The sequence below is a fragment of the Scophthalmus maximus genome, chromosome 2, assembly GCF_022379125.1.
Source record: "Scophthalmus maximus strain ysfricsl-2021 chromosome 2, ASM2237912v1, whole genome shotgun sequence".
Classification (NCBI taxonomy): domain Eukaryota; kingdom Metazoa; phylum Chordata; class Actinopteri; order Pleuronectiformes; family Scophthalmidae; genus Scophthalmus; species Scophthalmus maximus.
The window spans coordinates 8,900,904-8,962,157 of NC_061516.1; the positions used below are offsets into that span (position 1 = coordinate 8,900,904).

General features: G+C 44.5%; 1 protein-coding gene across 3 annotated transcripts; it reads right to left on the bottom strand.

The window, feature by feature from the left end:
• Positions 1 to 1,558: 1,558 nt before the first annotated feature.
• Positions 1,559 to 36,512, bottom strand: nrip1b (nuclear receptor interacting protein 1b). 3 transcript variants are annotated; one of them, XM_035625235.2, is made up of 3 exons: positions 36,141 to 36,512; positions 21,804 to 21,977; positions 1,559 to 7,725 (listed from the first exon to the last, which is right to left on the bottom strand). In XM_035625235.2, exon 3 carries the CDS (start codon positions 7,298 to 7,300, stop codon positions 3,683 to 3,685), a length of 3,618 nt encoding a protein of 1,205 aa, XP_035481128.2. In that variant the 5' UTR covers positions 7,301 to 7,725; positions 21,804 to 21,977; positions 36,141 to 36,512; the 3' UTR covers positions 1,559 to 3,682. The 3 variants fall into 3 exon arrangements, with proteins under 3 accessions (XP_035481128.2, XP_035481129.2, XP_035481127.2); XM_035625236.2 differs by lacking the exon at positions 21,804 to 21,977 and adding an exon at positions 30,916 to 30,997; XM_035625234.2 differs by lacking the exon at positions 21,804 to 21,977.
• Between the last annotated feature and the right edge of the window lie 24,742 nt (positions 36,513 to 61,254).

The window sequence follows — 61,254 nt, forward strand, 5'->3', positions numbered from 1 at the left end:
CAATCTGATGTTTTAGCTTTTTATTCATATATTCTTTATTACAATCCAAATGGGGTCATGTGACCTATAAAAAAGGCTAATTACGCTGTATTTTGAGTGGGTGTGTTCAAACCAGGTGCTCGAGGTTCAACACTGTGAGGAGAGGGGGATCAAACATCTGTGAGCATATTTATCACACTAATTGCCATTACAACTACTGACAAGTGTTAGCTCGGTAGGGTCTCCATGTGAGTAAACAAAGCACCTTACAAGAAAGTAACTAAGCACAAGAGAAACAGGCCTTTTATACAGTTTATGCGTTCTCATGCAGATACACCCATAACCCAGCATGTTAACTGCCATCTTTAAGTTGTTTGTCAGAGAACAGGCATTTGTAACTCCAGGAAATAGTTTTTGGAGGCCTCATAACTATGAAATGTCTGTTGTGGGACTTCCAAGTCTTTGAGTCATTGGCGGCCTGGTGTGCAGTGCTCACATCCCTTTGGCCTAATGCTGAGGTTAGGAAATTAAAAAGAGAAGCCAAAGACAAACAGCCGATTGTCAAGTTCTACACCTTGACCTCAGCTTAAACTTGTAGATCCCTCCTTTATGTTTGCCGCCACTTCAGCAATCAGAAGGAAATCAAGAGGTTACTGGCAGTTCAGCCTTGATAAGAATCACGAAAATGGAGAAGTTCACAGAGGGGAAAGGTTACGCAGAGTTTAAAAAGAGTGCAGTCAGTCATGGGGAGGATTAAATAAAAAGGGAAGTCAAGGCTGAGGAACTGTGCCGCGATTTCAAAAGCGCACTGCAGACAAAAAGCTTTCTGTTCGCTCACTGGACTTCATATTCTAACCCAGTGCCAGGGAAGTTTAGCTTGAACTCATCTTCACCTTCAGGAAGTCTCACGCTACAGGCTGTATTTCTCAAGTTGAGAAAATTATCACAAAATGAACAGCTTTCTAGACTGAACACAAGAATTTGATTTGGTACTGACTGTACAATGACATCTATTTCTGGCTCTAAATAGAAGATATGTGTTCCATTTTCTGCGGCACATCCTTGGGCCTTCAGTGTACATCTGGTGACCTTTATGTGTCCTCCCTCCTTTCAGTGTCTTTCCTGCCATTGTTAAGACTCAGCAGTGTAGTGAACAGCAGCCAACTAAGAAGCAGAGGTTATGGGCCAAAGAGCCAAAGACAGGAAATCCTGTCACTCCAATGGACCAGTCTTTGATTACACAAATGTGAATTTGTCTTTGATGTTCTTTGTTAATAATACAATTCTTCTTGTGAGTCCCAAGTCTGAATATTGGGATGCGTGTGATGACTTCACTATTGGCTAACTTAGTTAATGTAAATATTTTCTGTAAATTTAACCACTCACATGAATTAAAACGAGTTGGCACATGACCCTTGGACACGAGTAAATATTTAAACTGCTTTTGTTTAAAATAATTTAGAGAAATTGTGTTTTATGGCTGTACCTTAAAGACTAGAATTTTCTCCAGATAATATCTTATGATAAAAAATAATCTGAATGGCAAACTAGAAAAGAGGAACACATTCATACTAGGTCATGCATTTTAGTACTTTATTTTTGAGATAACAGTGCAAATGAACACCAAAAATGAAAACATAAAAAATGAAATAATGTTTCAGGTCTTCACATGAAAAAATGAAACATCTTTTTTTTTTTAATATTTGCTGCTACAAATGTATTTCTTAGATGCACAATGCAGATCTATGATTGTACGTCAATCCCCCACTAAAGCCCTTTCACAGAGCTTTGTTAACCAGTAACAGAAAAGAAAAATCACAAAAATATTCAATGCACGTTTATTTTTCACACATTTTTATCAACTTGCTCAACAGCCTGTGGTTATTTAGAGACTGATCATATTCTAAACGAACCCCTCTCTGTGATAAAAAAAAGACCTATTTTAAGACTTGACATTTTCCCCCATCACCAGTAGGGATACACAGGTAAGTTCCCATGCGTCTGCATGCAACAGGCAGCAGTGAGGAGTCAGACATTATTACACAACACAGCGCAGGATAGATTATCATTTACCACATAGAGACACATGCAAAGAACAAACCAACCAAAAAAAGATGGGCATAGCATCCTCTGCCTTTGTATGTACACTTGTACGCATATAATTCATATTTACATGTCAGGGCATTAAAAACTAGGGTAATATCTTTTCTTAAACATTACAAAATAGTCATCTTTCATACTGAAAGTACTATTTACACAAATATATTTAACCGTTGTGAAAATGTATTAATAATTGAAGAGACATACTTCATAGGTATATGTATTTAAAAGATCACAAGACTTAATGGATAAAGCAGTGTGTGTAAGTAACTGAAAAGAATACAGTACAATCAAAGTAAGGAGCTAGATACCAGATATCCCTCAAGACACCAACATGTCTTGGTGATTTTTGGGGGGCAGGTACACATATCCAGCTGCCGTGAAAAAGAAAGATGTACCTGTGGTCTTCTCTTTATTATCATGCATTTCTTTTGACATTTTATGAGTTAAGAGAGAGGGAGCCACAAAAACAAAAGATGTCCAAAACCACAACAGTTAAGAAATTATGAAAAAAAAATTACAAACTGTCAAATTTCCAACAGATAACAACACTGACATTTTTTTTTAATTACATGCCATTAAATAATTCTGAAAAGGACACGGAGGACTCAGGTTCAATAGTGCAAACTCTTGGTGCTCCTTTACACAAACTGAAAAGAAAAGGCCATGTGCTTCAAGACTCAAAGTTTTTGAGCATGGAAAAAAAAACAGTGGTGTGGGTTTACCCAGGATCGTAAGATAAGTTTCTCAGACACTGCAACCTTTTAGCTGTTGCTCTAGAAACCTGTTTACACACAGTTGCTCAACTGTAAGCACCACACATGCTCTGTTGACCCATCTACTCAAAACTGCACAAACATCATTACCCTGAATTTGCACTGTCGAATATTGGCCTTAGAAGTTCAATTCAAATAAAGGCAAAATACAATGAGCTGTGACCATTTAAACCTCTGCTGATATTTCTCACTTCATTGGTAATTATACCACACCATGAATCTTAAGAAAATGCAAGACAAAGCATTTGTCACGGGAGGACCTTCACTGAATCTATTGCAGTTAGAAAGTTGTTTCCAGTGTCCTCCTTTGAATGAATGATGTCACGTACATTGTTGTAATAGACTGTTGTAACTGCTCTAGAATTACTTTATTTGGAATCTTATCTAAAATTAATGGGATTGAGAATGTTCTGATGGTGAAAATAAATAAATGTCCACTGAACTGAGCGCAAACTTTTTGGGAGTCATTAATAATAAATGTTGCTTGAAATGTTCTCTCTAAATGTTTTACGGTAGGCAACAAAGACATGGATTGTGATATGTGTGCAATTCAGTATAAAACAAGGCCAAATTGTAAAGGAGAACTTCATATCTGATCAAATTAGATGTGTAGAGCATGATAATCACTGATGGTAAAGGTTACATTTCAGAATGTTGTGTAGTTTTAGTTGTATTAATTAGACATTTTGCTATGACAGACCTGTTTTTAGTTTTGCATTCTTTGTTATTTGTCTCATCACACCAATTTGGCAAGTCATTAAAAAAAAGGAAAAAAACAGAGTCAATGAATTTGATTTCCGCTTGTTTTTCTGTAGTTGATACAACTTCTACTCAGATGATTGGCTCAGCCCTTGGCTCTCATGGCTGTGCTTGTCATTGTGGGTTGGTGATTGTGGTGTGGAGCTCAGACTGTGTTCATAGGCATGCATGTCACTGATAGGCTCTTCTTTAACTCTGACCATAGCCTGGGTCCCTTCTGTCTGATCCCTCACCTCTTTCCTCAGCTGAATACTGCCCTTCTGCAACATGTAATACAGGATGGGGTTGGAACGTGAGAGCCGTGGAGAGTCCAAGTTTGAGTCACAACCCTCCTCCTCTTCCTCATTCTCCTGACTACCCCATCGCACAGGGCTCTCAGGCTCCTGTTTGACTAGAGTAGGGGGGTCACGTTTTTGAGTAACATGCCATGGAGCTGAGTGGCAGCTCCAGGGGTTGCGGATAGGGCTGTCACCTGCAGGGGGGGTGGGCAGTGGTCTGAGATTACTCTGAAGCCCTGAGTTGAGTGACCCATGGGGATGCCAGCCGGGAAGATGGAGGAAACTGTGATTATGGGCAGGCTGACTTAGAATGCTGCCATTGGCCTTGCCATTGGCCTGTAGGACGGAAGGACTGGGTGCCCCCCGGGGCTGCTGGGTCAACTCCTTTAGGCAGTTGTCAGAGAGCAGTAGCTGTTTGAGCACATTGAAGCCCCGACTCTCACGGGCGAGGGATTCACTTGGTGGGCTTCCACTGGGTGGAGTCTCCTCTTCCTTTACACTTATCTGCTGGTCAGGCTCTTGCTGAACAGCAGAAGAGGCAAACATGTTTGTATCATCCCTGTCCACTGCTCTTGGACAGCTGCTATTATTCAAACTATCAGTCCGATCAGAGCAGAGGCGTCTCTTCTTAGGACTGGGGCTTGGATACTCCCTCTGCTCCTCTTTAACCTGTCTGGGCTGAGACTCAGTCTGCATAGCAGCACTGGTGTAGTAGGTAGCAGTCTGTTGTTTAAGCAGCTGGCTGAGGAGGCCATATTTTGCTATGACCTCTGTAGGCCGTGGTTCTGTTTTTAAGTCCTGCTGAGAACCTGAGTGAGGGTTATTCTTCTCATAACCACCAGGTCTCTTTCTGCCACTTAAGTCCTCTGACATGGCAGATGACAGTCCCATCCCCTCCATGATCTCCGTTTTGACCTTTATGTCCAACGGGGGCCCATTGGAGATGTCACAAATGATGGACGTACCAGGAGTCTTATCATAATACGCCCCTGCCACCTCCACACTCCTTCTCCCACTCGGCCTATCTTTGCGACTGACTGTGGCACTAGTTGAGCCTGTTCCTAGAAGGAGCTGCAGCACGGTGCGCCTCTCTAGAAGGTTCTCAATCTGAGACGAAGGAGGAGAAGCTTCCTTTCGACTGAAAGGAGTGCCACTGCCTGAGGGTCTGTCAGAGAGTGGAGTGGTGGTGGTCCTGTGGATTGGCGCATTGAGCCTTTCTAATAGGGCAAGGGGCCTGCTGGCATCAACCTCTTGGCCCAGTCCTTTGCTGGAGGAGATGGGTGGAGAAGAAGAAGCTGTACCACACTGAGCCAAATTCTGCAACAGTTTACTGGCACTGAAGGCAGGCTCAGAAGCCTTCTCAGCAGGAAAGGTTTTAGATTTACACAAGTCCAATGGGCTTGACTGGTCATGGGAAGAGGGGTAGGAGTACGGGGATAGTGCACCACTTGGGTCACAACTTAGTGAGTAGAGGGGCTGGGCTGGGGCTACAGGCCTATCTGTGGGGCTTTTTGACCTGGTCTCCTCCCAGGGCACCATTCCCTTTGGTTGGCTTCGAGACATAGTGGCCATAGTGATATCAAGTGGAGATTCCTGGTTACCTACGCCTTTATTAGCCATCTCATTATTTCTGCGCTCAAGAAGAAGCTGCATTAGTGTGACCTTAGGGTTGGATTTTAGATCTGGGCTCATTTCAGTCTCCTTGCACATGGACAACTTTGATCCTGATGGCTCTGGCTTCCATTTGTTTATTAAAGATTCTGTTAGTTTGTCCAGGGATGAGGTAGAGATAGAGGAGGCGTTAGAGACAGAGGAGACAGCGGTAGAGGATGCTGAAAAGGTTGAGGTGGAGGATTTAGCTAAAACTTGAGGAGAGAATGCAGCTGGGGTGGAGGAAAACACTGTGATAGAAGAAGAGAGGGTAGAGGAGGAGGAGGAGAAGGAGGAAGAGGGGGTGGTAGTTTTGGGCCCCTTGTCTTGTGTGTTTGCCCGGCTTCTCACGGAGAGGTCAATAGGAGAGCAACTCGAATAGGAACTCTCTGCATCACTGCTGTCCTTGGTCAGGCTCCTCTCCTGGGTGGAGCACTCGCTGTCCGATGTGACTGACGAGGAGCCACTTGGTGGCAGAATACCACAGCTGTCCTCTAGGTGCCCATTCTTTGTCAGTTGCTTCTGGTTATTGTGGTTGTTAAGTAGCAGGAGGAGCAAGCTGCTACATGTCTGGGGGGGACGAGTTGGACGTGAGTCAAAGCCTCGCTTCTCCTTAGGTGGTTGGCTGTGAGTGTGGCTTGCAGCATTTGGGAGAGTGGCTGGGGAGCTTTGGCTGTGGCCACGTAGCAAAGAGGGGCTCTGTGGACTTGACAGTGCTGTACGAGAGAGTGTTGTTGTTATTGTGTTTGTTGCTGTCATTCCATTTTGGGTTGTTAAAGAGCTTAGGGTGTCTGCAGCTCCAGGTAAAGTCCCTCCCGTACTAGGTGGTCTTTTGTCCTGGCCATGCTGCTGGTTTGCCATTGCAGCTAGTCTCTCGCTGGCAGATCTTCCTGAGAGCTGGGCTTTGAGTGCATGCTCTCTGGAGTACTGCTGAAGATGGGCTTCACTGGAAAGCAGCAGTGCCAGTTGACTGCAGGCTACACTAGGCTTAGGGGAAGGTGCTGGACTGGAACGGATTTTCACCATGTTGGCCACTGCCTTCAGACGCTCTGCACAGGATACAGATTCAGCAGATGTTGGCGCAGAGGGAGGCGTGGCACTATGCGCTGACCGAGGCGATTCTGGGGGTCTGTCCTGATTGTGTCCCCGTCGACTGTAAGGTGTGTTGCTGTGATTTTGAAGTTTGCTCTTCCTCATTAGGCCCTTTAAGCGGCTTGAAGCCGTCCCATACACAGGCAGTGGATCTTTGTCTGCAGGTGGTGCCTTGGATGGAGATGAACACTCACTGGGGGGCTTATTAGAGTGCTGAGACATTGCCACACTCTGAAGCCGTGAGCTGAATGACTGAAGCAGTGAAGCCAACAGGGTGCTCTCCCCTGCATGAGGGGATCCCTCTATTGCTCCATTTTGCAGGCCTCCCCCTTGGCCATTCAGTTCCATCGCAGGTGAACTCATCCGCTGGTTCCCTGGATCATTCCAGGCTCCAGAGCGCAGCAGGCGGGCCTTCTTCAGGTGCTGTGATGAACCTAGTGTGGGCCCATTGGTTCCAGTCTTGGGAGCTGTGGGGCCATGGTTGGGCAGTTGGTAGGGCCCTCCCACTTTGTCACCCTGCTCCTGATTGCTGTGGGCAGCCTCAGACCTCCCACTTGCCGTGGCCCCAGGCCCGGCCACCACTGGATGCATCAGTAAACCTTCCAGATAAGTTAGAACAGCTGAATCCTTGTGTGTCTCAGGGCCAGGCTCCTCCCCATGAGTCATGTTCAATACTAGGATCCTCTCGTATGGTTCAGCACGGCTACTGGGAAACTAATGTCCACTTGGTCATCTGGTAGACAGTGGCATGTACTGCCAAACTAACAAAAAGAGGGTAACTGCACAATGTATGCAGGAGGCTGAAAGACTCACTGGCTGGAAGGTGATCCCTCTATGTAACAGTTAGCCATATTTGGAGGCAATCTGGGGCAGGGGGGCCTCCCAGGCATTGTTGTATGCCTTTAAACAAAGATAGATCCCAGAAGGCCTAGCTCCAGGCTTATGTGAGTAGTAAGCAAGGAGTCAGCGGGATTTCACCACAAAGATGTTGACACATTCCGTGGCTGTGGATGTTTGGGATGTCTGTCCTAAGGCCTGGATGTGGTTCTGTCACTGGCGCCTTTCAGCTTTGCAGATCTCACATGGGGGACCTACAGGAGTGAGTGAGAGAAAACAGAAGGAAGGGAGGACAGAGAGATGGTTGGATAGCGAGAAAGAGGAGAAAAAAGATAAACTGTGTGAGAAGCAGGGATTTGCAAAGGACTATATCACATTCATTTCACCACCTTGTCTGCCATCTCTGTTACTTAGCAACATTTCAGATTGACTGCACACGGCTCCTTCTCTTCTCTGCACTCTCCCTTCACAGAGAGATACATGTAGATTAGGCCTGATTGGATCCAAATTGAAAATTCAAGACCACTACCTTGAAAACATTCAGGTCTTGAGCTGTAAGCCCCTCACAGCAACGTCTATCAAAAGTGAAGGGCCTTGTGAGAGCTGTGAATAATTTCTTATGCAGCTTGTCATTTCAGTGGATTATCCTCCCCACCACCTTCTGCTCCTTATGTACTTGAGCAGCATCTCACATCGAGCAAAACCTCAGTCTGCATAGAGCAGAAGCCACCTACCCACATGCACACAAAGAAGCATTCATACCTAGACACAAGCAGAAAGATGTACTGTACATGTACAATGCATACTCTCATACATACAGAGTAAGTGAATTATTGTAGCTGTGTCAGTGTTGCAACTGCATTATCTTTAGTAACACCTGGCCAGATGTGAATCCTTTACCAAGATTAGCTCTTTAGAGGCTGGATTGTTTTTAACCCAGTAGACAAGAGCAAAACACGAACTGATAGGGTGTGATGTGAGCTGTGTTTACAAGTATAGTACAAAGGCAGTGGAGAATAACAGCAAGGATGTAGCTAACAGAGGAGCTGTACATGACTGTCAAGTGTGTGTGTATATATTTTTTTGCACGTCTGGGTATTGAGGAGTAATGGTGGCTTCAGGATCAGGTGCACCTGTCACACCACACCACCACCACTGTCAGGAGGGCAGAGCCAGTGACACTAGGGTGAGCATTGTGCCAGTTGCCATGACAGTGTCTGCACTGCTGCCCTGGTAGACCTCTGCTCTGAACCCTGTCAGCGTGGTTTCCGTGGATACAGGACACCACCAACAGTCCTGGCCACATCCCATAAAGGTTAATTAATACAGAGTTTCTAACTCGCCTCAGCTGCTGTCCGTGTCCTTTCCCAATGTCGTCCTCACCTTTGGTGTCCGCTGAGTGGACCAACATAGCAGGTCACACAACAGGACAGCAGCCCTTGATTGTGACGAAAGGCCATGGCAACCCACGCAGCCACCAGACTAAATACCTCACAGAGAAAAGTACTAAGGGCCAAAAACAACAAGGCAGCAAGCTTCCAATCAGGCTAAAAGCCATCCCCATGGCCAAGATACACAGGTTGTCATGACAGAAAGGGCAACAAAGTGACACTTTTAATGCCACCTTGAAAATGAGCTGGGATTAGAAACTGGATTTAGGTTGATCAGTGTGTCTCATGTTAGCAATTAAAAGACCACTTCAAACCAAAGGTCCACAGTTTGATGACACATCTCAGACTATGCAGTGTTGTATAGAATAGGATAATTTAACTGAGACGGGCCCATCAGCGCCAATTACAGTTCAAGGCCATTTTTAAGCTGCTGACCTAAATCTGACAGCAACAAAAGCCAACCTGGTAACACTGGGCCATCTGACGTCTGCTGTCATGCTAATCTTAGATGCTCAGGATTAGGGCTATTTTCCCACCAGTGATCTTAACGCAATAATAACAGAATGCCCTGTTACCCTACGTTTGATCAGCATAGTAAAGGTGTTTACCCTCCACATATACTGGGAGAGTAATTTATATGCCGTAATACATTTAGTGAGAAAAAAAGCAAATGGAAAATAAACACTGAGACGGTTTAAACATGGGAAATTCTGTTAATCTCTATGCTGCTGGCAATACCATTTGGAATTACAATTGACCTTGTCTGCGATTTTGCCAAAAGAAACTTCAATACAGAGCAGACAAGGCAGCACCGGGCCACTATGACACTGCACTGTATTAGTTTATATACAACAGAGCTACTTCATTCACTATCTCACATAGAGTATGAACTACTATTTAAACAAAGTAGACGCCTTCAGGCTCTTGAGAGGTGTGTAATGACAGAGCAGGTGTCAAAAAGTCCTGCTATAGCAAGGGCAAGAAAAAATATGTTCTCAGTGACGGAGCTCTGTTCACAAATGAATGACCTTAATATAGGGGAAACTGTCCTCTACACTGAGCACCTAAAGGAAATAGCTCTCCTCCTTTCCCCTCACAGAGTGTGTGATGTGTGCATTACTATTACATTAGCTCCCCTTGAGTATACATTGAAAATAACCTAACACATCTGTTAACATGTCATCTCATTGGTGGTGGCACCCAAAAAGCCTGACCTCCAACCCCCTCCCCCACCGTAGGACACCACGGCACCAATGAGCTGCTCTACAGTTTCTGTGGTGATTATCCATTATCCTTGACAATGTCAGCCAATGACAGAACAGGCACCATTCTAAAGTGATTTTTACCCCTACAGTCAGCCATGTACATGCGAGAGGGGAGGGCAAGCGGTGGGGAGGGTGAAGGCTTCATCTTCCCCTGGCTGGTCGACTCTTCATCCATTTCACCCTTTCACTCTTTCGCTCCTCTTGTACTTCAAAGACACCAGGAACAGGTAAGGTCTGCAAATGAACAGGTAAGGTTCATCTGCACTGAATGTGTCAGTGCAGACGTTTGATTTTAAAACACAACCTTCATTTCCTCCACTGACCTCAAGATTACACCCCATCCGCCACCCAGTCATGAAAACACTTTTTTTTTAATCTTAAAAAAAAGTGTTCCCAAATGACCTTCATTGTCAGGAATGCTAATCCATTTAAGCCATTTAAAATGTATGAGACCAAACAAAAGAATTAAAAAGGGGAAGAGCCAAAGGAGCAGCAGTTAAAGTCAAGGTCATTCATACCGCTAAGGCTTTTCCACTTGATGCAACAGCTGGTGTCCATGCAAAGCTCTGGGCGTTAATAAAAAGTGACAATGCTGCCCGAGCGGTGTGTATTACTAATGTCTGACACCAGCCTGGCAGATGTGTTCTCCCTGCATTTAAGGGGAGTCAAGGTTAAAGGAATTTAAAAGGAGAGGCGATGCCTAAACACTATTATATCATGTAATCTGCAGCCCAGCCCTGCTACACATACTCAATGGGGTGGCTCACTTACACATGCGGTGTGACCGCTATTTGTAAATTCAATATGTTCTGACATGATTAAATAAGACAAAACATAAGCTACCTGACCAAATGCAGTTGTTCCAGGCTGTCCACAAGTGAACGCAGGAAAGTTGAATTAGAAGCTCTTGTTCACCTTGAGAGAGGTAAACAAGAGAATAACATGCCACTGAACAGCGGGATAGCTTGAACAAGAAAATGTTTTTGCGGATAAGTCAATCGGGACAAAATAACACTGAAATACAATACACAGACACATCCACGCACACACAATTAGAACTAGGGCACTCTAACCCACTTCTTAGAATGCACTGACCAAACAAGTCATGCAAAGCGCACACACCCCCATGTACGCTCAGAGTAAGCCATGGATGTACCCCATATAAAGGAAATGTGATACGTGAATGCTGAAAAGTCAAACCTCTTGTGTTAAGTAGCTAAGGTGATCCTTTGGGAAAAACACATCCTCCTCGGAGCGCTTGAATGCGAGGAGCAGTGTGTGATGACTGAATGCTAACATTTCAGACATGAGCAAAATGGGACCAGAGTGCTAAAGTTTCTGGCCTGCATCTGCCCTTGGATGAGGAGCATGGGGGCAGATTTTGACTTCATCAGTACCAAGAGTTCTCCCAGTTGAGGGAGAGCATAGAGGAATTCATGCATGCTGATGAGTCATCTTAGCGGTTCAGAGCCCAGCTGACTCTGGTGGAGGACCCAGCCAAACTAGCCAATGCGGGTGATGATATCACTGCACTGTATTGCAGACCCGGACAGTCTTTCCCCTCACCTCTCATGTCCAGGCTTGCATGGATGTGCTGACTAAAGTGTTTGCATCCATAGTAAATATTTGTGTCATTTGGAAGACCCGCCCAAGGGCCATTTCCTGAGTGGCTGAGAATTAGTGCATCTATTAAACACACACACACACACACACACACACACACACACACACACACACACACACACACACACACACACACACACACACACACACACACACACACACACACACACACACACACACACACACACACACACACACACACACACACACACACACACACATTCCTTCTAAATGAGCCTTGTCTGCCATCAATCTATACCTGATTCATTTCTATTGGGCTCCGAGGTAATCTTCTGCTCACATCGTCTGTCCAAAATGGTGCTCATTTCCCTCCCGAAACAACACATATTTTCCATTTAAAAGTAAACACTTGTGCTGGAACAGCTGATTGCCCCATGGCCGGCATGCCAATAGGCAGAGCTAGGCTCTTGAAACAGACTGCAGTGGTGATGTCTGAGGGAAATGGGCCACTTTGCAATTGAGATCAAATGTCCCACTGTCAGGCTGCCCTGAAAGCAGGATAAAACCAGCTAAAAAACCTTGGCCTTTAATGAATCATTCCCATAATATCCTTGGCATCAGCCTTGCGAAGGCTATTGCAGTGAGTCAGCAAGATGTCTTTATTGGGTTAAAAGAGTACCGTGTCTTTTTTTCTTTTTACTGTGAGTAATTTGGGATGGTTTGCTGTAATAAGGTGAGCAACAGAGATCTAAGTGACAGAAAGAGATATATAGAACATATTTCGGCTATCATTTTGCCTTTCATAATGCTACCCATGACCTACTTTCTAGTTTTTAAATCATTCTAATGCTTGTTCTGAATGAGGTTGGATAATGATGTCACAGGGTACAACGGGCATTCCATTAGAAGCATCAAAAACACCGTTTGGATTATTTCTTCTTCTTTTGCCCAAGTAAAAATACTGACTCATTCGGTTACACAATTAAAGGAATCTCTCAAATCAATTGGATACATTTAACCCAATGAAGTATAAAACAATTATGTGCAACCTTTTCTGACAAAATCTCTCAAACAGTACCAATCCAGTTAGCAGGTCAGAGCTGACTACATGCCAATGAACAGGAGACTTCAATAAGATTAGTCCTACACCTGGCCCTGGTGTGTAACCCAGTGCTCACTGAGCAAAAGCTGGTGCAACCGCCAACAGCTTCGCGCCAAACATTCCTGAAAGTCCCAGACTGTGCATTAGCCTCCACGTTAATGATCAAAACCACCTTTGAATCCAAGTTTGTGACTTGTCAACCTGGTGAGGGTGGTACAGACACGTCCGTAAAATGAGCCGATCATCTAGCTTATTATGAAACTAGGCTAAAATGTATTAGGGGACGGCACAAACAGCAAGACAGAGAGAGGTACACTGACAATTAATTGGTCTGTAACTTAGGGAGGATTAGGTACATACCTCATTAAATCAACACTGTACAATACTTTCACACAATGTAAAGTGTTAGAAAACACGGATGAAACAATTAACAATGCTTGCCGTTCCATCACCCTGGAGGACCTTGAATCACCTTACAGCCTGTTGTTACACAACCGGGAGAGGACCAAAGTGTAAGCTTAAGACAGGCAAAGCTATTAACGTTAATGTTACACACCTCTTAAGATTTGTTTTCAAGCAACACAGTGGACAAAACAAATTGTAACAATTTACTTATCTTGAATAACCTAAATCCATTACATTGGAGATTATAATGGAATAATCTGGGCAAAGGCAGTCGATTAAAATCAGCTGTCCCCAATAACCCTATTTTACATATTTGGTACACTGGGACGAAAAAAATGATTGTTTTTAGGTATATTTATAATGTTTTTGCTCATAAAATATGCTGATTTGGACATAGGGACAACATAATCCAGACCTTTATTTTCTAAAATATATATATATAATCTTATTTATATTTAGATGAGGAAACTATAAGCTGGGGCCTAAAAATATGTATTTGATATCTTTATTTAGTATGACCTTTATTAGTTTATACAGATGGAAAGGCATGTTACACTAAAGCTGAGACACAACTTTGGACTTTGGTTCAAAACATGAACCAACACTTATTTCACCAAAGGTGAGTAAAGCAGCGTGTGAACTCAGCTAAACCTCGCAGAGAGTTATCTGCGGAGGAAGAGGAAAGGAAAGAACCTATTGCATTGATTTCAAACAGACTCTAGAAACATGTGTTGTTGCTCTGATTTGTCAGGTATATAAAGCTAAACAAAACAACCATTTTAAGACACACTGCCTCTCCTTTCATCATCCATTGCCGATGGCGAAGAGTCATTGCGATGTTGTGCCCAGCATCGTGATCCCTGCAGGTAATTTGTCTGGAAATCAAACCATGTTGATTTCAATCACTTGTAGGGATCCCTACACCTCCTTGTAAAACAGGTGGATTAGATAAGACTGTGCTTAATCAACTTTCAATGGTCACATTCTGTCAATGAATGAAGGGTTCATGATTTGGGCCAAGCCAGTGACAAGCAGTGAATATAAAAAGGCCTGCAGTGGCCACTGACTATTGACAACACAGTGCACGTAACTGGCAAGCTGAACTGATCAGTGTAATTGGCTTTGAATTTAAATTTCACAGTGAAAGGATTGTTCTGGACTGAAACCAAAACTGCTTAAGGAGAATCAAAAGATGAACCTGTTTTTTTCTTTACATATTTGCTTCAATCACCAGTGACAAAAGCAGAGGGGCTGATGAACAGAAGTAAACTTAGTCACCGGGTTTCATTCTGGTAGACATTAGTGAAAATACTGCTAGTTTTTCTATCAAAGCAAAGGTTACTGCAATTCATTTCCCAAGGCGTAATAATGTCCACACCTGAGTAGCTAGAATAGCTAGAAAACCAGCAGGGATCTGAAACCTGAAGACTAGAGCTGCACCCACCAATGTAAATAGACTGATGACAAAGAACTACCTAAATTATTAAAATGAAATAAAAAATAATGACAGAATTTTACAGGAATTTGTTGCCTTGGAATTGATCAGGTTGCTTTTACTGTGATACCACTTTCACACCATAACTACCCCGTAGACCCAGGTTTTTAAATGCGAGTCGACCCGCATGGAAGCCAGTGAGCCGGTGGTCAACGTTACCTTATATCTTGTACCTTTGTCACTCTTTCAAAGTATACAAACTCAGCGCAGTGTTACGAGCCAAGCCTGGCCCTTTAAACAGGTGGCTTTATGGGTAATGAGGTGTGTGTGTGTATTACAGTAGAAGAAGGTTGGCGCTGCGCACGGTTGTTGTGTACGTCTGCAGCCACAGTGAGAATGGGCTCGGCACATCCATCCCCGTTACCGACAGTTTGTGGCCGCTGTGAGAAGTGAGGGACCGCCCGATGAGGCCGTGCGTGTCCGCCGAAGGGTCGAAATACAGTGCCCCGTTCTGTACCTCATCGATGATCTGGATTGTGTTAGTTGTTACCACCAGCGAGCCAAAGCTAGACTAAGCGAGCTAGCTACATGCGAGAGGTCTCTTTAATACAGTCGGGAGCCTGCGAGCTGGTGAGGTAACAGCGGTTGCCGACGGAGGAGACGAGCCTTCATCGCCTCCGTCATAGTCCTAGTCCTAGTTGCAGACAAGCAAAGGGCCAAGGTGTGCAGGAAATGAGTCTTCCCTCAGTCAGCCACTGACTATTAGATCGGACAGAGAGGGATAGACGAAGCCAGCACCCGACTGCAACTGGCCTGTTACTTCACTGGAATGAAGGCGACCAAGAGGACAGAGAAAAAATAGCCAGTGGTAGTTGTAATGGTAGTAAAAAGAGCTGAACACAGACACACACAAAAATTCACACTGAGCCAAATACTAACACGCCCATTCTGCTGTGGTGGGGAGGTGAACGCAGACACACATCGTGCTCCCATACCTTGTCATCCTTAGCCGTGGAGGCTGATACAGGTAAAGTGCAGTAATCAATTTGCTCTACTGACAGGAGAGCTCCTTTAGAATACTAATCAGGCTTCCGCCCCTCCCCTCTTCCGTCGTTCTCGCCATCTCTACTCTGCCCACCCCCTCTGCTTTTCTCCTACCTCGTTCACCTTTCTCATGACTTGACAACCCCCCCCCCCCCCAACCCCACCCCCCCAGTGCCCCAGACCTGACCAAATGCTCAAGGAGGGCGGCCTGTCTTCTGCACAGATAACTGCTGCCACTAATCAAGCCTACGTGCACCAGGGCGTGGGATTAAAAGAGCTTGCACAGCTTGACTCAGGCACTGAATGGTGTTAGCGCACACACACACACGCACAGGCAAACACACACGAGGTCAAAATAAAAACCTATAGGGGAGCCGGCAGCGCCTCGTCCCGGAAATTCACACATACACACAAGCCTCAGATGAGCAAACAACACAACAAGGTCAACTTAAAAGCTGATATGTTAGGTGAACATTCTCGGGCTATAAGAGAACACACACACACACACAAGAAGATTAGATCTAAATTTACTCCGCCAGTCAAATCGGGGCTCGGTGGTGAGCCACCCATCTCTATCTCTCAGAACACGTCACGCAGTGAACTGCAGTGTTATGTGCATCTAAAGCGAAAAAGAGGAACAAACTCAACTGTGAATTGACAGGCCTTAATTCCTGTTCGTTTTTCATATGGAGAGATGGCTTATGGGGGGGGGGGGGGGGGGGGGGGGGGGGGGGGTGGTCCTCTATGCTATATCAAACACATTCCGGAGTTGCCTGGAGGCTGTACCAAAGTGTCCTCAATGTAACACTGCATGCACACACACACACACACACACACACACACACACACACACAGACAGACAGTAGGAGAGTGTGTGTGTGTGTGTGTGTGTGTGTGTGTGAGACAGAGGGGGAGAGAGAGACAACGCCACCCTTTGCATCAGTAGGGATATTTCATTATGTACATAACGAGTGCCATTAATCGCTCTTAACAAGAGGACACAACCTCACCTTGGCTGTCTCACACGCACAGCAGGAAGGTGGGGGGGTTGGGGGCGGGGGCATGGACATATCTATAGTGCGCACAGAAATTAAAATTCAACACAGTCAGGGATCCACCGCCTCCGTTTGACCGACCACATTGTGGCCTGGGGGTGTGTGGAGGTAAGCCAGCAGTCATATAGAGGGTGCTCATCTGACAGACACATAAAAACACGTAAAGAGGTATAAAAAGAGAGCAGAAGAAGAGGAGGAGCAGGAAGAAGAAGGGGAAGCGAGGAAATAAATATATAAATACAAGTGGGGGAAAATGCCGCAGTGGCGGTTGCCAGCGGGGGCTCGTGCCCTTGACATACTGACACGGGTGGAGGAGGGAGGGGAGTACTGTCATGTGACACTCTTGTCATTTGCCTGATCACTCGCCTGTCCACCCGCCTGTCTGCCCAGCCACCTGGCAAACACCCTCTTCAGCCCCCCGCCCATTGCAATATCACGCCCACCTTCATACAACCTCATCCTCCGCTGACCCCCCCCGCCGCGCCCACCTATGCCCACCACTGCCTACACCCTTGCCAGCCCCCACACCCACCCCGCTCCGCCCCTTCTGCAGTCCTAGCACCCTGTCCGCCCCACCCCTAGCACTCTGTCTCCCCCCCCCCCCCCCCCCCCCCCCCCCCCCTCCCTCCCCCGCGGCTGTGCAGCAAGGTCAGGCGGGTCACCGTGTCCTCATCTGTAATCCGCTGCCATTCGTCAGCAGCCCCGGCCCAGGCTGGAGGAGAGAGAGGAGAGGCAGGCGCTCCGACGAGGGGAGAATGCCCAATTAGGCAGCTGTCTCACACACACACACACACACACACACACACACACACACACACACACACACACACACACACACACACACACACACACACACACACACACACACACACACACACACACACACACACACACACACACACACACACACACACACACACACACAGAGAGAGAGAGAGAGAGAGAGAGGGAGCTCGGCACAGCAGAGCAGGAGAGAGCAAGAGGGGAGGGGAGGGAGGCTGCAGAATCAGTCTACTGTCCACAGGCGGGGGCGAGGGTGGGGGGTTTGGGGGTGTACATGAATTCTTTCAGCTGTGAGTGTCTGTGCATTGTTTTGGTGTGTGTGTGTGTAGCAGTTTGGGGTCAACTACAGTTTAGACATGTATGACTACTATCTGAGGCATGTCAGCAGGAGGGGCAACAGGGTGTATAGACTTTTGAGGATACGGTAGTTAAATGAAATTTTATGACAGGACAACTATATTTATCTCACAATGAAAGAGTCCTGAGTATTCTGTTGACTACCTCTCTTATCTGTAACCACAAGATTGATGAGATGATCACTGAGAAATGGCTGTGTGCTACTGGGGACAGAAAAACTCCACAGGGTAAGCCTTGTCTAGTGGCCAGTTGGCTATCCAAACAAATGGCCGGGTCAAAATGTACCCAGCCAGATTGGACTGTGGACTGAAACTCTTTACTGTCCCAGACTAGCAGCAGATATCAAATAGGTGACAAATATCCCATAATTGGATCATTCATCACCAGCGAACACATCTGTTTTGAGTAATGGGAAAACTAATCAGCAAAAATGATACAGGGACGACTCCAGCCCGAGCACCCGGAAGATTTATGCTAGAGCAATCCACGACTCAAGCCTGTACCTATTGATTGTCTAGTCTGAATGCTTTTTTCGTTTAATCAAATGCAAGAGTCAAAATGGTACTACGCCAGCTGGGTGATGGAACAGGTGCGATGGAACATCCTGAAGGGGGGGGGGGCAGGCATGGTGGGGGTCTGGGACACGGTGTGTTTTTAGATGCTGGGAGGAGACTCTTTCTTCCTTGGTTCCACCTTAAATGTCAAAAGTTCATCAGGGTTCAATGGAGCTTCAAATTCAGCTTTGAGTGGTTAGTGTTCAAAAGGACTGCGTCCCAAGTGTGAGGGACACTCATCCGGTAAATCCTGTCTGAGTAGAAAGTACAGTTCACAGGGACTTAGGCTGTGTCACACCAGCTTTTCACTCGGCTACAGGTGTCTGAGGTAAACTCCACTTCGGTGTCCGATAGTGAGTTTGCGCACGTACACAATGGAAGTTTGGACCATGCAGGTAGACGGAAAATTTCCCAGTACATTCATATAGCTGGAGCATGCAAAGGGATGAACAGTGAAATCCCCTGAACAACACTCTACAGACATGTGTGCAATTCACATAACCTGAGTTATGAGTATTTTTCAGGAGCAAATAGCGTAAGGGATTCAAATTTGAAACTTAAAAATTACCTTACAGTTGCCAATCTAGGTAGCGCTCCTTCACTTTGGAATGTTAGTTTGCTTGGCATGTTTGCTACCTTACTAGGAGTTACAGTAGACAGGTGGTCGAAAACAAATTTCTCTCTGCAACCCATACCAATCTGTCTGAGGTGGGATGGTGGAGTTAACCTATCCCATAAGAGGAGAAATATGACTACAGGGAATTATCAAGTTGTTTTATATCACATGTTGTGTGTTCTAAGCTATAAATCCCTCAAGAAAAAGAATTTCAGCATCAACTGAATTTCCTGAAATGAATGTAAATCATGTGCAAATTAGTGTGACTTAGATTAAAAATAAATTCTACTGCAATCAATTCCTGATACTAAAACAATGTAAAAAGAAAAGGGATATTGCCATCCTATGTGAGACCAGTACAAAACTATAAAATAAAGTTCATTAAGGTCCCTATCAAGTCCCACAGACACATTACAAGTCCCCATGGGAATACTCCAGAAATATCTGTCGGGTTGTATCGCTGCACGACTCCGCCCGTCTGTGAGATTGTTATTATAATGACTCAGTGTTTTGTCATCCAGGTCTTGCTCCTTTCTTCCAGCAATGAAAGTACCTAAAGTCTTAAGATCGTAATCTGTGATGCCATATTGATGCATAGCCTGAAGCCGCTCCATTAGCAGCCTGGATGACGGACTCGCAACGTCCGTCTGTACTTTCACATCTTCACGGAAATTTAAATGATAGTTGGGCTCTTCGCTCTGTCCCAGAAAATGTTGCCTTATCTCTGTCCAGAACCATCCTCCTTTACAACCACCTTGCACTTCTTTTCCAATGCATTGTATTCTGATGCAAAATCATAGATGAGGAGGTAATTCTCAGTTCTGGCTATCAATGACAGAAACTGAACCAGTTCAGGGGAATAATAGTCTCTCTCTGGCTTAATTGACCTGTATACAAATATTTAATTCAATACTTTATTGTGAAAGAATCCTCTCCACGTTCACCTGTACAGTACAAAGTAGAGCCCCTGGACTGGACCTGGTATTGATCCAATTCAGTGTAGCACACAAACAAGGACTTCAGTCCAGGTCCTCAAGCTACAGGCTGGTCTCTCAACTCATTACACATCTCTGCTACCCTCAGTGCAACTCCGAAATGTACATCTGTGTGCTGGTGTAGGACAGGACACTATTCTCCAGGTGCAGCCACGGTGTAATGTGCACTGAAAGCAGATACCCAATTGACCAGTGAACACATGATGACAATGTAAACAAAAAGTGGACGAGCAGGTACTATCATCCATACTTTTTTGTATAGCTGGATGATACCCAGTGATGGGGTCAGATTTGGTATTGTGATGACAAAACATAGAAAATATCAAAACATAAATATTCAAACTGTTTCGTGACAATATTCTGTCCAGGTACTACAGAATTTTGTTAAATATTTTTGCTAACCTTGCCACATTAACAGCAATAGTTCTTAAAGTGCACTTTCCCAGATAATTAACCCAATGAATAGATGAATAAACAAAATACAGAGATTATAACAACTTATTCACCTTTTGGAAAATTAGATTAAAAATAGAAAAAAAAATGCTTATTCACCGTAGATATTTTTTCCATCATAAAAGTTGTTTTTATGAAGTTCAGGCCAAGAAAATGACACCATTAATGTATAATCATACACATATTACACAGATCTCAGGAACAGCGCAGATGGTGCTGATATCATTAATAACGGTTCTGTTCTATTCAAGTGTCCCAGTAAGCCATGACAGTGTGACCGTAATCTTCATTACGCCATGCCTGTGACAATGTGAACAGGAAGCAGATTGTCTACTATGTACTGTAGATGGTTGCTTCATAACAGAAAATACAAAAAAAAAGAAACAGCAATGGTGAAAAGTAAAATCAGGGTTTTCTTTGGACCGAGGACGAGGTGAAACTGTTACTGACTGTAACTGTTACAAATGCTTGTAAAGCCTTGCATGTTGCATTCACTGCTGGTGGTCGAATCATGACTAATAAGACCCAATCAAGAAGGGTACGTTGGCGTTTGCATTATTTTTTTGTTTTGAAACTCATTCTGGTTAAACTCATACTGAAACGGGGCCTGCAGCAGTTCCAAAGGTCTCTGTTTTTCAGGGTCCCTAAAACGCCTTTTAAAAACTAAAATGTATCAACCCTGCGTTTCTGACTCGTGAAAAAACACAAAATAAGCACTTCTGAAAAGAGTTGCAGTCTTGAAATTATTAAAATGCTGAGTATATGTGCTTATATTTGCATTGCAGTCATTTAGCTGCTGTAAGTGGTCAGTGCTGCCTACAATAAGTAACAACAGGTACAAACATTGCTGTGACCAAAGCCTCCACCTGCAGATAAGCTACACTTTTCGCCTGTACAGCAGTGTGTGCTCTTTGTGCACACGGCTGATTGGTCAAAAAACGGTGTTCAATCAATTTAAGCTTTAACTCACTTTAGCCCAAACTCTCAACTCAACACACACACACACACACACACACACACACACACACACACACACACACACACACACACACACACACACACACACACACACACACACACACACACACACACACACACACACACACACACACACACACACAATGTGTAGCTGGCAACTACAAAGCAGTTAGCCAACCATCCCTTGGCTCTGTGCAGAGAGAATAAGACACTCTCATTACTGCCCTTAAAAAGCTCTTGCCCTCACAAAATCCACTGTACAACCAGACAGCAGTGGAGAAAGTCGTTGAAAAGATTCCGGGAGTTGAAGGCTACCTTATTTTTAAAAACTCCATTCTGTGCATGTCTGTGGTTGATGCCCCCCCCCCCTGCAGTTCCCCTTTCCTGTTCCTCTTTAATGTCACAGGGCTGGCTCATATGACCTTGAGCAGCAGCGTTGGCACGGCAAGAGTGAGAGCTGCCTCGCCTGCAGGCGCCCTTGAACTGGATCTGCAAGACAAAAAAAAAGAAAACCCTTCACGCGGCCTGATAGACATCTCAGCCCCCGACCTCCCCCCCGCCCCACCTCCAACTATCCGCCCCCTTTCTCCTCAGCTCTTTTATTCAATCTACGCCACTCCTTATCTGTTCCCCCTGGTGGGAAGAGATTTATCAGGATGCTGTATCTTTAACCTCTCTATCAGACTGAGATAGAAACAGAATTTCAAAATGTCTGACCGGCCTGCGTGGATTTATTTTTACACTGCCACCACCTCCTCCTCCTCCTCCTTCATGCACAAGCCTTGTGCTATTTGAGGAGAAGAGAGGAGTAGGTTTGGGGATGGGGGTGGTGGGGGCAATTGCTTTTCTGGAATACACCTGTGTGATGAGACGCCATCCACCCGAGAGGTGTTGTTTACATGCAAGGAAATTCCAGACTGTTTTTCCTCCCTGCTCTGCTCTGAGCCATTGGCACACAGTGACCTGTAGCTTCAAAACAAATATCCCTGCCTCTGTTCAAAGGATGAGCATCAGCTTACCGACCAATCACGGTTCTTTGGCTTCTCAGAGCCAGTGTTTTGACAGATTGATGGTGACCTACTGGGTCCCAGTGAAGACCTCTTGATTTTTCAAAGTAAACACCATGGTCCACAGTCCAAAGTCTGGCTGTGCACTGTTAAACTGCTCCTGTATGAGGGCTGAGCATAGTCTAATGTAAAAGCACAAAGAACATTTTTGTCAGTAAATACTGTGGCAGCCTCCCAGCAAGTGCAGCTGTGGCCGCCAATGTTCAAGTATTAAACTATTTATATTGCCCCATTAGAAGCAAAGTGTTCAATACATGCAGTTTGAATATTCTAAATAGGCCTTCTCTTTCAAACATAACATGGCATAACAGTGTGTGTGTGTGCGCGTGTGTGTGTGTGTGTGTGTGTGTGTGTGTGTGTGTGTGTGTGTGTGTGCGTGTGTGTGCGTGCATGTGTGTGTGTGTGTGTGTGTGCGTGTGTGCGTGTGTGCGTGCATGTGTGTGTGTGTGTGTGTGTGTGTGCGCGCGTTCAGAGTGCTGTACTGGAGGTTGGGACACTCAGAGACTGGCCTAGCCCTCATACTGGTTCTCTTCATGCCTGACCTTTTCAAAACTGTAATGTTATCACGTGTCATACGCAGGCCTGCTGGAAACCATCTGCTAAAGGCGCTGTGGTGGCTCCCTCTCACAGAGAAAAATAAATAATAAAAATAAAACACTGGCTGGTGTGGCCGAGTACTGGTTCTGGCTGGTTCACCACTCAGCATGCTTCACCTTCACACACACAAACACACAGAAGGTGACACATGTACGCCCCCTCAGAGGCTGTTGTTGAGCGACATGAGCTATGAGCAGTCTCCTCAATTAGCGTTAAGGGGCTTTCGCACAGAGACATGAAGTTCTGGGGCTAAGAATAACATTAGACAGGTCTGCTGCCTGGCAGTGGCAGGGCTTGGGAGCTGTGGCAATAAGGAGAACCGGGTGTGTTTACTAACCAGAGTCGTCTTGCTGCTAATCCGATCCTCCGCCATCTTTAGCCCCACCTCAGGATATTATCTTATGTTTGTTAGTGTGACACCTTGGCTAATAAGGCTGTTTTTACACAGAGCGAAACCAATATGATTAACATTAGCTCGGACAGATATGGGAGAAGAAGAAAGACACAGACTGTAATGAACCGTGTCTATATTTGATGTGAAATCCCTCCCATGTAAAATTTAAAAAAAAATCTAGTTTTTAAATCAGGGCGATTGCAGCGTTAAAATATTAAAAGAGATTCCCCCCCCCCCCCCCCCCCCCCCCCCCCGCAAAAGAGCCAAAAAGCAGACTCAGTTGTAGAGGCACCACAGTGTCCTGGGAGATTCATTACAGGCAGATTTGTTCCACATAGTGAAATATGAGTGAGCTCTACTGCCTGAAAATTGCATTGCTCCATAAGCAGACCCCAATGCAAGAATAAGCTCTGATATTCAGTTTTTAAAGGTCTTAGCTCGGTACAACAGCCGCAGCAATTATTTGTGAAGAGTGTTAATCCTGTGTTGTCCGAGACACAGTAGGAAGACAAAAAAGGATATAAAACAACAAGCGACAGCACAGGCCCACCTGAATTCAATATCAAAGCATATGGTGAGTATCGATCATATATTCACCATGGCATGATGGAAATTGGCCAAAAATCTAGATTAGCAAAATTTGACTTGTTGCAAACTTGTTCCAACAACAGTCATGAGGTTTAGAAAACACTGCCCTGATATTGGGCGTCCTTTGACAAGCTTACCAGAATTAGTTAAATAGAAATGTTTTATGTTTTGCCAGAAATAATGATATCTATTGAGAGCCCATGGAAGCAAATGTCTAGTCACATCTCTGGCTTTGGCACAGTTGATATGGAGAGATCATTGCATCTGAATAAGCATCTTTAATGTTCATTTTATACACCACAGTTGAACTTAGTACAGTAAATAACCTGACCTGAATAAAGCCGAGCAAATCTGAAAGAAAACGGGCTATATTTAGAAAGCAGCACCCGTGTGTCAAGGAAAGAGAAATGTGAAAAGATCCTTTACTTAAAAGCACGTGTGGCGCGGGCTTTGAGCTTGTCAGGTCTGACTGCAGTAATCAAACGCTATTACCAGAGACTGAGAGGGGAAGAGAGGAACTTATAGGAGGTGGCAGTGCATCAGAGACTCCTGCACTACTGTAAGGCTTATATGTGCGTGTGCTTTTTGAAGTGTGGTGCTGGGGAGTGAGGAGAGACCTCAGTGCTCAGCTTGGGGCGTATAATCTATGGTTCATTTGCAGCTTTTCTCCCCAGTATGACAAGCCGTTTACAAGACGTAGCCTCTGCTGCTGACCCAGTTCTGAGTGGCTGCGTCTCGCGACAAGGCCCTGCCTCCCCATCAGGCCCTGCTCCTCGTCTAACTGACGATAACACCGCCACCCTCTGCCTCCATGAACTGTGGGGGAAAAAAATAGGTCGCCCTGACCCACTTTTCCTCTTCTTCTTTTTCCTCCCCTCCCTAAGATCGTGCAAGGAGTTGTGCAGAGCATGATCAAGGGAGACAGTAAAAGGGAGAGAGCGGGGGGGAAACAAAGGAAGAAAGGAAGTTAAAAAAGACAGGCCCAGAGACTTCCCTCTGATGAGTCCCTGCGTTCTGGCAACGCGCTACTTTGGCCTTTGGAATACAGGCAACCCTTATCAGCTGGCCTGCTGTATGTTTGGCAAAAAAACCTCCCACGCCTTGATATAACAACTGCTCCCGAGGTTAAACACCATCTACAGGCTTCGCCAGTCCAGTCCAGTCCACCCCACCTCCCTATTTCTACATCTCCTCTTCTAGGTGGCCATTATGTCATGTCTTACTCAGAATGCTAAATGGGATCCTCTGCCTTATTTAAACACAGACGTACACACTTCTTTTTGGAGTCATTCAACACCCATGAAGGTATGACGTGTCATCCAGCCAGAAAGATTACGAGCCTTTCTTGGCTAGGGGAGATGTTACAGGGCTAGCTGAGCTGGGAGCTGCTCTAATGCCTGGTAGCATGACACCGGTCCCTCCGAGTGCCTCTGCGGGGGTAAGGATAACACATGATATATTTCAGATCACGCACGGCTCTCATGCAAACCCTTCCATCATTAAGCTGTGCTCACTCATGCATTGCTTTTGTAATCCCCCCGCACATTAACCATGTCCTCGACACGCACGTTTCCTCTGACAACAGCTGAGAGTTTCATTAATTTACAAAACAGATAGTAGAATCTGCAATGCCCTTTGTGTCTGATCAACGAACACCTTTAACTGCTCATTTGAATATTAATGTGCCAGCCAATAATCATCATTCATCACTCACTAGTGCCTCAGTGCTGCTTAGCAACCGTTGTACAGCTTCACTTTAAGAGCCATATTTGTAAAAGTGAGATTGACATTTAATCATTACCTTTTGAAAACCTTTTACCTTTAAAGAGACTTACTGAACTGAACTATTGTACTTCTGCTATAGTGTGCCATACCGCTTTTTATAGCAGAAGTAAGCCACTCACAATGCATTACAATGATTTTACACACCCTGGCCTTTCAAATAACTACAGCATGACTTTTTTAAGCACATTTTTAAATTTTAGTTATACAAACTGCTTACAAAAAGGCTGTCAGAGTGCTCCCTGAGCATACGCATGACTTATGTTAGCCCGCCAGTGTCACACAGTTTGCCCATACAAGAACATTAGTCCCACCAGATGCTAGCAACTGCATGTGTCTCCTCATTTGCATCAGCCACAGTTTGACACTCCACTTTAAAAACCAGCGGAGGGTTTACCTGCCACTAAACTCTCACCAGCGTGGTGCTAACTAAGCCCCTGTGTGCTCATGGTGGCCTAGTGCACACACAGACAGAGGTGGGGGCCCGGGGACGAGTCATGTCTGCTGCCAGACAATCTGCAAGATACGGTGGAGCTACAGGGCTTCTTACTGTGATGTGAACAGTCCAGCAAATATGAACAGAGGCAGAGAGAAAATGGCCAATTGGAAAGAGTAGACTAGAGTAGAATATCTTTATTTGGCAGGGGCTGGTGGAGGTTCTAGTTCCATTTAAGGGGGTGGATGTAGGTCAAGCCACCTCATAAGCACCAAGGTCAACGCTGAATGGAAGGCAAGGTGGCTTAGAGAGAAAGACGCCCCGGATAAACCACATTCGTCTGGCTCTTGTGCCAGGACCAGCCCCAGACATGTAAACACAGTTACACAAGCACACAGCTCCTCTGTGCTATACCTTCAGGTGTGTGCATGTATTCATTTGTTAGGGTGTGTGCGGGAGAAAAAAATCATTCATGTTATACAAGCTTCACTATAGCTCCAGTTACCCATCACAACCCAGACAAGGATAACTTGCATTTGAGTTAGCTACAGTTCTGTTGTGCAGCGCTCTTTGACATAATACAGTTGGACATGTGACACAGAGGTTCACCTCTGATCACTGAAAATCACCACATTTCAAGTTCCTCTAATGAAGGTCGTCTCGCGTAGGCGAGCTACAGGTGTATCCAGGCTGCATGCCCAAATGTGCAATTTAGTCCAACGATTTTATTCAAGTTCTGTCTGCCACAAAATGAAAAAGACCTCAAGGTGTTTCTGACTTTGATTCCCACTGGGGCCATCCTTCAAACAAGTACTACACTAAAATTTCAGGATCTGCCAAATACAACCCATTTATACATAAGTAAAGTAAAAGAAAAGGAACGATTTTTAAACATGTGAAAATTACAGCTCATTTTGCTTTTTTTGTTTAATAGATACAAGGAAACATATGTTCAATGGGATCGTTCTTCTGCCTTTCCTAAGCCTCAGTTATCCATCAAGACAAATTGTGGCCTGTAGCAACTGAAGCTACTGTCTCGTGCAAAGCCTTACTGCCTCCAGCACATGATGAATTCATTTTAAAGCTGGTACATCTTTGCCCTGTGTTCTAATAACACAACAGTGAGATGAGATGCACAGCATTTGAGAATAAGTGACACTTGGCTCCATATAGAGTATACAGAAAGAGTATATTTCTGTGAAGATCCTGTGTGCAGCCTGCAAGTCTTTCTCATCAGACACAGTATTATATTCATAATACTGTACTGTATACTGTATTATTATTCATCAGGGAGTAGAGGAGTTTTAAAAGTCATCAGATTTAAGTTTCTTATTATTATAATCACAACCTCAGAATGCACAGTGTATGATATTTGGGATTATTTTTGGAGCCCGATCAATATATCGGTCGGCCAGTAATATCTGTCAATATGAGCCTTTCAAAGACATATCGGTATCGCTGTAAATATGTTTGCCAATATGCACCCATATGAAAAAGTTTATTCAAGCTGTGAAAAATATTCAACAAAATGATTTTCTTATTTACATTTAAGTTTATATAAAAGTGCAAGACTCACTGGCTTGTCCCTCTGATCAGACAACAACTATGTTTCCTGAATTGATAAAGAAAAAAATAATGAAACGATTACATTTTGAAACAGAAGCTCAGTTTACGGACAACAAAAATATATTAAATGATACTTGGTCATTGTCTCAGAAAATATTGTAACATTAAAAACTAATTTGCCAGTAACACCAGCCTGCAGAAATATAAACCGCACTTTTTGTCACAACACGCACTCGAAACTATTTATCATAAAAGGTTTCTAGTAACCTGGTTGAACCCGATGGAAACATGTGTGCCTCCGTCTGACTGTGTAGTTTTCCAAATATATTGACTTCAAAACACAATATTCTGAGAGTCAAAAAATGTGATTGACCGGCATGTACACCAAAACTGGCGTGGCTCGCATGTAGTAATGCAGTTTTTTTACAAAGTGGCCCAGGATCCTGATTTACCCAGCCATATGGTAAACATATCCTGGGGGCAGAAAATGTTAACGTTCTAGCATAAAAATACTCTGAAGCAAGAGACAGGAGCTTGCTCTAACGGGAGACAGTGAGCCTGCCTGGTTTTGCACAGCGGGGCAGCTGTAAGGAGTGAGTGAAGGCAACTGCAATAACACAAATCCTGGGAGCCAGCTCACTCTGGACATGAATCACTCTGGACATGAAACAACCTTTCCCTGACATATGCCGGTTATCACTGATTGAGAAATGAGGAGATGACTAAACCTGCTCAGTTCGTCACCGCAGTCAAACAGGGTGGAAACTTGTGGCCGGCAATTCCCAAATTCAGATAAGGGCAGGGATCACTGGAGCTGTGCTGCTCGCTCTGACATGACCTCGACCCTTTCTGACCTTGGAGGGAATGCCCAATTGAGTGACGGCCCCTGCAGCTGCATGCAGGCCCGTGGCGAGCGTCTCCACCCCCTCCTCCTCCCAGACATACAAGGTCGGGAGAGGGGATAGGGGGTGAGGCTGGGTGAAGGGTGTCACATGATTGGATCTCCTTCTGGAGAGTTACTTAAAAAGCCTCCTCAGCAATCAGGTCAAGGTTGTGCCCTACCCTTAATGCCTACGGAAAAGAGGGAAGTCTGTGTGAGTGTGAGTGTGCATGTGCATGTGCGAGCGTGTGTGTGTGGTGGGGGGGGCGACTGTACGTACTCCTCTACATGTTCAGCAGTCCTGAGTCCTTGATAACTTGAAAACACAAGCTATGATTGGAGAAGCTTTATTAATCTCTCTGCTTAGTGGACACTTTTAATTCAAAGTCACTTACACAATTATCACTCTTGCACATCTCTTTTCATTTCCACAGCTGGATATTTACTGAAGAAATCCAGGTTAATTGCCTTTGCTCAAGGGCAGAGGATGAGCAGAGTATGAGCCAGCAATCTTCTGGTCACCGGTCCATTTTCCCTAAGTAATAGGTCATATTGCTGCCTCAAGTCATCAGCCCAGTGCTCTCCATCTTCTCTCAAATGGCCTCTCTTCTACTGGGATTCTTTAACACAGTTATGAGAAAGCTGCACTTCTGAACCACAGTCTTTCAGTCTGTTTAGTCTGCTCTAGTGAGGATGGACTGAATAACGCCACCTCACTAATGGATTTAAGTGGGCTGGAGGTTCACAAAAGGACGGTATGTTTCAGAAAAATTCAAGAGACCACTTTCAGTGAAAGAGGGGAACGGATTTTGCAAAATGTCCTCGGCCCTTCCTTTGCTGTGTGGGAGGACATTCTTCCTTTTTTTTATTTAGAAATGTGCCACTTATTTAACCATGTTAAAAAGATATTTATTAAAAATGAGTCATTCATACATTCATTGACAAATGTATAAAAGAAGTACAATCTGAAATGTCAGAGCCATTACAGGGATGATCTTTATGCATCTAAAAAGACATTAATTAATCATCATTCATTTTGGACGAACAACAAATTGCCTAATGTGCAAACAACAAGGTATTTCTTTGGGGATTCACCGACATTCCTCTACTGGAAACCCAGGTAATGTGCAGCAGATCTATCTGAACTCACATAGCTTCAACTCTCCACGGCCACCTGCACACGTCTCTTGTTGCCCAGCAACAATTCAGCTCATCACCATCAAAAAGTAACACAATTACAGTTCAAGCCAAGAGAGGATTTGGGGTGTGCAGCACGTAACAGCATTCAGAAAGTTATTTCCAACTTCTATAAGATGTGGGCCTGAGTGAATGAGGAGGAAGGGAAACCCCAACTCTTCTTCCACACGTCCTGCAAAGCCATGCAGTGTGAAAGAGTGCAAGCGTTCATAGGGTTGCACAGAAAATTACCCAAATATTGACGGTAGAATAGTGTACGCTACACAAGTGTTGCTGAGTCGGGGGCACACAGGAGTGGCTCACAGGTACAAAGTTTAATGATGCCTGAATTCTCCCAAACTAAGGGACACAACCTCAAAGCATATACTGCATATGCATCCCCTGCTCCCTCTCCCCCCCCCCCCCCCCCCCCCCCCCCCGTCGTCCTGTGCAATATATCCATCATTCATTCATAAATTCTGAAAACTCCTCTTTAGTTAATTGCCAGGGAAAATTTAATTTCAAACGAAAGCTTTTAAAAGAGGAAGATATAATTAAGTTGTAGGGATTTCTCTGCCCCCTCCTTGTCGGGGGCGGGGGGGCGGCGACGACATGTGCTGTGAGCTGTGCAGCTCTGCACCACACTGCTCCGTGTCAGGGAAGTCATACACCCATGTTTAAAGCAGGATCGTTACGTAAATCCTCCCCCTCTGCACAGGCTTACTGCACCAGACGCTGTGTCCTTGCCTGGGCTGCTCAAGGTTCCCAAAAGGACAGGCTGCTAAGAAGTTGGGAAGGACGGGGCCCTGTGATAGCCTGCAAAGGGAGAGAGGGAGGAGGGAGGGGGAGAGAGCCACTGCCTGTGACAGCCTTGGACTTTGAATTCAGCGCCAGACAGGCTCATGCATCAATCCCTCAACTTACAAAGACAAGCCACTAACCTTGACGAGGCCAGGGACTCTTCAGGAATGAGTGGCATTTTCACTTAGCCCCAGCTTCTCCCCTGCACTCCTGCCACATAACCTGGTTAAAATAAGACACAGTTGAATAACAGCAGACCACAGTCTCTGGACGTAGTGACCTGCTGTTCTAGTCTTCAACCTTTAGGCTTCTTAGTCCACGCCAGGGACATATACAAGAAAACATTTGGAGGCAACACAAATAGCATTTAGTACACAAGGTGCAGTAGCCCTGTCTGATGCCTATCAGAGGCTGGTTTGTTTGAGTGAACCAAGTTCAGGTGAATCCATGTTTACTACGATCCTTGGGATCGTCACCTGTATTATCACGGACTTAATTTCAAGCATCCTCTGACTGTTGCAGCAAAACAATTCCAACGGTAGCGCCAAGCCTGCATGAGAGGCATCTGCTGTCTCTCCTCTGTATTCCTCTGAAAGAAAACTAGGCAGACGTTCTCGATCACATGTGCACACAGGCTAGGTAGGGCATCCTATCTATGAGCGTCTGTCCCTGCCCCCCTCACAGCCTGCCCACCCTGTCACACGCGTGACGTTGGCCTGCTTGTGGCAAGAGCCGAGACCTTCGCCTCGTCTGACTGCAGCATCCTGGCAGAACACTCACCACAATAGTGGAGCAACTGTCCTACTGCACCTCTGCAGCCCGGGGCAGCAGCTCTGCTACAGGAGCGAGAGTGGGAGAGAGGGAGCTAAGGAGGGAAGGAAAAGACCGAGGGAGGAGTCAGTTCCACTCCGCTCCTCTGCTGCGACCAGCCTGGCCAGGAGAGGAGTGAGCTCCTGTCATGTCACCCAGGAGGTCTGCTGCTCCACGCTACATCTCCTCAGTCTTTACTTACAGTAGAGATTATGTGTTGTGCAGGTAGCTCCATTACCACGGTGCAAAATAGCTTGATGCTGTTACCCTGCTCTGCTTCATTGATTGTCACAAATTAGGCTTCCACAGCTGTTGGATGATGCTTCACGTGGGTACTGATATTTCTCTTTCAGGCTCCTTCCCATTTGGTGAGCAGCTTTCAGTGAAGATATAAACTAATTCACAGCAATTGCAATCAACGGCGATCAATCGCTGGAGATAATTGAGGGGCCTGTCATTGCGCCACGGCCAAGGTGAAGGTGAAGCGTGAGGGCAGAGGGGTGGAGAGCTGGAGGTGAGGGTGAAGGGGGAGGAGAAGGAGGCGGAGGTGTGAGGGGATCCATTCAACAGATGAGTTCTGGCAAGTCTAGCTCTCGGGGGTTGCAGCGGAGGCCTTCATCTTTCTTCCTCCCTTTTCGTCATTCCAGCCCGCATTCAGGAGCGATGGCTTTAAAGGCGCAGTTAGCAGTTCCTGCCTTGTCATCAAAATGAGTCCCATTGACTTTGGCTGCCTTCTGTTCATGACGGAAGCACCAACAAGAGCTGGAGTGATTGCCTCTGAATGAGATAGTGCTGCTGTAACTGAGACCCCTAGCTAAGACCCAGCATACAGAAGGAATCATTTCAAACTGCCCACACGAGGGATCTTATTAAAGCAAAATCAACTCCAGGGGTTTTTGTGGTTTCAAACTGCGGGTTTTCTGATGGTAGAATATGAAGAGGAAATATACTAAAAACACATTCTGATTTCAATGTGGCTCTATGCATCTATCCGACTAATTCATGATTAGTCATGTCATCTTTTACATTCAATTTTGTTGTCACATTAATCTGTGCTGTGTTTACAGTAACATCACTAAAGCCTCGAAATGTTCTTCATCATCTCCATTTAAAGGCATTTTCTATTCCAGTGTTATGCAGTCGGGCCCTGTTGCAGTTACAGAAGTGATACAGTAGTCTGAGCGATACGTGTGATACATGTGTGTGTGTGTGTGTGTGAAATCCATTGACAGATAAGAGGTGGAGGAGGGGGAGGCACAGAGTGAAGATATTAAGGAGTGCTAACCTTCTCTTAATAGTCAGACGCTGAATACAGATTATTTCAATCACTTTGATTAAGTATAACATTCACCAGTCGTATACTGGGCTTTTGTCTTGTCACCGTTTCTGACAAACGCTTCAACCCCCGACTATGAAATTTACAGCACAATTGTTGCGGCGTAAATCTCCACAGCGGTAGCATTGAGTATTGTTATTAGTAGAAAGTGTCTACTGAGTAAACAAGCAGTAAAGAGAACAATAAAATGATTTGGCTTAATGTGTGCTCCACACAAATATTATAGAGCCCAAACAATTAGAGAAATGAGCTTGTGGCCAATAGGTCTCTGGTTTGATTCCTCAGTGGGCCGACAAAGTGCGGGCCTGTAAGTGGATGAGAAATGCACTTCTCTTCCTCAACATCTACTGTCAAAGTGCCCTTGAACAATGTTCAGTGGCCAACAACACAAGTGCTGGGCAGCTCCCAGGTCTATAATAAATCAAAACCTCTGCAGTAAATGCATGACACTTGTTCTGGTAGATTGCACATTAGTTTGTTGATTCGCCGGGTATCTCAGCAATCAAAAAGCAGGACGCCATCCTCAATTTCTGTCTGCCCGTTCGTGTCTCTTGTTCTTGTGACTGACAGATTTACAAACACTGGGCTTTGAGCTGGCACAGTGGTAGTAGTTAGAGAGGCTGTTAGCAGAGATAAGTGCCTGGGTATGTGCACCTCTGGCATCATCCTGTATAAAAAATATAGTATTATATCAAATTATTTAAAGGATAAAGGAAAGTCGCTGACTAGCAACAAGCAGTGTGATGCTGAAATTACTTGTTTTTCATATTATAACCCAAAACATCGTTTTTTAAAAACACATCTGCGAAAAAGGACATGCAAGAGCACAAGAGCACACCTGCATGAACAATGTCAGGCACACACCAACACCAAAACATGCCACTTTCATAAAGCAGCAGTGGTGTTTTGATGGCAGATAAGATTTGCTGTGATGAAAGGCAGCCAATGGATAAGAGCGAAAAGTGCAGAGTCCAGTCTTGTGACTGTTCGCCAGCCTCAACATAATTTGCATTTGGCCATTTGAATGTCCTCTGGTTCTGTTGCAGACTACTGCACATCACTCAACAGCAGCTCCCTGGACAAAAGCAGATGGCTCAGTCAAATCAAGCTACATCCAGTACGGAGAATTCTTTGAGTCGCAGCGCAGCTGGCCACTCAAACAAGAGTACGTTTGAGGTGCACCTTTAAAGTTGGACTATAAATGTGGAGGTTTTAGTTATCTATGGCAACAGAGGACAAGCTGAACTACCTTGAGCATCTCGTGTAAAATTCAGGTCAAATAATTAAGCAGCTTAAATGCTCAACAAAAGAAAGGCTAAAAGGCAGCCCCCCAGACACAGACAGCATTTAGAAGGCTTTTAAAAAGTTCAACTTTTCTCCACGTCACTTTTTGTTTTGGTCTAAGTTACGGTAGTTCTCTATGTTAACTGCCCTTTCAGAAGATGAACTGAAGATGCACCTTGCCCTCTTTCCTGTAACTAGCAGCAAACTTCAGCCCCTGACCTTTTGCCTCCACACTGATCCAAAGTCCAATGAAGCAATAGGACATTTCTGGAAAAGGAACAACTACACAGAGGCCGCTCAAAAAGCCTCTCTGGCAGTCACGGAAAAACAACTCTCAAAAAATATCTGACATGATGACACTGCAACCAACCAACTGCAACTTCAAGCAGCAGCAGTTTGGTCTACAGACTGAGCTGATGTCTTGCCAAAAGGGTTGAAGGGGCCAGCCAGTGGTATCTGACACGTTTATATTACTCAGGTTGTGGTTTTAGGTAACGAGGCAAAACAAACTGACCATTAATGGGGATCATTAACTGAGCCATGAATCCATACCATCGCTGTTTGCAGTGTAAAAGAAGCTCATATGTTACCTTGATGCTGATAATATTATAGACTTGTTGCAGCCACTCTTATCTGTCACATTTTAACCACCCTCCCAGTTCCCGTACACTGTATTTACTGTATTATGCTAAGTGCATTGTGCCATTGTCACTGCCCCCGCTTAATAATAATAATAATAATAATAATAATAATAATAATACATGAAATGTATATAGCGCTTTTCTAAATGCTCAAAGATGCTGATTGGTTAAGCAATTTCAATTAGAGAACATGACACTACGGGGAATATACAAATACATGTCAGGGAAATCTGAGACTATCTCAGACATTAATCCAATTAAGAATCAACTCCACACACACACACAAAAATTAAGAATGAAAAGCTCACAGTGAAGTATGCGTCTTGGCAGCTATGAAGGTTTCTCATTAAATATAGCCTAATGCATCCAGGACAAAGCTATATATTTTAACGCCTCTGCAACCCTACTCATGACTCAGGCTCAACATATAGCTGCAGCGAGGTCCTTCTCAGGGCCTTGAGGTTCTCTCAAACCCCTCACGAGCTCTTCGAAGGGGGGCAGGACTGGTCAGCAGTAATGCCTACTGGTGCAACTGTTAAGTGTCTCCCATCGGTGGTGCTGGCAGTTCTTCAAAGCCGTATGAGTCAACGTGATGAAGTAGCCTACATTAACTGTACTAGACGTCAGACTAACTCCTCTGACTCGGACGGCGCCACACTGTGTATTGTTTTCAAATGGGCCTGCGGGGTGACACCATCCATCCGGTGTCCATGTGATCGGCAGCAGGCGGACACAAGTGGTGCTGAAGAAGCATAAGACACACTTTAGAAACACATGAGCAGGACGGTTTGCATTCGGTCCGTGATGGTAAATGAACATTGGCAAATTAGACGGACACCGGGGGGCCCAATGCTACTGGTCATGATGTGTCCAGGGGACACAGACAGAGGCTGTTCTGACTGAACTGAACCAGGAACCTGTTAAAAACACACAAACACACACACACACACACACACACACACACACTTCTTCTTTATGCAGCGTTTTCAGGGCTATATCCATATGCGCCTCCGCTCGCGCACCCACACACGCGCGCACCCACCCAAACGCGCGCGCGCACACCCAAACACACACGCGCGCGCGCACACGCACATACACGCGATCCTCGACGAAAAAAAAACCCCCCACTGTTATCTGGTACAATCCTCGACACCGCGCCCCGCGAACAGCACCGCCGCGTCCCGTTCCCCGCGGCGGTGAGAATAATGTCCCAGGTGTGACAGTGTGTGTGTGTGTGTGTGTGTATAAGTGTGTGTGTGTGAGTGTGTGTGTGTGTGTGTCACGGAGCTCCTACCTGCTTCGTCCACCCCGCAGTCAGCCGGAGAGGCGCATCGTTGTCATTCGACAGCAGGACGAGCAAATCCAATGAAAAAACGCGTCGCGTCTAGTCTCGGCACTTCTGTCAGGAAACAGAAACGACGAGACGGGCTGGGGTTTTTTTTTTTTTTTTTAGGGGTGGTGGGGGGGGGGGGGGGGGGGGGGGGGGGGGGGTTGCGATTCAAAACGTTAGTCCGAAAAAAAGCAAAAAAGAACCCCACAGTGGACGCGTCGTATCTGATCGCGCGACGGCAGCGAGCGGGCTGACGCGCGGAGCCTGTGCGAATTGTTTATTGTCGGAGCGTCCTCGCTGTGGAGGAGTGAGCGGAGACAGCCACACTCCTCCCCCTCCTCCTCCCCCTCTCCCCCGCCTCCTCCCGCTCCCCCGCCCCCTCCCGCTCCCCCGCCCCCTCCCGCTCCTCCGCCTCCCGCCGCCGACACCACCCTTAAAGGAACACGCTCTCCGCCGCTGCTGCGCGCCACTGGCCCCACCAGTCCACACCGCGGAGCATGCGTCCACTTGGAAGGCCGTGCGCCGTCGTGTACTAATTTCGGGAACCGGCACGTTGTTGTGATGGCGTTCGCCTCACTTCTTTGTCGTCGTTCAACGCACTCGCCAGCGCAGTGCTGTCAGGTGAACGGCGGCAGGACTTAAAGGGACACTCTACCGATTTTTGTCACATTACAGTTGATGGGCAGTAGAGCTTCAGGCAGTGAAAACAAGTTGCGTGATGTCTTGTGTGACTCTAGCAGAGCTTTCCGAGGTCTGAAAAGAACCCCCCCCCCCGATGATGTCATCGGGGTCATCTCGGTTTGCGCCTGGGCAATTATAAAAAACAACCCAAATGACATGGGGCATTTACCAGGTAGGCAAGTACAATGTCAAAAGCTGTTAAGTTGCATCGCGGGAAACGTACGACCCGATGTTTTCCATAGTGAGAAGACGAAATCTTTTGCCTCAGCTACATGTACTTTGTGTGGAAGTGCAATAATACATTGCATTACTTTTTTAGCTGGGATCCCCTTATGTATGAAATGTAACCTTAATATGTATGTCAGATACTTGAGTGCAATAGAGGATAATCCCAAAGTCTCATTTAAACAAAAAAATAATAATTCTGGAATGAATGTTCTTCCCTGTCGATATACCAACACAAAACATAATGGTGACAACTAGAATTTACATTATTTATCACACCACGGTTAAAACGTTTGTACATCACCTCCACGTGTTTTGTTTAATAATGAACAATGAAACACCAATTACTGGGAGGACTGAAGGAAAAATCTGTGACAGGAGTTACAGAATAATTCTTTAACCTATCTCCCTTATACCAAAAGCAGGTTAATAAAATGGCCTTTCGGTAAAATGCAGAATTAAGTAAGACGTGCCCCCGACCAACCTTTTAGTCAAAGTCTAAACAAATCATTAGGCTTCTCCTTGGATGAGGTCCAAACTATGAGAGTTAAAAGAATATATCTGCCACAGTGGCACAGATTTACTACCTGCTCAGCACACAGAGAGCAAGTGGAGAAAATGAACAACATAAAGGTGCCCTTGAACACTGAGGCGGCTCCCAGGTGTGAACGTGTGTCACTAAAGTGTGGGTGTCATTCACAAACAGCACATGTACTCAATGAGACTTCTCTTCGTTTACTTACAATATCACTTCACATTTTGTTTTGTTTGCCTCACCGGAACGTTATGAAAAAATGGTTTTCACAGCAGACCAATTGCAGTGCAACTCTGAATCTAAGATTGTGCTCCAGTTGCTTCCAAATAACTCCCCCCCCCCCCACCCTACTCTTTCTTTCCTTGCATTTTGTGCTAATCTGTGCTATCAGGTCCACTGGCCAGCAGTCTGTCATCTCAACATGGCCTTGAACAAAATGTCTCTAAGACCTGGGGAACATCAGTGTTCTCATGAGTAAGAACACAACAACATAACTTCTGCCCATCCCTGTCTGTGTTTCCCTTTCAAATGCAGAATGGGGCAAAGTGTGTATAGAGCGAGTGTGTGTGTGGGTTATTATTTATTTTTTTTTGGGGGGGGGCTGGGGTCCTCCTCCCTCTGCTCTGCTATCACATCATGCTGTGTTATTGGCCACTTGTATTCCCTCGGTTGGATACTGTGCCTCCCTAACCTGCTGTAACCCCACCGTGGTGTTTAAACAGTAATTCAGTTCATTGCCAGTAGTATAAACAGAGGTGGCACTCAATGTGTCATTCAGGTAAATTGGATAGTTTTCTTTTACAAGGCTGTTGTTCACAGTAGATGTTACCTGCAATTTGCATTTTGAGTACACCAGCAGTTAAAAGTCTGATCAAAGTCCTCGCCAAAGTGCTATTCATAAAAAGTTGATGTCGCCGGGTTTATTGTTGTTGTTTGATTGTTCGAGGGCTGACATTATTTATATGTTCCGCCGTCAACATCAGCCTTAAGTCGGATGAGCAGCCTGGCCTAGTTATCTGGATGGTATCTCAACTTGTGACCTCTGAACTGGAGTGACCTCTCATCTTTGAACTTTGACCCCTGAATGCCACATGAATGGAGATACAATGTCCTCCCTTTCATTCCTTCCCCCAACCAGAACACGCTGAACTTTGCCCTTGGAGCCTTTCACAAAAAATGCAGTTCAGGAAACTTTGTCCTTTGACCTGAAGTATAGGGACATATTGTGGTTAAGAAAAAAAAATCTGGGCCCTTTTGGAGAACATTTTGTCATGATTATGTAAGCGATTTAACACGTTCTGCTGGGAACTGAGGAAAAGAAGCTTGATTACAGATGTTAACAGGCTGGTTGCAGTGTTGGGCTAATACAGCTGCAGCCAGGGACAAAAGCAGCGAGAAAGATGGAAAAAGTGTGGCGCATTATAAAAGGGGAGGTTAACAAGCGTTAAAAACATCATTAGTATACTGACCTTGATGTCTTACAAGACTGACTTTTTACTATCTTAACACAGTGTTGCATTAATCATGTAAAAAACGAGCCAGGTTGTGATTTTTCTAGCAGAATTTTAGCAAAATAATAAAATCGAGTGGAAATACGGGGGACATTTTTCAATTGTTTTCTTTTAACAACAGCGGGGGTGAAAGGCATTATTGAAAAATACAAAACAAACAAGTCATATCCTCGTGTAGAGTACCGTGTCTCTAATAACACATCTGCAGACTTAAGCTAATTAAAATATTGTTTTTGTGAAGCCACATTGAGAAACTAAAAGCACAAATACTTCAGCTGACAAACACATTTTTATTAGTGTATTACTGTAGATAATTTATCTGCGATTCACCTCTAGTGTCAGCATGAGTTCACTGACTGGTTACTGGGGCATTTTGCCATTCAAATCTTTGGATGGGATATGAAGATTTGAGTAGCCCCATCCAGGAATAAAGGTAACTGGCCGCAGCCCTCTTTGAAATGAGTTCTCCATACAATCACTCTCTTCTGTACAGAATATTTCTGGGTAAGGAAAAGAAAAAGGATAGATGAAAAACATATGATTGCGTGGGCAAAGGTCAGCTCGGCAGCGGTGTTCTCTTGGCTGAGCAGTGCAAACAACGGAGAGTTTAGATTCAGACGCCTGATTGTCTCCGAGGGAGGGAGCCGCAGTGTCAGGAGACATTAACCCCTCCACCTTTGACCTCCGCTCCCCAATTTTCAGCCACAGTGTCTCCCAAGGTTTGGAGTGAGGGAGGGCCCTCTTGGGGAGGAGGCAGGTGCGAGCTGCAGTGGGAGGGCCCACTGGAAGTCACACCATACTGTGACCTTTGAACTGGAATGAGTATGGGGTGGTTGTGACATTCCTCACGTATACAGCTGCAAGGAAAGTTCGATGACAAACCATATGACGCAGCAAAACCTGCCCACGGGGAGAACGCTGAGGCACATATATAAATAAACAAATCAAATGAAAGAATAAGAAGGTAAATCTACTGCAACTATTCATAACACAGCCTGTAATTTACATTGTATGAATCAGGTACTTGTAAAACAATAACTGGTTGCCACTGATGCTTAAGTGTAGGTACAGTGAATACCCACTTGTTACTCTCTTGTTCCCCATTGTCTCGTTTCCCCATTTAAGTATCATGTGCTGTATTGGTACCTGACTGGTACAACGACATTACTCTGTAATTGACGAGCTGTATTAAAAAGTGATACCAAATCTGCATTCACTTGTTAAAGCAATGTTTGGTCAGTGCATGGACTTGCTGACCATCGAACGTCACAAATCCAGCCTCAACACCTTATGATGGACGGATTATTCATTAACGGAGGAAACTGTCTTTATTGGTGCAACAAACTATGGACGGAGAAGAAAATCCATGACCTCTGTTCAAAATAAACAGACACAAGTGATTATGAGTGGATTATGGCAGACATGCTAAACAGTCATCTCAGCCGTCTCAGTAAATATTCCACTTTTGTCCTTGAAGTGTGTCAGCGAGATGAAACTGTGTCTGATAGACGAGAGAGATAATTCCAGTACAACGCTGCACTGCGCTGAGAGAAGAGATACATGAAAGTCACAGCTGCCACTGTTAGGAAAGGTGTGCCAAAGTACTGATGACCCCATTTCTCTCTTTTCACATTATTTTCTCATCCGACTGACAATGAGTACAAGTCTGTGAGTTATTTAAATTTACACTGCTGGGAAAATTCCAACATTATATCTGACTGGGATCATCATGCATGGGACGTTGAGAAATGTCTTTGGGGGTATTGACGCTCAGACAGTTGATACTATGGTCACTGTTCAGGTATGTCAGTGTTATTTAGCGCAGCAGCTCCGTGTTGAGTTTCTTCAGAGAGCCAGTGAGCTACTGAAAGGATCCACACTCAGCGCAGCGCCCTGCGAAGGGATATCATAATGTTTGCCTCACAATAGGGATGGTGTCTGCTTTCCCATTCAACAGTTTCGTTTGTCTGCTACTGGTGCAGAGAAAAATGGGCTTCATAAACACCTACGGTTTCAAAAAAAGAAAAAAAAAAAAAATCCAAGGCCATCCAGCCTGGAGCTGTTTTGTTAAGGTGTGAAACTGCAGAGCGGAGATGTTATTCAATAGCCTGCGAGACCTGAACTCACACGGCATGCTCAAGTTTAGAGGTGAAACTCCTGGCTCGCTCCAAAAAGGACAAGCTCATATATTTAAATCACTGTTCATTTCATCATTTTGCTCTACCCATCAAAGCCAATGTTCTGCCAGGGAATCAATTGTAAGGCGTCTGACAGCAGTGGGAATGTTTACATCTCCCTACGCCTGTCCTCATATCTAATGCTTAACCCATACTCACTCGCTCTGAAATAGAAAAAAATCAAGCGGAATTTTGAAGTTGTTTTTTGGATAACTGTCAAAGTATGGGAAAACAGGTCACCGCGTAAGCGTTGCTGCCTCTGTGTGAGAGCACAGCGTTCGTGTGTGAGAGACACACGGATAGAGAGAGAGAGAGAGAGAGAGAGTTCACGCGTGTGAATAGGATCGCAGGCAAGACTAGGCCGGCTCCTGTGTGGGTGAGTTGCTTCACGTCCCCCTGTAACATGCAATGGCCCTGCATCTTGTTGACCTAGTTGGTGCTCTTTGACTAATCCCTGACGATTCTGCGGGTGGTCTGGGTGGAGCTCTCCTCCAGTTTCCTCTGCATTTGAATATCAGATGGCAAAGGCGGGGCCATGTGAAAAAAAAACATGAACTGCCAAGGGATTTGACGGGAGCCTGCCAACATAACACGCAATGTTTTTTTAGTTCTCCCTGCAACCCCCCCCTCTCTCTCTTTCTCTCTCTCTCTCTCTCTCTCTCTCTCTCTCTCTCTCTCATGCTATCATGGGTCTTCTTCTTTCATCCACTTGTCAGACATAAGAGGCACTCATATTTTTTGCCCATATTGACCCACTAGTTCAAAGCGATACTCATATTTTCATTGTGTGTGTGTGTGTGTGTGTGTGTGTGTTGCTGTTGTTGCAGTCCTGATCATGTAGCCATCCGCAGCAGCTATCAGTGCTGGTCTCTCAGCTTACACATGTAACAAGAGTTCTTTCACTGACACTCAGCTGACATGCTGTCTTCTTGTATGAGGTTTTATAACTTATGTTCGGGTGATCCAATTACTCTTTCACCTTGTGGTTTATGACTCTTCTGACACACACGCTCACTCAAATGGTCCATTGGCAAACATAAGGAGTCACAGATATGCTGCTCATGCATATACCAGCATTTTTCGGTGAAACACCTTCGGAATGATGTCGGGCCGGGAGTGAAATTAAAAAAGGCTCACTTCGAAGGCGGTACCAAGCTTCTCCCATTTATTATAGAATTACAGATTTTTGGACGTATGATTGGCATAATTGTTGTGACAAATGTTGCAGCAGAGTAAAGACTGATCTGTGGTCAAAGCTGCTGTGTCAATACTGGTTTTACACTGGTTGAGCTGCTTTGTTTGACTGAGGCTTTACGGGGAGGACACAGCAGGGGTTGAGCTAAAGAGTCAAATATCAGTGACAGAGGCACCTTTACTGTCCCTGCTACACACACACACACACACACACACACGCACACACACACGCACACACACAGATGGTGGTGAGTGAGGACAGTGAAAATACAGCTCAGTGTCCCTGGGCCCTCGTCCTTCCTCCACCCATCCACCACCAGCCATTCCCACGGGGCCGTTAACATCCTATTGACCCTGCTCACTCATTATCAGATCAGCATGGAACACACTGGGGCACTTTAACCCACCCTGTATACACACCACACACACACACACACACACACACACACACACACACACACAGTGTGCTGCAGCCTGCAGATTACTCAGCTTGCAGACCAGTATTTTGGCCTGCTGCTTCGTAACAACCCTACCCTCAAACCCACAGTAGGCCACTGAGCCTGTCCTCCATCACTCCTCAGTGTTATTGTGTTTCAAGTGAGCGCTCCACCAGTAGCTCAACGCCCACTGGTACATCTCCTCCGCAGATGCTGGCGGGTCCCGTGGGATGGCAACCGCTCTTCCCAGCATCCCCCCACTGATTGTCACTAAATGTGTTGACATAAATGTACTGTGGCTACTAATGAGCTGCCAACCAACCACCACTGTCAGCCCCCTTAAGTCCAGTCAATATCAGGCAGAGGCTGATTTGAGCTCATTACACTAAGATGTCTTACAATAGATCAAAGCATAAAGCTCACTGTTTCATTCATTTGAAAGTCAGGAAAACGTCTTACAGACATTATAATGCTGCATGGACATGGGCAGTCTGTGACGACCCTCCTCGTGCTATTGAAATTCATGACAGGTGCGAGGTGGTGTGATACTCGTGTAGGCACAAAGCCTGCACGTCTAATGTTTATTGATAGCAAAGCCTACATAGGCTGTTATTATTTCAAGGCAGTATGGGAAGGCTTAAAATGTTTTCAATGTCTGCATGTGTGTGCGCGTGTGCCTCCCGTGTGCATGTGTACACGGCCTCAGTGTTTGTTTGTGTCACACAAAAAACAGATTAGTGAAAACACTGAGGTAAAATAAGCAGTCTGACCTTGCTCTGAAACTGAAAGGCAATCCTCTGAATGATCCGCGGGTCAGTAGCTTTGTCCTTCAGACAGTTAAAGTCTATCCTTCTCATCCCCTCCCTCCCCCTGCCTGTCTCCCTGTTTCCTCCTATGTCCCTCCCTCTCTCTCTCTTTGCCTTTCTTCTACAGTGGTTGTATTCACATTAAATCCCTCATTTTTCTGCACCTTAGGTACAACTTTATTCTCCCCCTTTTATTCTCCATCGCTGTAAAACTGTCTGCCTTAATGTGGCACACACACAGGCACGCTCACGCACAAATCATTTTCAGAACTCCTGATATGCATGTCAGCGTTTCATGTTGGGTCTTTGAACACGGGCTGTTTGTGTTATTTCAAGACGTGATTGTTCCTCGTGACAAGTAGCGATGGCACTGATGTGTCTGATCTGCCGCTGAGCCTCAAAGGCAGACGAGCAAGACGCAAATGCAGCAGCAGATACAACCAGCCATATTAAAGGCTTCCCCATGCAGAACTCTTTGAGCTGTGAAATGTTTCACGCTGTAGGAGTGTCACCAACATGGGTTGCCAGGTGAGCGCTGGCAATCCCCCAACCCCCCACCTCGACCCCATCCCTACATGTGAAGGATGCCTCAAGAATTGCTGCATTCACTGGAAATTTCAAGTGTGTCCGCAAGTTCCAGATGTCAGTTATGCAATAACTACAGCAAAAAGTGTGGCGTGTTGTTCAACTCAGAAAGTGTGTGTTTGTACACATATATACGTGCTAATGTCAGTTCATACGAATTTATGTTTAATATGAAAGGCATTTCGCCAGGGTTGCCCCTTGTCTGCTATTATGTTTGTGATCATTATTTTTAGGATTTTAATGGTGCAGCCGTAGTGCAGAGAGTGTCCGGTTAGGGAAGCTGAGAATTATTTCCCTGCTTTTTGCGGACGATTTGGTTCTGTTGGCATCATTTGACCGTGACCTCCAGTGTGCACTGGGGTAGTTTGCAGCCGAATGCGAAGTGACTGGTATGAGGATCAGGACCTCCATATCAGAGGCCAAGGTTCTTTGCCGGGTAGTTACCGAAATAACGAGATCACGAATACAATTGGCCAAAATAAACTTTCTCTGTAGAGTGACTGGGCTCAGCCTTAGAGGTAACGTGAGGATTTTAGACATTCATAGGGGGCTCGGATTAGAACCGCTGCTCCTTTGCGTCGAAAGGGGTCAGTTGAGGTGGTTCGGGCATCTTATCAGGATACCACCTGGGTGCCTTCCTTGGGAGGTTTACTGGGCACGTCCAACTGGGAGGAGACCTAAAGGTAGACCCAGAACTCGCTGGAGGGACAAAATATCCTATCTGGCCTTGGGGAGAGGGATGTCTGGAACACCCTGCTTAGCAGCTGCCTCCGTGGCCCCATCCACGATAAGCAGAAGAAAATGGATGGATGGATGGATGAAAGGCATTTCTTGAATGTTGTTGGGTTCAATTGCATTTTATGTTTGCTGTTAATGTTATTCAAACAACTGTGGTACATACTTTTTAGAGTGTTTAACTATGTTTGGATGTGTGTGTGTGTGTGTGTGTGTTTGTTCACTACCAGACCTATACAAGTCAAGAATCAATTGTATGAACAGATTTGTTCTTAACTGGAACATACTTGCAAGTCAAGAGAATCTGCGTTCTGAATTTTCTCGTGCGTACGAACAACTTCATGAGTGGTCCAGACCTGTCGTTCAAGTCATGAACCGATATATGCCTTTATATTTATTATACTTTATATTAAAATGTTTACACTCCAAAAGCTGTCTCTGGATTTTTATGCAGGTCGTTTTAATTGTCTGCTGGCTGCAGACTACAAGATATTTTTGGTCTGTTAAGATGGACATAAAGAATAACATGAAAAAAAAAAATCAAACATGCTAATCTTTCTTTTAGGACTGTGAGGTGTCCCAGATGCAGTGTTGTTTGTTTTCTATTCTGACACGCTACACAAGATAAAATGACCGACTGTAGTGCCCAATGAACTTTGGTCATTACCGAAGGCTACATCTTCTGTATCGGGCTATAATCAGGCTGATATCATGTATTCTGACCCCGACATTACATCACCTACTGCAGGCTGATATTCTCTTGTTTCTTGTCTCAGTGACTTCCAGCCCTGTGCCCTCTATCATAGAATATTTTCTAGCATCTACCCTCCTTGTGTCTGTACAGTACCTCTCCTATGAGCGCAACAGGCAGCCTCGATCATGCTAATGATCAAACCTTGAACACACACCTCCAGGTGGTATATTTGTCAGCCCGAGAGGGGTGATTCACAATTTAAGTTTGTGCAGTTGAGAGAGTTAGCTGAATCTGACCTGAAACCATTAAAAAATTCAGATGGACAGGCTGTGGAACTGAAAGAAAGATTATAAACCAATCAACTGCATCAATATCTCTCCCCCTCCCACCTCACTGAGATGCTGAACAACTAGATGGGGACCAAACCCATGGGTTATACAGAAAAGAAGATTTAGCTTGGTGTGTAGGGTTAACCAGGGTGAACAAATCATTGAGAGGTTAATCTCCAGATCATGAAGCAACTTTAGCATACCTTACTCCAGCTTATCTCTGCAATGTGAGAGAACCTGCCAGCGGTGGACAGATTGACGGATCTCACTGCCACCCAGTATTATGTACTTTTCACTGTGTTCAGGTAATCTGTCAATATGACACGTTTTCAGTGATATACTGATGACCATCAACTGTATAAGTATGAGAAGTTGCTTATAATTGTCCCTTTGTTTACTGCTTATGGACAGTGCACATTAATAAAACATAGTGTGGCAGATTAGTTCAAAAAATCCATTTGCACTTTACACAAAAAATAATAAATGACTTACAGGTTATCATTTGTAGAGCATTGTTGTTTATTATAAAACACCACATGTTGTATTAACAAAGCTTGTGTAGCATGAAAACATATTTCTACCAATTTGGAACTGACACCGATGACTTTATCGCAGATTAATTTAGTGACAGCCTGCCTCTTGTCCCTGGCTGGCAATGATAAAAATGAAATGAAATGAAAATTTAAGCCAAGCACAGGAGGCAATGCTTCAAATATGGATTTTGCTGCAAATATGCTACATATTTTAAAACATGAACACTTCACATACATATTAAACCCACCAGCACAAAAGATCTATACAATCACCACAGTGTCAAGTTGGCCAGCCTTATTTAGTGTCAACAATTCAGTGTGAAATATGATCATAATCTGTTCCTGATTCATGGCACTGAATAATGGCTAGAAAAGTGGTGACCCCATGAAGTTGACCTTTGACCCTGTTTGATATAAAATGTCCTTACTTCACCATTTTATCATTCAAGACATTTGTGTGAAATTGTGTCATAGGTAGCATATGACCAAAAACATGTTCATAAAACACCACCAAAATCTAATAAGTTACTATTGATTCCAAGTGGATGTTTGTGCCAGACTTAATGAAATTCCCTCCTGGAGTTCTTGTGATATGACGATTGAGATGGACAAGAGGTCAAAGTGACCTTGATGTTTGACCTTTGACCACCAAAATCTATTCAGTTCATTCTTAAGTCTGACGTCCATCCATTAGGTGCAAATTTGAAGAAATTCCCAGCAGGTGTTCCTGAGATAACGGGTTCAGGAGAATGACGCGGACATCCTGGAAACATGAAGTAAAGTAACATAAACTGGCAGTCACCAGGATGGAGGCATAGAACCTGACACAGAACGGCAGGTAAGTGCTACAGCATGAAGCATCTCTTAAGTAGGAAATAATATTCAATAGAAAAACAAGGCAGCAACAAACAGCTGTGTGTGCTGTTACGTTAAAAAAGGCTATCGTGAGAACATTGCCCCCCCCGACCCCCGCCCCCAAACCCCAACCCTCTCCTTGCCAACCCCCACCACCTCTACCACTGCCATCGAATGACGGATCGATGGAGGAGTGACAGCACTGAGGAAATAGAGAGAGATTCAGGATTTACATCGTCCTCTGACACGCTCATATAAACGTCCCCCTCAATGATAGAGAGACTACACGCTGACAAGGACACCAGTCCTTGTTTAGCTGCTTACAAGTTAAAAGATTTCCTATCTCTTCACCCTTTTTGTCTCTATCTCTCTTTCTTTTGGCAGATATCATTGCAAAGCATATAACCTTTGTGAATTATTTAGTTTATTGACCTCTGCAGGGATTTAATATGAAGGTCGTTTCGTGCTGGCATATCCAGTGCCGGCGGGGTCCTCAGGTGACACGGCCAAGGTCGCCCGTCTCCCTCCAGTAATAATATATTTGTCACACGCAGTGTGTTAGCCCCAAACACAGTGCTACTGCCTTCCACTTGATTAGTGCAACCAATAAGGACTGCCAAAGATAATAAAGTAGACATTGGCTTGAGGAGATGTGTCAAATGTCCATAGCATCTCTCTCTATCTCCCCCCACACAGATACTCCAAGCACACACACACACACACACACGCACACACACGCACAGCACATGCACACAAACACACACAAATTCACACTCTGTCTTCCCCTCCTCCTCCTCCTTTTCTCTGTTCTTGTTTTATTGTTTCCTAGATGAAGGTTAAAGGGAAATGCTGCTGAGCAGACAGAACAGCTTCAGGGCCGTGGAGGGCCTGTCTGTCTTGCTGCCTTGCTGCCTGGCTGCGGCAGGCAGTGATGTGGCGTTCAGCAGCAGCCAACCTCTGCAACACCCCACCGTCCCTCAACAAGTTCATGCGGCGCACTGATGTGTCAAAGGGGCAAGAGGGTGAGTCAGCCAGAGCCGTAGGGGCAAGTGGGTTACAGGATCTGATGTACATGAGGGGCAGTAGAGAGCTGCTGCTCCCTGACCGTGCCTGTCACTGATAATAATCACAGAGAGCTACGGAGCCTTATTAGCACTGCTGTTTGGCGGAGACAAAATGGCGGCCAGTAGGTGAAGCCAAGGTGAATTATGGCGTGGGAAAGGAAAGCGCTCCAGCACGGGTGGCAAATGTACTTTGGCATGGCGCTGTAATGAAGTTGGTGGAGTCTGTGAGGATATAGTGCGGGGGGTTAAATCTTAAAGGAGTGAGAAAGTCTTAGGTGCAACATTATTGATTTAATTGTATGAGTGCTGGTGATTGGAAGAGGCAGGAGGCCCCTCACAATGACAGGCAGACGACGGGGGTGGAAGAGGTGCTGCAGTCGAAGAAGAACTGCAGCCTGTCTTGTGTTTGTCCTTTTCCTTGAAGACTTTGCATCAGGAGTTATAACAAATACTGCATGTATGGTTTAGATCGATTGACATGAAGAGGTCGGACACCATAACATAATCATTGAACAATATCCAATACAACAACACCAAAACACTACAACCTTAAAAATAACCATGTTAATATATGGATAATATATGATTTTAATAAAGGTAAATACAGTAATTGCAGAGTAGTTTTATCCCCTTGGCATCATAAGGTTTTGTGTCTATCCCCTGCATGTACAATGTGTGTTTAAGCTAAACTGAAATTTGTCTTGAATTCAAGGAAACATAATCTAATACTGCAACAATTGTGCATAATTTTCCTCTTTTTTTTCAAAACAGGATAAAACTGTTTTTTGGATAAACAGCATAAGCTTCAATCCTCTGGGTGGCCATTTACCTCAACAGTATTTGACTGACAGTTGAGGGCCAGTGCTGCTGGGAGGCGCACCAGTTTCCATGGTGCAATGCCAACTAGAGCATGCCATAGTCCTATGTAGCCTATAAACGCTGATACAAGATGATCTTTACCCGAGCACAAAGTGATTGAAAACATTTGTCCCTTTACAACACTACAGTTTTTGGAAGACACTCCCACTAGATGTTATACTTTTAGGTCGTGATATTTCAACATCGCGTCCTGCATTGTAAAGGGTAGGGCAGTCCGGCTAGCAGTGGCTGTTGCTGCTTTGTGGGTCAAACTGTAATCATGGCAGACAACCAGACTAACATCAACATTTAGGCAATACTAAGGTTAGCTATCTGTGTGTCTGTTGGATGATATTGCATATTATATTTTAAGCAGCCAAACAGATATGTGACCAATCAAATCAAATTACAGCACCAACATCGTCAGAAGGAATTAGAATAGAAAAGTGATTTTAGAACAGCTCAAGGTTTACCTAAAACCTCTGTAGCTTTTTTAAATCAATGCAAACCACAGCACTCACAAAACATTAGTGATGTTCCCTAGGTAAAGCCCACAAAATCAAACACCCACCAGTTTCTCTGCTTTATTGCAGCTTCCAAAAAAACAAACCAAAGGACATAAACAAAGCCCTTTTGAAATCAGCACATGTATGAGTGTGTGGGTGTGAGGTGAAGGAGCTTCCCAAATGAAGCGGTTGGAAAGCAAGTCAGGATGGGAGGTGAAATCTGCCAGAGCATTAGCATGATCTATGATACGCCTCGTGGAAGAACACAGTACATTTTGTCTGCATGAATAGATTTGTTGAGTCTATTAATGACCTTCTATTCTAGACCTTTTTCTCTAACTGCCCAGCACCATCCATAACTCGGCTGAATCCTATCTTATAAATCATTGTTCCAGTCCCCATCTTTGCTCCATCATGACAATTAGGCTCAATGCTATACGATTCGTGTTTGCTAAACCCAGATTAACTCATCCCACCTCTGTATCTATAGAGCATATGAGGAGGATTAATGAATACAATGTGCTCCATTATATTTGAGACTGTCTGGTGTCAAAAAGGAATTAACATTAGAGAGGCCTTAATCGGTGCAGTTAGTCCTTATGCTAGAAGATGACACTGTTTTCCACCCTGACATTATAAAAAGATAATGTCTCATTGAAAGTATCACTCCAGCTGTGGCCTGCAATTGCTGAACACAGTACTAATATATCCGAGAAAATTTTCAATTTGAGGATGTTGCACGTGGGATTTGACTGTGTGTATGTAAAGATACTGACACCCACCTTGGGGGATTTCTCCTGCAGGGCTCCCCCAGGCGTGTGACTGTTGAGGTCGCCAGTGCAGCCACTTATTGGTCTATTCATTAAAGACGACTGGGGCAGAAGTCTAGGGTAAGGTCTCCACTTCCAAAGTAACTCTGCAGCTCAGACCTCATTTGCAACCAGACAAGCCTATTGTAACAGCAAATAATACAATATTGATTTTGCAAGTGGCAACAGGGCTGTGCATCTTATTGATCAGGATCAAGCACTTATCACTCTCCAGACCCAGAGTGTGCCAATGTTAAGCGTAGGTCTCAGGTCTTAATTACGACGGTGGCCTTTACACGGCTCCTCGCCTAATGATGCTCAAATAACACCGCTGTGTTTGACCTTCCCTTATCAGCTGGGCAGACAAAGGTTGCTGTTTCTCCAACATAGGATACAATTTAACCGTTCAATAATTTTATACACAGAACTGTCGGGTGACTTATATGATGTAAACTCTCGGTATATTCTCTAGGTATCCCATCTACACTGCCCAATCACTCTGTCATTAGAGATCCATAGATATCTAGGAGCAGGCGAGGGGTCAGGATGACCCTGTAAACAAAGTGACTTTGTGCTCTGTTAATGGAAGGTTACAGTTCATATCACTTGTTTGACATATGATCTGCTAGAGTGTTGCTGGGCAAGGCACTCAACACCAGTGGCGGGGAGTAACTAAGCAAATGGACTGTATTTATATACGCTTTTCCAGCTTTTCCATTCATACACATTCATACACTGCCGGAAGAGCCGCCAGAGGCAATTTAGGGTTAAGTGTCTTGCCCAAGGACACACCGGCATGTGGACTGGCAGAAGCCCTCACCAACGACTCTACCTCCTGAGCCACAGCTCAATTAATTTCGAGGTTCTACTTCTGCACATACATTTCAGAGGTAAATATTATACTTGTCAAACTCCACACTACACTATATTTATCAGACAGCTATTGCTGCCAGTTACTTTGCAGTTTAAGATTTTACATGAAAAACATTTAAAGAACAAATGAAATATAATGTATTTATATAGATTGCACGACCCAACAGTTTAGTATCTTAAATTGTCTTCATCTTGACTCAAAACAATATTATCATGATTTAATGCATCAATCAGTAAGACACTCAAATAATGTGATATATAAATGATCCTATTTTATTTTTGCCAATGTGTGAGTATTGCAAATTATCATAATAAACGCCCCCGAAATTATCGTATAGGTCTTCACTTCCTGCCCCATGTCAGGAGGAGTTCATTCATGGCAAGTTTACGAGGTCGGAGATTGAAGTTCTACTATCATATCAAGCCAGCAACCGCCAAAGTTGTATATGCTCCCCTGGCCATTGTGCAAATGTATCTATTTTATATACATTTGATTTAATTTATATACTTAGTGATGATCAAAGTGATGAAAAACGACCCGAAAGTGGAAATACTTGTTTTGATTAACAGCAGACCAATTTACTCCTACGACAGGTCTGGACCGCATGTACATTCTGTGTGTATTTGAAAGAAATCTCAAAATACGAAAGAAAATGGTGAACGCAGTAAGTTGTCCTGAATCACTCGTACACACGATTTAAGAACAAATCTGTGCAAACTGAAACGTCTGCCTGGCGGCAAACTGAAGCAGTGAAATAAATACATCCTTTATTGTACAATTGAATGAATACCTATTTCTTTAGGTAACGTTTTAAAATGTGGTCGAAAAAGAGGTTTTCCGGTGGTCCCCTCTGCAACAATAGAGCTCCGACTTTTGCTTCTTCCACTTCTCCTCTGAACTACGTGAAATGACATCGCTGATCACCATCTCCATAAGGTAAAATATTAACTGTGCATAAGTTACTCATACAACCCCACTTCAAAATCAATGAACTATCCCTTTAATACTTGAAAAGAAGATATTTTTCCAGCAAATGCCAACAAATACCAACAAATACAAACAATACAACATCCTCCAGTGGTTAAATCAGTTAATTGTTGCTTTTTGGTCTTTTCATTGCATCTGGGAATGTCTGACAAATAGCAACAATATAGAATATCACCACAGTTCTAATTTCAAACGTTAAGATTAAATTAAAAAGAAAAAATGTCAGACAGGCTCCTGGAACAGATAGCTCTGTCTGACTATTTTTGCCTCTATAAAGGACTGCAAAGTGCTTCTGTGTAAACTCATCAGCGAGTATTCATGCATTTTTTAAGACAAATAGAGTTGTTTGCATGCTGCGGCAACCAGCTATGGTGTTAGATCCTTTTCCAGGAGGCTCTGTGACTCATCTCACTTATGTTCAACTCCACCTCTGAGTCCACTGTGGCTCAAGCCTTGGCAGAAGATCGCCCCCAGACTGGGCTAAAGGTAATAATACAAATAAAATGCAGTTATCCTATATTAGACACTTAACCATTCCACATACAAACTAACGGTAATGACATGACATTTTCCCTTTTCCCCCCCTCTTTTTTAAACCTTCCTTGGAGGTAAAGAAGTATGCTTTATATTCTTGGAGCTCATGCCGTCTAAAGGATGCATTACGGTATGAAAATAAAATAAACTACTCAAAAGCTCATGAATATGTGTACTCAGCTTCGTCAGGTGAACAAACCATTGTAAGACAATGAAAGAAACAAACATGTTGCATGCGCAGCCAAACATTATGTGCAGTTAGTAGAATATATTTGCTCCTTATACAGTATGTATTAGATATGGTTAAGATGTTACTAATGATGTATTCAGTGTACAGTATGCAGACATGGATTTTCACAAGCAGAGCTCCATCCTATTGTCCTGGATGTTTCAACATGTTTGGTCAGGAAAAGATCTGGCCTCTGTCTGTAAAGATTTATAAAACAGTAGACCTTAAATGTACCGGGGATCTCAGTCATAGATTAGTGGGCTAAAAGGGAGCATTGCCACTCAAGGTTCTGCTGTCAATCGCTGAATCTTGGTACTAGGTCAATCAATGGCTCCTCTCTCCCTCTCTCTTTTCCTCTCCCTCTCTTTCCAGTGATCTTCTCAGATCAGTGGAGGAGGGAGAAAAATCAATGGAGTAAAGTAATCACTTGGCGGAAGATACAGTGAAGGCCCGAGGCCCACCCAGCTACCTGAGTTCCATTTCACGCATCAGCAGCTGCAACACAAACACACAGTGCTCGCCTGTACTCCCATCTTAAACAACATGAGCAGCCCAACACTCTGTGCCCGTTGTGACCTATTTCTCCCCAGAGGAAACTCCCAGATTGCACTGCAGCACACCGCCACTGTCTGCCCAATGGCTCGCTATCGATCTGTAGGCCTACACAATCAGGCTCTGACAGCGCTGGCTATACCACATTTCCAAAATGCCAAGCGGCAAAGATATGCCTCCCTGCCTCTCACCTCATCGGCTAATGTGCACAGGAACGATGTCATGTCGAGCCCATACTGCCCCTGTTCAATAAAGGCAATAGTTTTACACTTCATGTCTACAAAATGGTGCAGTAAGCCATTTAATAAATTAAACAATATGGCCATTTGAAATGAGGCATTCACCATCAAGTTGATGAGTTTCTGGCATGTTTATGCTTAACAAGTTTTCCTTTTATCCCTTTTTTGAGGATTTCTTCTTCTCACTTTTACAAAAGAGCTGCTCTCCCAGGCTCATCTGAATCACTGTGTGACTGCTATTACCTCTGGCTGGCTTGAGAGAAGTGAGTGCGTAGAGGGTCACAGTTGGTGGCAGGCATGAGGAACCATGGGTGGGTATTTGTTTAACAATTCTAAAACGCAAATGACAGTTTTTTTAAGAGCTGCTGTACAAACAAAGGTCTTAAGGCTACATCAATACTAATACATGTGTGTTTTGAATTGAACAAGATCTCTGTCTAAACAAGCATTTGAGCTCCTTATCAGTAGTCTCAGTACATTCTAACAAGTCTGAAACAGACACATCACATGACCATTCACCTACTGTATACTGGGCATGCATGTGCCCACCGGATTGCAGGCAGTTGTAGAATTATAAATTAAATGCAGAATTTAACTGCAAAACAGCTGCAAGCAAAGACAACGAGGTCAGCAGCACCTGTAATTATCTATGTTTGGTTTTTTTTTCACCACTTTTTTGTTCCAGAACAGGGTCACGTGATTGGAGCCTGACGAATCAGGAAGAGAACGTGGGTGTCTGCGTCATTGTTTACAATGAAGAGGGTGGACTTCTTTTGGATATAAAATATCACATTTTCACCGTTTTATGTAGACATCGTTACAAATTGTTTGTAACCTTTAACTTTTGACCACCAAATTATAATCAGTTCATCCTTGAGTACAAGACGATGTTTGTGTCAGATGTAATGAAATTCCTTCAATGCATTCATGAGATATTGTGTTCATAAGAAGAGGACAGAGGCTGGGTCACAGTGAGCTTAACCTCTGATCACTAAAATTGAAGCAGTGAGTCCAAGTGAACATTTGTGCCAAAATCAAAGGAATTCCCCTCAAACTGTTGGTGAAATATCTTCTATCATCTGTTACAAAGTGGGGTTGAATGGAGAGATGGATAGATAACCCCAAAACATAATGCAGTACAAAAGCATAAAAAAACAAATTGATCGAAGTTGAGGAAAGAGACATAGACCAGCAATAAATTCATCAAACTATATGTATATATTGTTTTCCAAAAGCTTAAGGAAACTCATCAATGAGCCACAGTGTTGCACTAGATGACTTGTTCTTTCATCACACGTAAAGGTATTTTAGTTGATCCCATACACTGCATGTCATATATTTTGACAGATTGTTAAGCCCTATGGGTATGGGGGTAGCAACATTCTGTATAGGGGTTATCTGTGAATGTGTAGATGAATCTGTATCCATTTATTAATGGCTGAAAGGCTAAGGAGCTAAAGTGTGGAAGTCATTGATTACAACACAACCGGGCCTCGCAATTGGCTGTTATTTTACACATGGTCTTTGCAACACTTCTGCCATAACATATCCAAAATGCGTGTGGCGATGTGTGTCCACAGTGTTTTTTTTTTACCCTGAGCTGAGGTATGGCATTGTACATTTTGGGCCATTGTAAACAAGTAGCTAAAGCGTTAAATACTATAAATGTTCGCCTTGTTATGGAATTTGTTGACATGAACACAAAGACAAAGAGCAATGCTAGCTGCTCTGTAGAGGCAGTAATTAGACACAGCGGTGCTTGAAGCTAAATGCTAACATTTTCAAAATGCTACATGCTAACATACTGAAGCTAAGCAGATATAATGACTAACATATTCACTATCTTAGTTTAGCATGTTAGCATACTAGAATTTTCTAATTAGCACCGACCTCCTTGGTCAGAACAGACACGTCCCCCCTCAAGCGGAAGTGTAATGTCTGGGCAAGATGTCGTGACCGGTCAGCCATCGAGACATTTAACTAAAAACAACAAATATCAGCCCCATGATGGTACTAGACGAAAAGTCACAGGATCATTAAAGTCATTCGTCTTTATCTTGTGGGGACTACAGATGTCCGTATCAAATTTCATGGCAATTCATCAAATAGTAGTTGAAATATTTTAGTCCCAACCCAAGAGGACAACATGTGTGTAAGAGAACAAACTCAGTAAACTGTCAGAGGCTGCCTTAAAAACACATCTATTTCAAAAAATGATTTGATTTATTAATGTTTTGCTGATCTTTGTTGGATGTTGCTCCCTTCTTATCGAATAAATACATGAATATTTTTATATAAGATAGAGTTAAATCTCAGTCACTGTTTGGTCCTTCCAGGTGTTGTCACACTGAATGTGTGGTCATTTTTTCAGGACAAGCTCTATTATAAATAATTAGCTGCCTAATTGTTAACATTTAACCGTCTGTGACCACAGACAGCTCTGTCCTTTTTGCCACAGACTAAATCTTGGTCTGTCTCACTCAATTTAAGTAAGGCGTTTGTTTTGCTTTGATGGTAGGTAGGCTCCATTAAACCTGACATATATCAAAGCAAGACACCATCTGCTGTGATGTTTTTGTGAGCAGGCCTCTGCAACCCCACACCCCCCCCCCCCCCTTCCTTTGGCACCGAAATGGGAAACATTCCCCCCCACCATGAATTTAGTTTTGAGAATTCTTTGATCCGTAATCAATCCTCTTACTGTATGAGGTGTACAGAGCAGTACGAGGGTGTCAGGCTGGCACTTCGGAGCAGGCCTGAATTGTTTCTCTGTTGTCAGATGAGAGAGAGACCTGGCTACACATTTAGTCAGAAACATGCTTCAGCCATGACAGACATGCGTTTTGAGGGCGCTGTGGCCCTGTGCTGCTGGGAAGTGATCCCTGTCAAGGCCACGTCCCTGAAACGTCAACAGCACAGAGAATACTCGGTGGCAAACTTTAGGCTTCTCCTTTAGCTCCTAGGCAGAACATGTTCCTGAGTGGCGCAGGGTCACCCTGATCTCAGATGACTCTCCTCCTCCTTCCCCTCCTCCTGCTCTCTCCCTCCTTCTCCCTCTCCTTGTCTGTATTTTTTTTGTGATGTTATCTGTTCACTCTCCTCCCACACGCTGCCGTTCCCTGAAGCTGTCTCGGGGATGAACGCCTCATTGTTTTTGTCCTTGCACTGCTTTCCAAAAGCGCGTTACTGGTTGTGGATGTCGAGCAGCCTCACACTCTGCTTGACCTTTTTGTTTCTAAAGGAGGGCATGTCATGTCTAGACCAATTACAGTTTAATTTGAAAAAACCTCCAAATTTTATTTTCATTCATGAGGTTTCTTTCAAGCGGCTCGTTTCCAATTCATAAACATGTTTCCTTTCCCTTTTCTCTTTGTGAAATGAAGACATAACTACGACTGTGGGTCTAACAGCTGAACTTGTTGCTCTAAAGACTCACAGTATTTGTCTCTAAAGTAACTTTTCAGCAACATCTTACAGCAACTTGCAGAGCACCATATTGTTGCTGTTTTTTTTGTTGTTTTTTTGTAACTGCCAAGTTACTTATCAGTTGCCTTCCAGTTGTTACATGTTCCCTGCAGCCGTCTGGTGCCACATTTTGAGGTGCTATCCATCTGTTTACCCAGGTTGTGTCTGTTTATTTTTAATTCCGATCATGCACGGCACCAGGTTTCACACAAATCAAGTGCACCTTTAGATGTCGTTTCTCCACAGGGGGCTGAGTGATTGAGGAGCAGACGCAGTGCCTCCTCGTGAGGACTCTAAAATTGATGTGCCCTTTTGGCTCTAGTGAGGGTGACCTTAAGAAAAATCAGAAACACTCAGCGAGCAGCACTGCCACTATCTCACTGCTGATCAAACTCAATCCCGAGGTCTCCTCCATGCTATTCAGACTTCAGGGCAGTCAAATACCATGTGCACATGTGCTTAAAATGTGGCCATGTGCTGGCAGGATGAGAGAGTGCCACACAGCAGTGAAGTCAGATAGTGTCGTCGAATATTGAGTGAATTTCTTGTGCATAACTACAGTATGTCAGATAGTTAGACAGCCCTGATGAAAAGGAAAAGCTATTAGGGAGGATGTACTGTATGAAGTAGCATGTGGTCCCAGAATTCAAATGTGGCAGGCTCTGACTACGACTGATAGGCTACCAGCATCTTTCCTTCTGTAGGTGTTTAAGTACAGTAGTACGAGGCAGTGTCTCTGCAGATTTCCACAGGTAAGCCCGAAAAGCAATACTTCATGGTCTGTCTCAAGCAGAGTTCGGAAGACACTGATAGAGAGCCAAACTTGCCCAGTCCCCAATAGCAGTTGCTATAAGCAACCAAGGTTGTAAAGATAGGATGGACTGAGTCTCTGGTCGAGGGAGGGAACAGTCTCAACAACACGGGGCCCTTCAGCTCCGGGATAGACTGTCTTCCCTTGGGAAAGTATTGCATGAACTATACAATGTGACTAAGGTGAACTTGATTTAATGTTTTGGTACCCAATAGGATCTTTGCACATGTAGAGATGGATGCTGTGGTCCCCTGGAGAATATCCTTGTTTGGACGTGTAGCAAGTTTTGTATGAGTTTAAATCTCTCTGCAAGGAAGATGACCTTCAGTATTTGGTGGCATTGTATTGTTAACTTGGACTGCTCATCTCTGTTCTCCCTGATCAAGCTTCAATAAATGCTCCTGCTTAAGACATCGGGGTGTCCTGAAACTTCGCCCATCATGTCCTAACCATCTTGCAAGATTTCCATCACACTGACATCGTGTCTGACTCTGTGAATACGAATTTTGGAAGAAAAATCTATTCTAATCCAAGCTAAAGGATCCAATCAGACCTCTTATTCGTAGAAGCCCCAAGAATAATCATTGCACTTGCACTGCTGGCTTTAAATTTAGTTATTTATTAATTACTGTTGTCCCCAGAGATTTCTCATTAGTGGGCTGACCTTGGGAAGGTGCACACACCATTGACATCTTAACTAAAGACTGGAACATGCATTACACAATGCACATGCACAGGGACACTCTGATCGCATTGTCCGCTGAGAGCAAACTGGAGCGGAAAAAGCAGTGAAATTCAGGAAGCGTGGATAAAAAACTGAATGTGATGAAGTGCTGCAAGGGCAAGACGTCTTCAACGACCCCCCCTCCAGCCCCCACCGCCCCACAGGATTTCAAATGGCAGGACACACATATACGCTGCCTATAGCCCATTACCTCAACCTGCCTCTCCACCCCCCCTGACCCTGTCATCCTGTCCACCCCCCTCCAACTCATTACTCCCTCACCACCTATCTGCCGCTGCTCTCCAGCCCTCCACCTGTTCTCTCCCCTCATTTCATTCTTGCTTGCTCCCAGCAGGTCGGCTCGCTTGTTGATGTCAAGGTAGGCAGCATGGTGAGTAATTCTCCCAGTGATACCGGGCTCCTGACCTTTCACTGCACCTTAAGGAAAGAGGGATTTTTCTCCGTCCTCACCGGTGTCACTCCTCATCGGCCGTGATGGCTCTCGGTACATTCCGGGGCTCCAGTCTGGCCCTGGACTGCAAAGGGGGTGGGGTTGGGGGGTGCTGTCACGGCGTGGAGTGTCAGGTCTGACCCCCCAGGTGGCCTACAGGCTGACAGCAGACAGACCTGCTATTTGTTGCCTGAAACACCTCTGACGAAGATGTCAGGCGGCATCACAGCAGCACATCAACAGTCCCTGAGGCCTCTCTATGCACTCGGCCTTCAGTTTTATGAACAACCTCCATCAACCACTGTACAAGTGACAAACATTGCATCCATTGCATCCATACAGTGGCCACCAGCCTTGGGGCTGTGCCCTAATTTGGCGTGTGATCCAAAACCTTTTCCTTCCCGGACTGCTAAATCATCGTGCCTAAAGATGAAGAAACTCTTTCCCAGAGAGCCACATTGTGAAATGATCCTCCACGCCACTTGACTGTCGTCTCAATTGTGTGTTTCGTCTGAGCTCACATGACAGTCAGTGCGGTGGTTCAGAACAGCGCAGGCTTTCCTGGTGCCTCTGGTATGTCGTGAGAAAAAGGTGTTTGATTCCCTCCCTGCCAGCAGCATAACCGCTGCAGAAAACACAAAGCCAGCAATCACATTTGATATCACACTATCACATGGAATGAAGAGATGAGATGAGAAACCTCGAGCCGAACATGGAGGTGTGCAGGGAGCGTCAGCGCAACCAGTAGTGCAGCTCATCTAGAGAGCTGATAGAGCTGAGGTGTAAGTCACTTATAAAACACGTTCATTTGAGCTCGTGTTTTCTATCCTCCCCTCCTCCTTCAGGCCTCCAAAGCCTCTTTTCTACAGCTTTTCTTATTTAGGGCAATCTAGAAGAACGGCTAATTGCTCACCGCAAAAAAACCCTTTAGCTGTAATATTAAAAAACGAATGGTGACTATGTCCTTCCTGTGCTGTCGTGTGATCACACACAGCACACTAATGCCCACTGCTTAACACACTTGAATGCACACGTAGGGGTTTAGAAGTGGGATCACACCAGTGGTATAACAAGCGACCGTTCCTCAAGCTCAGTTATCGTATAAGGTTCTTGCTCAGGAGCCCTAGTTTCTTCATGGTCCCAGAGTGACAATCCCTTTGTCAGTGATGAGGGCTTTGTAGATATTTTTGTGCCTATTGAAGATAATTTCTTTAATTATTATTATTCCAAACAATGGAGCTCACACAGGGACAGAAATGGGTCACAAATGGATTATCTATTTTATGTTTGTTTGTTTTTTTCTACACCACTTTTATTGCATTCTATATTTAGCTGTTGTAAGGAAGTGTTCCATTATTGTGTCTTTGATAAAGTGGTGGGTGAGCTGAGCAGCTTCTGTGCCAAAGGAATGCTTTAAGCCATGAAAGAAAAACACAGACACTCCTCGGATCTACATTGAAAAGTAAACTCCCTCAATTCATGTCAGCCGGCTGAGGGAGAGATATTGACTGAACTGTAACTGTGCTGATAATTAAGAAATTCAATACTTAACTTAACTACTGTTCTATCATAAACAGCACAGTGTTACAAAGAGGTACAGTCGTGTGCTCCATCATGTGGCATCTCTGATGCACCATGGCCAAAACATTAAACACGCACGAAAAATGAAAATCATCAG

Coding starts and splice junctions, on each gene's coding strand:
- nrip1b (XM_035625234.2), bottom strand. CDS start 7,300: ATGACTCATGGGGAGGAGCCTGGCCCTGAGACACACAAGGATTCAGCT.